Below are 66,242 nucleotides of genomic sequence, written 5' to 3' on the forward strand. Positions count from 1 at the left end.
GACAATTTGTGCTTACTAGAAGACTTGAACCAGTTCAAGAATCCTGAACCGGTTCAAGATGGGTAGTATGCCCACTCGAGAACCATTTGCAATGCTTGAACCGGTTCAATTGGGGCTGAATCGGTTCAAAATACCTAAAACCCTGAAAATGCCCCAGAAAGCTTAAAATCTTGAATTTTTACAAATTTGCACTACTTTGGTCCCTATGTAACCTTATTCAAAGCTCAAACCTACCCCAAATCTTTCATTTGACAGTATAAAAACATAATTAAACTCTCGTTCATTCACATGAATCGAATACAAGCCCAATACATCATTTAAAGACCGAATTACACAAGTATCATTTTATACAATTTTCAAAGAATTAAATACAAGAATGAGGCCTCCATGGCCAAAATCTACATAGCTTTAATATAAACAAAATGAAAGTGAATTCCTAACTACATCAATGTCTATAGATGCACATCATTTACCGGCCCGTCTCCGCATTCCTGAAAAATGTTAATAATGATAGGGTGAGCTCAACAGCTCAGTAGAGTAAGCCTAAAGTAGATTCCTAAAAATCCAGTGAGCCGCAACCAAAGGATGGGAATCAAAGAAAAAGGGTCATGAGATTAAGTCATTTCAACATTCATGAATTTCACAAATTCACAAGCCATACCATTAAATATGAAATGCAAATGTCCCCTTCTTTCTTTCCAACCCAACCTCACTAAAACCTTCCTAACCATCACCTTGGCTTACCACACAAACCACCATTTCATTTTCTAACCCTCTTTCCCACATCAACCTTCATCCTCTCAACTCACCCTCATACCAAGAATATGCATGTCATACAACCATTCATCAATATACAAGTCATGGTTTACATCATAGTTATATTAAAACATTGAAACACAAAAATTGATCACACAATTCATACTTTCACATTTCCTCATAAAAAAAAATAGCATGCTTAGCATAGATACAAAAAAACCATCATATTCTCAACTCAAATAATTAGATCAAAACTACCTCATGCTTAACATCACAACCAAAATTTCATAACTAAGCATGCTTCACAATATCAAGATATTCATGTAAGAAAATTCATAGAACTCACTAAAATCATAGGAATTTATACTTTAAACTTCCCCTACCTCAATGAAGCATGCCAAATAAGGCCTAAGGCCTCCCAAAATTCGAAATCCTTCCAAATACAAGCAAGAGTGATCTTGAATGAAAGCCTAAAAGATAATAAGCAACTTCCCTTCTTGATCTCAACTATATCTCACTCTAAACCCTAAAAAAAAATTGGGTTGAAGTATGTAATATATATATAAGCATACATAGAGATTGAGAGATTGAGAGAGAGAGACAAGTCTAGAGAGAAAAGAAGATTCTGGAAATGAGGGGGAAAGGGTGGCATGGCTTATCATCAATTTGGTTCCAAGGCCAAAAAAGGTGCCATGTGTCCAATTCTTGTGGACTTCTAAATTTGGGCAAAGTTACCTCCTTGCCCATGGTATTCTATTGTAATAACATTTCTACCCCCAAAATATCTACCTCTAATATAGATATAGATGTAAATATAAATGTGAGAAAAGTCCATTATGCCCCTTTCTTAAAATGACAAAATTGGGAGAAGTTCCTGAGTCCGGAAATCGTCTTGACCTCTAAAAATTCTAAAAATAAAACCGTTACTTCTAATTGACTTAAAATGATTAAAAATATGCTTCTAAAACCCTTGGCATGCAAAACGAGGCAAGAATTAAAATAATCCAGAAAAATCAAATAAATTCCAGAAAATAGAAAATAGAAAAAATCGGTAATATTACACATGTGGTAGCCCGAATTTTCTTTTAGGATTTTAATTTAATTTGTTTTATGATTTTTTTTAGTGATCTTATTTAAATTGGAGACTCAGTTTAGTGGAATTGGATTTGTTACATTTGTATATTATATATATATCTAATCATTGTCTGATGGTGAAGGATGGGAGCAGTAGGTCGGCAAAATGGGGGATGGAATTGAAATAGAAATGGTGATGGTATTTTCGTGGGGCCCATTAGAGGAGAAATGGGTTGATTTGTTTTTTTTTTGTTATTATATATTTATATATGTTTGATGGATGGAGATAAAAAGTAAAGATGTGGGCAGATTTCCTTGGGCTTTGGTTTTATTCACATGGGTGAATATTATTTATACATATTATATATGTATTGTGTGAGATGTCAGCCGAGATTGAAATAAAGGAAGAGTAGTGAAGTTGAAAGTGGCGGGTCCCATTTGATATTATCGGTTGATTTTAGTTTTGTATATATAATGTATATATATTGGTCTTATGAGACAAGAAACAAAGGGAGGTGCACCTGCCAGCTGAAAAAGAAGAGAAATGAGGTTTGGTGATGATGCGCGGGTCCAACTGGTGGTTTTCTTTGGCTTTGGCTTATTTGTTTTGGAGAGAGATTTGTGTGCAGAATGACAAGACAAAAAAGTGATAGGAATTGGGTACGGGGCTACCGAAAGAAGAGAGAGAACATTGTGATGATGGTAGTGTGTTCTGGCGGGAAACCTTTTTGCCAGAAGCCTTTGGGCTTCACGTGGGTTGTTTGACTTTTTGGAGAAAGAGATTGTCCTTTGGTTGATTTTGATTTTTGTTTTGATATTTTGATTGTGTGGTCTGCAAGCTGTTGTATGAAATGTGTCGGTGCATTTTTCTATATAATGGTATCTTGTCTTGTGAGTTTTGGAGGCAAATAGAAAGAAAAAATATAGAGAGTTTGAGGGCAGAGAAGAGATAAAAGTTTGAGAGAGAAAAAAAAAAAAAAAATTAGAGATGATAGAGTAAAGAAGAGTGCACACGCACAAGGCCGAGAGAGAAGGCAGAAAGAGAGTCGAGAGAGAGAGTGAGAGCTCAGAGAGAAAGCCAGAGCTTGAGGTTTGATGATCCAGTGGGAAATTAATCTTTTTCAGTGTAGGGTTCTCTATACCTTGAATGGTTTGGAGTGGTTTTGCTTCAATGGTTTTTATTAAATGTTTTAATTAAATGCATATATATTTTGTTTATATACTCACATGATTATGTATATTTTGTGAAGCTGTTTTGTTAAACCTGTATAAAATTCTTGTTATGGTTTTTCCAACTAGGACTTTTAGTCTCACCACCCTACAATTTTAAGTACCGAAGGTGAACGGGGATTGTTAGATTCGGACTTAGGCTGAAAAGTTGGCATTGCAGAATTTAATTTTTTTTATTTGGAGAATTTTTGTATATTTGAAGAAATTTGATTTTGTATAAAAGAGGGCATTTTTTTATGATTTTGGTATATTTTGATGTATTTAAAATTATATAAATTGAGGATATTTTTAAAATTTTCAAATCGTAACAACACAGCCCAATTTGCAGCCCTATCCACTAGGGTCCCACTCTCTAAAAAGACTAATATGTGACAGGGATTGAGTGGACTTTTGCGTGACAGGGATTGAGTGGACTTTTGTTCATGGCTGGGTATAAAAAATATGTTCTAAACAATTGAATCGCATCATTTTCGTATCCTAGAACAAATAAACTAGCATTTGTGGGCACGCATAGTTTGACCATGTTACTCTTTGTTTTTCATTATACTTGCATTTTTCCAAGCTTTGTCCTCGGATTCCGGCCACTTAGACTAGAATATAGATCCACCATTCGAGCATATCATTAGAAGGACTGATACCACCAGCCTCTGTAAATCTACCAAACTAACCATATTGTTGGCCATGGCTTCAACATGGACAGTGCTTGCATTGGTTGCACTAGCTGCTGCTTATATTCTGCAAGCAATAATTAGGAAGAACAAGAATGACGGGAGGAGGAGACTACCTCCAGGGCCAAGAGGCCTCCCAATCTTGGGACACCTTCATATGTTGGGGAAGTTCCCTCACCGGACTCTTCATCAGCTAGCCATAAAATACGGTCCCATCATGTACACACGCTTTGGCTTCATCCCCAACATCGTCGTCTCATCCCCACAAGCAGCCGAGCTGTTCCTCAAGACCCATGATCATGTTTTTGCTACTAGGCCTAGTATTCAGGCTGTTAAGTATGCGACTTATGACCAAAGGGACTTGATTTTTGCTGAGCACGGCCCTTATTGGCGTAGCATGCGCAAACTGTGCACCATGGAGTTGCTTAGCAGCGTCAAAATAAATTCATTCAAGTCTATGAGGAGGGAAGAGCTTGGATTTTTAGTCAAATCAATCCAACAGGCAGCTCAAGATGGTGGCTTTGTTGTTGATCTTAGCGCCAAAGTTTCATCCACGATTGCAGAAATGACTTGTCGGATGTTGTTTGGGAAGAAGTACGCGGATGAGGAGTTCGATGAGAGGGGGTTCAAAGCTATGATACAAGAGGGCATGCACTTGGCAGTCATTCCCAACATTGCAGATTACTTCCCTTATGTTGGGGCACTTGATCTTCAGGGACTGGATCGGCGCTTTAAGGCTCTTAGCAAGGTGTTTAATGAATTTTTCGAGAAGATCATCGATGAGCATACTCAATCTAGAGACCGAGGTCAAACCAAGGAGGACTTTGTTGATATCATGTTGGCCTACATGGGATCTGAAGAAGCTGATCAGTATGCTATGGACCGTTCCGGTGTCAAAGCCATTTTGTTGGTAATTATTTGATTGAACATTATTCATAATCTATCTAGCAATTCTGTCCATATGTTTTAACTAAGTATATACTTGGCGACTAAAGACGTTGTAACCTAGTAGTATCTCCTCTACCTCTCAAAGTGAGAGGTGAGGGTTCAAGTTTTCTTAGGGACAAATGGATGCGTGAGTTTATTGCCAAAAAATTACATACTTAACAAAGTTTTTGCAGGACATGCTTGTAGCCGGAATGGACTCTTCATCAACAACAATAGAGTGGGCACTCTCGGAACTCTTAAGGCATCCGCGAGTGATGAAAAAAGTCCAGAAAGAGTTGGAGGAAGTGGTGGGCATGGACAGGTTGGTGGAGGAGTCAGACCTGGAGAGTTTGGAGTACTTGGACATGGTGCTGAAGGAAGCCTTCAGGCTCCATCCAATTGCACCATTACTGATACCGCACGAATCTATGGAAGACTGCACAGTTGATGGCTTTCACATACCCAAAAAGTCTCGAATCACCATAAACGTATGGGCAATTGGGCGAGACCCAAATGCATGGACTGATCCTGAGGAGTTCTTCCCAGAGAGGTTTGGTGAAAGTAGTATAGATGTTAAGGGAAAACACTTCCAACTTCTCCCATTTGGCTCTGGTCGTAGAAGTTGCCCCGGGATGCAGTTGGGACTCACGGTGGTCCGGCTAGTGGTGGCACAATTGGTTCATTGCTTTGATTGGGAACTTCCAAATAACATGTTGCCTACTGAACTAGACATGACTGAAGTGTTTGGTCTTGTAACTGCTAGGGCCAACCATCTACTGGCTATTCCTACTTATCGCCTTCACAAATGACATAGAAGTCTGAATGTCCATCATGATGATGTCGTCATCCTTCACTCACATAAATGCAATCGGATTTATCTGGTTTTCAGACTCTGTATCATGATTCCCTAATATATTGGATTATTCACTTGTAAAGATATTGTCCAATTGCAGCTGCAAATTTATATATGACATTTATGTAGTTCAACTTTGATTATATTTACTCAAGCATTTTACTGCAAATCATCCAAATTTCAAAATTTCCCAAAAAATTTTATAGTCAAATGGAATTTGAAAATCCCGTGTTAATTTCAAGCCAAAATCCATCTCAATGAAAAGGTTATAAGTAATTTGACCCCCATTGATTTGGACATCCAAACTGAACCTATAGTAGTCCCAGTATGCACACAATGCATACTGGTCTGTGGCCAAAAGGCAGTAAATGTGCATAAAAAGCTCACTCTTTAACACTGACAGGCCAAAAAGAAGACTTGCATTATCATACATGGTAAGAAAAAAAGCCGTCAAAATTACAAATAAAGCTTGATAATGCAGGAAATCCTCTCAAAGAAGACCGGGCACATTATCCCACTGCTGAACATCAGAACCTCCCTCTCATCCCCTCGGGTGCCACTGTCTCAAATGTCCCTAAAGATACAGCAGCTCCAATTGGTTCAATCTGGTTTTCAGATACTGTATCACAACTCTTCATTCCATGGGTTTCTGCTAGTTTATAAGCAGATTTTGGAAAAGCCAACAATTCCAAACTGTAGGTTCCATAATCCATCTATTACCAAATGACTTTGTAAAAATTATTCAACCAAAATAGCAAAATCACTTAAAATTTAAAATAAATAAATAAAAGGAACATTATCCAATCTAATCCTGTAGTGACCTGGTTTATGCAGTATTTTACGAAGTAGTAGTTCTGAAACTCAAACTCACGCCAGTAGTGACACTAATACTCAAGACTGAAAGAATAACCTGCAACAAGCTCAATCCTGATACGAAAATATTTAACTGCTTCTTACACCTGCTCAAAGAAGATCAACTTGATTAAAGCATCCAAACAAAATTTGCCTTGTCAAACATTAGATTGAACAGAGCCTAATTGCTAACCCCTTCTAATATGTACAGAAAATATAATAATGGGAGAGTTTATGAGGAAGTTCAGTGTAAAAGACACTCCTACGTTTTAAGCCTCTTGTCACATTTGAAATTTAACAAAAAAAGAATTGGTTAATTAATACAGAAGTCATAAAATGATCAATAACCACTAGAATATAGATGTAATAATGATTAACAAAAAGAATGAATGTTATGCAATAACAAGGCCTAGACTCAAAACTATTAGTACCAAATCCATGTGAATTGATGAAGGTTCCAAGACCTCTGATCCAAACTGACAGAACTCGTGCCATTTTTAGAACTTTTAAGTATTTTGATTAGCATGTAAATGGGTGCACATTATGGCATTAGAGATTAGAACTTGCCATGATATCAATCAGATTCAGATAATAGCATTTCCAGCAGTCAAGTGTCAGAAAAGCCATCTCGTCATGAGAAATGGACACACCTACATATATATATAAAGCCATGTGAGAAAACTCGCACTTGAATGCTTTCAACTTCTAGTGGAGCAAAATACGTGAAATTTATATTAGGAATTTCAGAATATGGATTTCATTCAAAAAACGAAAAGATAGAATGAATAGCCGATATTTTAAATAGTTGAACATATTAATGTGCCAAAGAACTGAAAATTTGAAGACACAAAAAAAAGGTCAGTAACCAACATGTAAGAGATTGTACAGGTCATTTCAGATTTAAAAATTACCAGTCGATTGATGAAGTGCTGATATACATATTCCACCACCTAAAATCACCGCTGAGAAAATAGAACATATGACATGGTGACCAGTAGAACAAAAGTAAATTTATGTTATTGATGCATACCTGAACTGTCGATCTTTCTTCGACAGCATGCAGGCTAAATTTTTGAACTACAATAGTCAGAGTAGAAACAAGAAAACCAACAATTCCTCTTAAACATGTGGGACTATCAGAAGCACGTACCTAATGAATCTTCAAACGAGTAATGCTGGACATGGTTTGCTTGGATAAATCATTTGCAGAGCCTCCAGACATATTCAGCTGTCCATTTTCAATTTTGTCATCCTTTGCACTGCAACAAAGTCCCTCCCGTTGAAGGTTTCGAAGCCTCTCAATTTCTTCGAAAAGCTCTATACCTGCAATAAATTTGAGCCACTAAATAATAGGGGAGGAATGGATCAACTATCTAACTGGTTGCAATGTCAGCAAAATAAAGAGTTGAGAATACAGAGTAGTGCTAAGGTGTAAAGCTTACACCATATATATTATCATCATCATCATCCTTTGTCATCAAAGTCTTAATCCCATTTCAATGGGGTCGGTCACATGAATTCTCTTCTTGCATTCTTTCCTATTAGAAGCCGTCTCTTCTATAATATTTAACTTTTTAAAATCAAATTTAATAACTTTATCCCATGTTAATTTAGGTCGTCTTCTTTGTTTCTTATCCTGTGTACAATATAGTCTTTATCTTCTTATTGAGTGCATATTTATAGATATCTATGTATGCCCATACCACCTGTGTCTACTTCTCATATTTTATCACTAACAGGTGCCACTCCTAAATTCTTCCTCACACTTTTGGTGTGTAAATTTAACATCTTTGTGTCAGTTACATGAATTCATTTTAAGAATCACCGAAAATCTCCATAGCCACCCTGTCCCCCCCCATTGTGTGCAAAGCACACCAAAATTTACATGCAGCACCCAAAGCACCAGAGATTCTGTCTCCAATATTCACCAAAAGGTCAAATTTCATCAACTTATAAAAACGCAAATATATATATACACACAATCACAACACTCATAGAATCAATTTAAATCTTCATATAACCACATAAGCAAGCACCAATATTCAACAAGAATAAAATATTCTAAGGTCTGCAGTTCTCTAAACTTTCAAAAGCTTGACCTACAGAATCTCTTTTTAAACAAATTGTATCGATGACACAGCACCCAGAGATCTCTCAATGACTAGCCAATAAAATTATCCCATTTAGGTTCAAACCACCTATTCTATCTTGAATGACTCTATTTTTTGGTGTTTTCAACTTAAATTGAAAACAATTTCCAACCTGATCATGAGAGAGAGCGCCTAAAGTTAGAATGGTAAGAGATTGAAAAAGAAGAGTTATACCTTGAGACATAGACAGTAGTACTGTTGTCGTGGTCGCTGATGATTGGAACTGGAATAGTCACAGCAGCTTGAACAAGGGAGAAGAAGGTAGAGCTTTGAGTGTCTGTTGGCCAAAATGTCTGAGATATGTCAAAATGAAATATATTTTTAAATTCTGGCACATCTGTGAACTGAGACATATGTCAAAGAGTGTCAGTGAGGTGTCGGTTCCAGGCATGTGTCCAACATGGACATGACACCAACATAGAAGTGTTTGTGCTTCTTAGCATTAGGTTCCCTCCTTGTTGGACCATGATCATTGAATTTTAGTCTCCTGATTTCGAGGATGGAAGTGCCTCGAAGGGAAAGCATTCTTCCTGGTAAAGCAACATTAACACCTTCAATGATTTGTATAACAACCATAGGTGTTCATATTTAACAGGGAAAAAAAAAACATAGGAGTTCATGTAATTACATTAAAATATACAAGCAAAATCTCATCCATCTTTGATTTTTTACCTAGGAGATGTCCAATCACTAGGCAAACACCTACTCTTTCCAGAAAAAATTATGCTAGTTGATGCTCTACATAACCATGAAACAGATATTACTACTACGATCTATGATGGCCAAGCTGGCACCACAACTAAAAGCCTTTGGTACTCGGTATTATTCATGAAATGATTAATCGTCTCTTACTCTTCTGTTTCTCTTCCACTAAAAGCCCTTGGTACTCGGTAAATTGCTCATGCTTTGTAGACCTGCAACAGAAGTGATGTTTGTTTAACAATTCCAAATCTGAATCAGTTAGTTCCCTCTGCAAAATGCTTGCCTGATTGAAGCCATTTCATTTGTCAGATCATTGACTTGTGCATGTAACCTCTCATTTCTCAAGTGTTCTATTAATTCATCTCAGCTGCAACAACATATAGACAGTATAACACAATATAACATGCATTAGACTTTTTATATCTTACAACGAAAAAATGACTAAATTTCATACAAGGATTTCAAGTTACTTGCCAGGGTAATCACACCACTTCCAGTTTCCTAGAACCAATCTAGTTAAACACAAAGCTAACATTGGTAACCTTACTGGTTTCATTCGATATTTCATTTATTTTTAGCCTCAGTTTTGTCTTATGAGACCTTATTGTGGCCATTCTAATGCTTAAAAAATTATCAACAATTATATTAATAACTGGAGAATGGATGAACCACCACCATAAGCTTTAATCCACAATTTGTGGATGCAGCACAAGTTTCACATTCTAACACAGAAGCAAGGTGCCGGCATTACAACTCCTCAAAAATTTATCAATGAGAAAGAACTCTGTTTGTGTGTTAGTAATTTTACTATATTGAATATCTACAATTACTGTCAATGTTAGTTAAACATAAACCTAACATTGGTAACTGTACGGTACATGGAAGTACCATGCAGAACAGAAGATTGAATAAAAATAGTACTTGCAGGTTTCCCAACAGGAAGATATAGCTCACTTGATCTTCTGGACAGCGGAAGCAAGCAAAACTAGTTCTCTTTCAGGAAATGCCTGAACAGCAGCAGGACAAAGATGGATAGAGGTTTCACATGTCAACAAGTTTTTGACATCAAAATTTTATAGGGACATGTGTCCTATGTATCATGACCGCAGATGCATGCCTCTGAATACATGGGTTGAAGCCCTAAACTGTAAATAAATATGCCATGTTTTGAAAACATGTGTGAACTAGTAAAGAATTTCCATGAAATCTTGAAAAAGATTGATTGCTCTTATGAGGAAGCCAATGATTAAAAGAGAAAGCAAGAGAGGCAGTTTGAGATTAAAAATGGCTTTTAAAGGATTGTGATGTGAAGGCCATCAATCAGAGAGCTAAGGAAGCATTAGTTAACAATCTACTCTGTCAAACAAAACAAGAAGAGAGAGTTAGTGGACTAAAAAAGGGACCTTTAAAGGCCAAGAAATCAGAGTTATTGTTATTATTTGTTTATATTGGCAAGAAATTCACACAACCACTTTGCTCCTATAAGGACTTGAACTCTCACCTTTTACATTGTAAAATGAGAAAGTACCACTAGGCTACAACCATTGGTAAGAAAACAAACTTATATGAACTAATAATGATTCTATAGTAATCTAAAGAATAGGTGTCTGTGACTATAAACTCGCTGTTGATGCATATAAAAAATTTCACATAAACCACAATATCGACATTTTAGATATAATATATCAACCAATGTAGAGAATACTTGTCAAGCTCCTTTAAATATGACTACAATAAAAACATAAGAGTTGGCTGATCAACTTTAAGCAAGATGCCTTTTTAAGGTCAAGACAACTAAACCATGAAACAAGCTCTGAGATACCTTTTTAAAGTCAAAACACTTTAAATTGTCATCAAACAAACGGTATGAGACTGCAAAGCACAGAGTTTCTTCAAGATAACATGTCACCATGCTTTTATTGCATCAAGTGGACAAATAGAACAGCCAAGTACATGACAAAATCAAATGAGGGAAAGACTAGAGATCATTTATATAGCTTTGCATATAGGGCCTCCATCTACGTCAAAGATTAGCAAAACCCACAAATTTAGAATGGAATACATAATGTAATCATATGAATTGATACCGTAAGCCATATACATGTCTATATATGCATGGTTGTGACTTGCGACATACTGAAAGCAAATGAGTCATACAAAACCCTAATTTTTACATGCAACTGAACTGTAACAAGAAAAACACCAATCATATATAATAAAGAAAATTAAAAATAAAAATAAAACAGAGAACAAAAAGGTTAAGGAACCCTAGATATATCTGTACCTGACCTCCAAATTTACACCCCCAAAAAAAAATATTACTTATATACGAACAAGTTTGAACCTTGAAATGCTAAAATTATTATGAGAAATGTGAAGTAATAATACCTACCTGTGACTGTGAGGGCCAATAAAAGGTGGGAAATGGATTATTAAGACTAATTTCCATTCCAGCTCCAAGTGATTCGAGTTTCAAGTGTTTCCTTTTTCTTTTCGTTTTTTTTTTAGCCATTGAAATTAAATAGAATAAAATGAAAACAAGCAATAGTAGAAAATAAAAGCCTGCAATTGATACAATTAGAATCACTTTCCATATAGAAAGTCCCTGATAGTTCTATCTCCACAGGAGACACAACCAAAAATAATGGGGCACAAACAAATCTCCCTAGTCAGTCTCACAGCACAAACATATAGGGCATTGAATATTGTGGTTGCCCTCTCCATACCACAACAGTCCACACAAGTTAACTTATAATTAACAACAAACAGGGCATTGAACCAACTCATATTCTCACGGCCCTCACAAGACACACACGCACACTCGCACAGTCCACAAAAGAAGTGAACAGAGAATCAGCAACATATGGGGCATTGAATCAACCCATTCTCATTGCACTCACCACACCTCACTGTGTTCTTCCCATCCTCATCCAAAACCTTACAGCTCCCACTGCAGTCCATGCACATCACAAACCGGACACCTGCACATCCTTCGCAGCCTCTGGTGAGTGCCCTCGGAATGCCCCGGAACAGAATTCCCAATTTGCCCTCCTCCTCCAACCTCACCACTTCATCAGCTCCACCTATCAGCCTTCCCTTCACAAACACAAGGGGCACTTTCACCTCTTTTGTCCCCATTAGTCCCCTCAGTTCCTCCCTAAACCCCGAGTCCATCGACACATCCCGCTCAAACACTTGAATGTAGTGTGATCCGATGATCGATCGGGCACTGTTGCATTCCTCAAAGGTTTTCCTAATCCCCCGCAATGTGGTGGTGTAGATCACCACCGCATTTTCACCTCCAGGCGGGCATTTTTTCTCAAAAGACGAGAGCATGGACTCGGAACAATCTCGGGAAATTCTGGATTTTTGGGTCATTGGTGTGGTTGAAACCATTTTCTTGATCTGTTCCTCCCCTTCAGACATTTCTTTCTCGAGAGATGCAACAAGCTCTGGATCAAACAGGGGACCCGAAGTACTACTCCGCGGCGAATTAGTATCAATAGCAGACCCTTTCACCGATATCTTCAAGTTCAGAATCCTTTTTGGGCTGTAGTGGCCAAAGACTCGTCCCTTGTTCTCTTTCCCTCCAAATTTCTTCGTCTTCTTCCTCGGTGAACCACCCATCTGGTTCAAGAACTTTAATGGGCTTCTTCTGGTGTCAATATCTGCAAACCCATGAAGAAAAAGTCTCGATTTGGGGCTTTTCTTCACCTGAACAGGAATCGGAATCAGGTCTAGTCCCTCTTCGAGACCTTCCATGAGCTCCCAGGCATTGATGATGACCTGAGCTTCTTCCCCGCGAACGGACGACGATCTCTTCGTCTCCATCACACACTCTTTGCCGGATTGTGATTGTTCTGGTTTGTCAAGTTGGAGGACTCCATAAGTGCTTGAAGTGAGAGAAACCACATGGCTTGTAGTGTAGTCTCCATTGCCGAATCTAATCTCTTGCTTGAGATCTTTCCTGTAGTGTTTGGATGATACACAGCCCATTGAAGAGTTCCTTCTCGGCTTGTCCCTGCCGTTGTCGTTTTATTAGATTTGAAGAAAGGAAAGTGCATACCATCCAGAGTGGGGAAGGGAGTTAATCTTTTTCGAATTCATAACCGTTACAACGGTCGGAAATTTCGAATACACTTATTAGTGAAAGTAATTTTGTAAGACCCGTGTGTACCGTTATTACTTGTCCATGACCTGTGTTAGAAAGTTGAATTCATTATAGTTTTTTTTTTTTTTAAATGTATATATATACAGATATAAACTTTTTCTAAATTTAATTATTATTCATTTTTAAAGCACATCTGAGGTATATATGCAGGGACGGACTTAATTTTTTTTTTTTATAGTATTAAATTATTAACAATAGTAAATTTTCTTGTTTTAAATTACATACCCATTAAATTTTCATATTCCCCCCTTTCCCTCCCCCCAAATTAAAATAATAATAATAATAATAAATATCCTACTATTGCCCCCTCCCCCAACCCACCCGCCCAATTACTCAATTTCCTCATGATTTATGACGTAGTAGTTTAAAATTCATTTCATTGTGTGTTTCGATCACAACTTTCAAAATGAGTCGTACATGAATTTTCAGTTGGAATCAAAATTTGATAAGAATTATGATACTAAAATATGAATCTTGACTTGAATTTTACATGTACTTCTTGGAAAATAGACAAACAATTTTTTTTTATTATTATTTTTTTTTTTTTATGAGGACTTGAATCCTCACCTTCTACTTTAGGATTCAACAGTGATTAAAAAACCTTCCCTCAATAAACCACTCCTTTTCTTATTAGTTGAGAACACAAATAAAAAGTTATTAAATGGTGAAGAAATGAGAGATTCTATCATTATGTCATTAAATTATAAAAGAAGAAATTGTTGGGATGATAAAGAAAAAGTAATTAAAAAAAAAAAAAAGATGAGCCCTTTCATGTAATGTAATCCATTCAAAATTGACTCAATTTGTTTAATAAACAAGTTGAGGTCCAACAACATATTAGGCTCGGGATCAGATGATCATGAACAAGTTTGTTAAGACTCGTAACTTTTACTTGGGAAAAAAAATTAAAAAAATAGAAAAAAAAATGGTAAATTTATTCAATTCAAATTTCAGGGTTGGTATTCCATGCAACGGAACATAGCATTATTAGAATTTAAGTACATAAAACAAGTGTTTAACACTAATAATATTAGTAAAGGCATTAATTTTTCACATCATGCATCAAAATGCTGAAAGAATGCAATCAGAAAATTCTGGTTTGCGGAACTGGAGTGCAGATCTACACACAACTACAAATTTGCAGATTCAGTAGAAAACCCTCAATTGTCATTCCTATGACAGCATCAACAAGAAAAAAAAAGAAACTGAAAATTGAACTTTCACTCATAGCAAAAAGTACAGAACGTTCTTAAAGAAGAAATTTACTTTTGGACATTAAGAAAGAGAAATCAAATTTTTATTTTAATATGAGCATAGATGTGAAAATAAGTTGCAATTAAAGAAAATAGAAACCTACTTAATGTTCAAAGTAATCAATCAAAATCAGATAGGTGAAAATAAACCATAAATTCCATTCAAGATGACCAAAGTCCTCTAGTCTCTTTAAAGGATGACCCTGCTTAAGATTTTAGAACATGGTTAGATAAAATGCAGGAGTAAACTTTCCCAGATACAGTTCCAGGTTCCTGAAAATCTCAGATATCAGTCCGTGCATCAGCGAAGTTCAACAACTTAAGAATACCTAATTGGAAATAAACCATAAATTTCATTCAAGATGACCAAATTCAACAGCTAAAGAGAACCATATTCACATTCAACAATCATCTGACCAAATTCACATTCAACAATCTTCTTGCTTCAGTTGAAATTCAACCGGCTCGAACTCCCATGCAAAAGGACAGGAAGGCAGAGAGTCCCAATTTGTTGATGGGTATCTGCAGGGGCTATCAATGTCAGTCTGGACAAACAGAAACAAAGGAGAGGAAGGCGGAGAGTCCTTTGCTAGTTTAGACTCGGGAAATTCAACAGATGATCCAGAATCTGCATAGGGGAAAGTAAGCTTTAATCCCACGTCAAATCTTCAAGTATTACTACTACTTTGCAGCCAATATATGAAACTATAGCAGTACAGGTGACATCAAGATTTTAAATTTTGGAGAGCCCTTTAGTCCAGATGATATATATTGCAGTATTTCAAGGTTTAGGATGGTTGACCAATTTTGACCTTCAATGGGAACCTTTTTTTTCATTTAACTTCATATAAGCAAATTAGAAACAAGCTACCAAGATATATGTAGATTGGAGGACATTAGAATAAATGACATCAAGATTTAAAATTTTTACAACAATTTTAATTCGAGGGACTCTGTGTTTAATAATTCTGACAAATCTCTATAAAAGCAACATGCATCAGCTCATGGTCAGTTTAGGCATTTCACTTTCTCAAGATTAATGTTTATTGGATGTCATCCACTCCCTCAAATCTCAAGCCAAAAGTGTAGGTTCAAGAACGAAGGGTGCAGAATATGGTATGGACAGAACAATATGTGCTTCTATTCATATATCTTTGTAAATTGATATTTATATGTACTTTAAGTATAAAAGTTAGAATATATATATGCATTGAAGCATAAATCTAAAATCATTCTAGTTTGTTTCTAACATTTTTTTACAAAAAACTTAGGCAAACAAAAACTTTTATGAGTCTATCGAATATTGTATTTCTAGCTTATAATATTAAGAGTTGTGTTGCACAGATATAAACACGGACTTTGAAATATCTTATTAGGCAAATATATTCTTGCTATATCTCAATTCTTCTACAAATAAAGTATGATATTTGAACCCTGTTTATAGGGTTTCTTACAATTTTAATATGATGTTATACAAGATATGTTATATTTTAATATTCAAGATGTGTCAAACATGTTCAAAAAAAATTCTATTTTATGAATACTTTAGGAAATATGAGATATGTATCTGCAATATCCGAGAAGTATCAATATATAATAGAGACACGTGCATACAGCTCCCGAGTAGATATGCGCTTCCTAGCATAGAAAGTATGTATGATTGTATTCCATGTGCCAGAATAGGGAACCATGCAAAGTAAATTTCGATGCCAAGAATAACTTTGAAATTTCAATTAAAAAAGAAACTGATCTCCAACATTAAGTATAGAAGCATAAGTGCATGATAACCATGTTCTATAGAAAAGAATCGACACCATAAAGCTGAGGAGAATGAATAAGTTACCATGTCCTGGAAAAACCATGTCCAAGAAACAAGAAGGACTTATTGTTGTTAGTCGCGCCTCAATGCACTTCTTGTGATCATGCAGAAACATTTCCTCAGCAAAATCACAGGGCACATCTTTAGGTAAGTTTTTTTTCCTTGATGATGTTTCAGGATGAAGTGATGACTTGTTCGTAATGTCATTAAGAGCCTTACGATTTCCAAAGCCCGTTCCAGCTTTGTTAAGAGCCGGCTTAGAACTCTTACTTTTTCCATTAGTCACAGCCTCTACAGAACGATAAAATCAAAATATTAGGAAGATATTGAAGTCAAAATACTGGGAAAAGATTCTAAAAGCCAGGATGAAGTGATGACTTTTTCGTAATGTCATTAAGAGCCTTACGATTTCCAAAGCCCATTCCACCTTCGTTAAGAGCCGGCTTAGAAATCTTACTTTTTCCATTTGTCACAGCCTCTACAGAACGATAAAATCAAATTATTAGGAAGATATTGAAGTCAAAATACAGTTTGGGAGAAGATTCTAAAAAACAGGATGAAGTGACGACTTTTTCGTAATGTCATTAAGAGCCTTACGATTTCCAAAGCCCATTCCACCTTTGTTAAGAGCCAGCTTAGAAATCGTACTTTTTCCATTAGTCACAGCCTCTACAGAACAATAAAATCAAATTATTAGGAAGATACTGAAGTCAAAATACAATTTGGGAAAAGATTCTAAAAGCCAGTTAATAGAGCTCAAAATGAGGAGGATAAATGTGAAGAACAATTTAAATTAGTTGATTTTTCACAGATGAGCACATGGCATCCCTTGAAAGGGCTTTCAGAATCATTTTTTAGTTGTTCATTAGTTCATCACTACTCTCTGGTAAGGCTATATCTACCAATCTTGTTACCCAGTGCTAACTAATATATAATGATACAACGAAAAGATGGAATACTTTGGTGGTGGATGTCCAAGTTTTCATCCTGAATAATCAGCCGCCTTTGACTTTGAGTGAGGTGAGTTGCCATGTTTCTCTCTTGCTGATGTACAAACTCGAATACTAGGCTCTGCAGCACAATACATTTGTGAGAAAAGAAATAAAGGGTACAAGAATAAGCCTAAGGTCAAGTCTTAAATAAGATAAACTCATTGTATCTAAAACAGTGCAAAAGAAACAAAGTAGTATACAAAGTAAAAGAAACCACTTCAGAAAATAAAATATCTAAGCAAGGGATTCAAAGATTTTTGTTCTCCCAAATTAACTTCAAACATACATACCATCAGATGAGATGTTGAAACTGTTTTGTTCTTTCCAGGTTCACCAGAGAACAATTTTAATTAATTCAAGAATACTAGTACAGCAGAGCAGACTAATTTTGTTTTCTTAATTCTGATAAAAACTGACTTTCTTTCCTTGAAAAGAAAGACAATGCTGTGTTGATCCCTAGAAACAAGACTAAGCCCTAGAAACAAGTAGCTGAACCCTAAAAACAAGATTAAGCCCAAGAAACAAGTAGCTGAACCCTAAAAACAAGATTTGAATCTTCATTACAAGGTTATATCATATGGATGCAGTCCATATGTTTTTTCAAAACAAAATGTCATTTTTTTACCGCAATCTATCAACCCATCCTAAATTGCAATTGCAAAAATAAATAAATAATAAAATAAAAATAAAAATTCGGTAAGTTAAGAAAACATCAGTGAAGTCCATGCTCTGTTCAGTCAGAAATAAAGACCCAGAATCTTGCTCAGATGAGGAACGTTTTTCTCCTGAATTTTCTTTTTCTTCTTTTATTTTCTTGGTCACTTTTTCCTTAGTTTATGTCTGTAGTTTCTGTTTGTTCTGACATAAATAAAAATAAAAAATCACTGAAGTTAATTGAAGAGATATTGTAAAATTTCTCCCTAGAAATCATAGTTCATTCATGATTACATAAATTGAAGGCATGTCTGGACCAAATCCCTCTCCAAAACACAAAAAACCCTAAACCCTAATAAAGAAGAAATTCCAAAAATTAACGAAAAAGTCTGTATACCAACCTTGTAACGAAGATTCGTTTCACTCGATGGAAGTTTCTTTAACTTGAAATTGCTTCGAAGACAATCCCAAAATCACCTTTGAATTGCCCTATACGAAGGAATAACCACTGTTCAAGATCACGAAAACTGGCAAAGAGAACTTTTAGGGTTCGCTGGTGATGTTGACAAACAGAAAGGTGACTTTGGACGAACGAGAGAGAGAGAGAGAGAGATGATTTAGGTCTTTGAATCGCGTCTCTTTCAGGAAATATGAACTAGCCGTTACGCAACGGTCAATTTAAACTCGGTTTCTGAGTTGTCTAGAGTTGGGCCTGGGCTTATGTCTTTTGTTTGGGCCTGTTTATTTCCCCCCCTTTGTTGTGGCTTCGGCTTGTGACCTAGCCATTGGGCTTGAACAATTTTCACCTTATAGTATATATATGCAAATTAAATTACGAAAATTATCACCAAATCCTACTTTTTTCAAATAAGCCCTATAATATTTTCTTTAGAATCAATAAGTCTTACTTTTGATATTTTTAAAAATTTAAGCCTGAACACTAAATCTTCTATTTATATATACCTTCACTAAATTATATATATGTGATGACCTGAATTTTTCTTACGATTTTAATTTATAATTTTATTTTTAAGTTTGTCTTTGGGGAGGTGTAGGTGTTGTCATTTATATATTATATATATATTTATTTATATCATTTGATGGAATGAAAGGTGGCAGCAAGGCAAAACGTAATGAGGAAGGAAAAGGAAAGATATTTAAAGGCTTGAATTGATTTTGTTACATTATATATATATATATATATATATATATATATATTGTATTTTGTATCAGATGGTGATGGAAGCAAATGGGCTGTCAGCCGAAATGAAGGAAATAAGAAATATTAATGGTGATGGTATTTGTGGGGGCTACTAAAGGATACTGGATGGGATTTGATTTTTGCTCCAATGTTGCTTAATTCTTCTCTTTGAATGAGTTTTAGGCAAATTAGTACGTATATTGTTCATGCTATTATATAATTAATTATTAATAAATTTTTTTTTCCACCAGCAAAAAATATACTCATTGTTTTTTTGTCCACAATCGAATATTCAAACTCGAACCACTTTCCTCCTCTTTGAGGATGGAAAGGTTATACAATTGGACTAGATATCCATTATATTTGAGTCCAAGATCTTACACTCTATGCTATGCAAACAACCAGCTCTTCCAAAAAAAAATATTTTTGATCACAGAGATTTTATAATCTTGATAAGAATTTGAAATATTTCACAGAGAACTGATAGTTTGGTAATTAATTAACAACTCTTGTTATCTTTTTTCTTCAGCTATTTCTAACGTATAAAATTAGGAATTTGGACCAATATGGACCTGGTTTCGACCTGAAAATTGAATGTGTTATGGGTCAACTTTGTTAATTGTATATCTATCTTTTTGTTTTTTTTATTTTTTATTTTTTTACAAGATAAGAAGCGTTAGAAGTTAGATAGATTAATAGACGTAGAGAGTTGAAGTCTGACAGAGCAAACTAATGGATATGGAGATTCGTCGATTCGTCGATTCCAAATTGATTATAGAGCTTGGAAGGCTCCATGTAGCTGCAAATATCTCTCGAATTTCTGCAATTGTCAAAATTCCACTGTTGAACAAACTCAGTTTGTGCTTGTTTTCCGGTGAAGCTACCATTATTTCTTTCTTTCCAAAAGAAAATACACCACAGCTATTGAAACAAAGCTCGTAATTTTACAGCTGCTTTTTTGTTTGGAGAAAAGGAAAGAAAAAAATAATATATTTTTCTATTTTTTAAAATAGAAAAATAATATATTGTAATATCTCCTGTTTCTCTTTCTTCATTTATTCCTTATTAAATCTAACCTAAAATAAATAAATAAGTGACTCATGATTATGATTTTTGCAAAAAAAAAAAAAAGGAAAAATTATATTTTGGTGACCAAAAGTAAACATAATTGCTCTATAGTGACCTTAAAGTCAAGAAAAGGTAAATAGTGACCAATATTGAAACTTAATTGATATTAAGTGACCATTTAATGGTTTATTACCTAAATAACCTTCTTATAATATATTATTATGCAAGTGGACAAATTTACCCTCTACATTAACCTAAATAAACGCTTACGACTAACAAAAAGACGACAGATTATTAGGGTGAGTCTCTAAAGAGAAGACCAAGATGGGAGAGAATTGAGGACGGATGTTTTACATTATTTTCTTCAAGGTTCTAAGAGGCAGGATGAAAAAGTTGTAAATTTTCTTCTTATTCATTATTTTCAAGGTATAGTTATTATACTTTACAAGTTGATTTGTCAGTTTTTAGGAATTTTTTAATACTACTTAGTAATAGTTTAAGAAATAATGACCATTGTTGATTAATTTCATAATTTTGCCATTGTTAATGAGTGTTTCAAAAGTATGCATATTAATGATTTGCAAATATGAAGTTGTCATATGAGTTGTTATTGGGATTGCTTGGGTTTTGGTACGTTTCCTATCACGCAATTACACTTCTGTTTTTGAAAGTGAATTAAATTTCTCAAAATTAGATTACTTTGTAATGCACTCCATTTGTTTGTTAAAATGCTTGAAAAACTATTTCTTTCAAAAACTTTTTTTGTCATACATTTTTTTTTTTTGGATTGAATAGAAGTGAGAGAACATATTAAGAATTGTGTTTGGCTCTTACCCACCTAGAGAATGCGACTAAATTGTATGTGAAATATGAATACAACATTTGCTTTTCTAGGAAAATAAGCAAGATGCTAGGTAGAGGTTCAAAATCTATGGCTGGTCATGATTTCTTTCTAAATAGACAATTACATCATTGATTGGAATAATGTGCCATGTTAATTTAGTCGTTGCTAGAGAATGGGGCTGCCCAAGTGACTGGTGTAACTTTGAGTCCTACTGACAACCACAACTTGTTTAGGGGCTGCATTGTGCTCACGAGCCTTAAACTTGTTAAGCTCGACCTGGTGGATCTTCTCTTCCTTTGTGTGGCCATATCTTTCTGTACTGAGTCGTGTGCAATCATTTTTCTACCTATCAATCAGGTGTATATATACATATATATATATGGACAAATTCATGTTACACGTACATGTGCCATAAAAACTTTTAAGCCTATAAATTGGGTGTGCCGTCAGCATACATTGATTATAAATAAGTAACATTTGAATTGATCCAATACTCTGGTTATATTGCCGAAGCATACAATAAGATGCTTGAGAGAAGGCACTAAAACAAGGGCTCATGGCTCTAAACCTTTTGCGCTTTCAAATGACAAGAATGAGCAATCCACAACCCTAGTTTAACTAAATAGCCTTTCTATAGCCATAACCACATCCTGTAAGTAGGCATGACCTTAGAATCATTCTGAAAAAATGATATATTAAAAAAACAAAGTGAGAAGGGACATGCCTCTATAAATATTCTATAAAGAGCATTTGGGGATGAAATTTTTTTTCTTTTTTCTTGATTTGCAACTGTAAATGTTATGAGCATTCATGACAGAGAGCCTTGAAAAATAGATAAAGGGTGGAAAAGAGATAATGTTGATAAAGAAATCTTAATTTTTTAAATTGGTAAATTGCAAACTAAAAAGGAAAATAGAAAACGTTCGATTTGAGAGGATTAGAGAGAGAGAGAGAGAGTAAGAGGATGAATTTAATGACTTATTATTTTTGTTAATCAATTTAAGTAAGTGTTTATTTAGGTTAATATAGAGGGTAAATTTGTCCACTTGCATAATAATATATTATTAGAAGGTTATTTAGGTGATAAATCATCAAATGGTCACTTAATATCAATTAAGTTTCAACATTGATCACTATTCACCTTTTCTTAACTTTAAGATCACTATAGAGCAATTATATTTAATTTTGGTCACCAAAATATAATTTTCCCAAAAAAAAATATGAAAAGTTACTCTTTTGTGATTTGAATAGCACAAAACTTACCATAAAAGAAAAGGTATTATTGTAATTTTTCTCTAAATTTGGAAATATTCTTATTTCCTTTATTTTCCAGTAGTGTATTTCAAATAGACATTTTTTACGGTTTGTGTTTCCGTCCCATGCTATTAGATTTTCTTTAGAACTTGGAATGGTAAGTGAAGAAGCTATTCAGTTCCATTATAAATAAGCTCTTATGAGTCCTTAAATTGCACCTATTCCAATGAGAGGAGTTGGTGTGTTTCACAAATTGTTTGCATGGCTTCAAGGCTCAATTGGGAGAAAAGCGTCCAAGTGGTAATGTTTGTTAGATTTTATTATTATTATTATATATAATCTTATTGATATGCCTCCACTGAAATTTAAATCCCTGACCTCTCTTTGAGAAGTAGGGATCTGATACTGTTAGATCATTAACCTGTTAATAAAAGAAAGTTTAGAGTTAAGTTTGTTGTTATATATATTTATGTTTAATTCGTGTACCATGATGTTCCAAACAGAACCTAGAACCTAAACCAGATTTTTGTTATGCATTGAACTATCTAATATGGTTTGTAACTTAAAAAATCTGTTGTGCTTATTGTTTAGCAAACGATTGATTCGGCAAGTTCAGGATCATCTTTTGATCCAGAAGACCAAGAGACATTCCGTGATAACACATTCGCGTTCCGACATTGCTAGACTCCTCAACGATGGTATGATTGACATTGCATTGAATAGGGTAAGATCTATGAGCTACACTACACAAAATATTTTGTATATACATATTACCTGCCCATTTTTTATTTCATTATATATATATATATGAGTAATGCTAAGCATAGTGGTTTTAGTCGTCGTTTTTATTGATTGTAGATTAATGGTAGTGTCCCATGCTTTTATGAAACATTGGAAACTTAACATTTGTAGACAAAGTTACCCTTCTTATTTTGATTTTGTCTATAAACCTTGCACATATATATATATATAGTCGATGTATTTATATATATACTTCATTTTTTTTTTCATTATATATACTTCATATGAATTTACTTAAATCTTATTTATTTTTCATTATATATACTTCATATGAATTCACGTAAATTTTACTTTGGATGGATTCTTTATATATATATATATATATACACACACACACATATAGGTTTGAGCTTTCCATTGTGGTTAAAATTCAGAAACCTTATTCACCGTCCTTGTACATCTCGTAAGTTTTTTTAGCCCAATGCATGGCCTGGAGCATGTGCTCTCTGCCCGTCAACTTCCATATATATATATATATATAAGTGTGTGTGTGTGTGTGGGGGGGGGGGGGGGGGAGACAACAAAAAAAAAGATATATATATCCCTTTTTTATATATATATGATTATAGTATGCACCCCCTAAAATTTTCGATTATTAAAATTCTCTCTTACCTTTTTTTTTTTCTTATATATATATATATGGGAAGACAACAAAAAAAGGAATATATATATATATATATATCCCTTATATATATATATATATATATATATATATATATATGAAAAAAATTATAGTATCCACCCCCTAAAATTTTCAATTATTAAAATTCTCTCTTACCTTTTTTTGTCTTTTCCTCTTCAAATACTTTTAATTTTTTTTTTTAAAATTTACATTCCCTTTCTTCAATCAAATCCTTTTTTTTTTTCCTCCAAATTCTCTCATTTTTATTTTATTTGATTATTATTATTTTTTAATAAAATACACCTCGCCCCTTCGAGATAAAATCGTGACCCATTTGTCCTGGGACTCATAAGTTATAAAATTGTGTATGATACAGTTTGATGAGCCATACTCATACATTTATTTGTCATAAAATCTAGGCTGAACAACTCTACAAGGACCAATGCTTATACTCTGCATATCATCTACTCGAGCAGTCCTGTGATCGCATCAATGCCAAGATTCGCGACTTTGACAAGCTCAGGTATGTCCGTAGGTAGAATTTTATTCAATTCACGACACTTTAATGGTGTGTCCGTAGCTAAAATTTTATCCGTGTCGTCCTAAAATAATATCAAATGTTAAGTTTGTCTAGTTCGATTTTATGACTGCAGAGATATGTCAAATGATGATGTTAAAGAAGCGGTGTCAAGCTTGATATTTGCGGCCTCCAGATGTGGCGAATTACCGGAGCTAAATCGGATAAGATGTCTATTCAAACAACATCTTGGCGATGAATTTGAATTACAAGCTGGTAACTGTGTGAGTCCTCAAATTATGCGTGACCTAAGTACAAATCCAATACCTGATGATGTGAAACTCGAGTTGATAAATGAAATAGCTAAAGAGTACTCACACAACGACTTGGTGCTGCCTCGAAATGATGAACACATTCATTTCATCCCAAAATCTCCCAAAGAGGTGGGTATCATGCTTTACTTTTTCTATATATTCTCAGTGTATAATAATCAGACACCCTCACCCTCCTTTTGCTCAGATCATTATGTCGTAATAGGTCTGACTCTAATACCAAGGAATAGGTCTGACTCTGATACCAATAGTAATAGATTGGGCGTTTATCTTTTTACTCAAAATAGTTGTTGGGTAGTGCTACGTACCCGTTGATTATACCCCCAATCCGACATTCTGGGACGGATCCACATTGAAGGCATACAACTGTTATGGATATATAGAACAAATTTTTTTTTTAGTATTCTACTCTTATAATTTGTTCATTTTCAATAATATACCCATAAAATATTACATTTGCCCCCTAAAATTACTAAAAAAAATGCACTATTACCCTCCAAAATTCATTTTGGCCCCCTTACCTTACATCCTAGCTCTGTCCCTCCCAACATGCGATGGGATGAGCCCCTCAAACACTAATACACATGAACACGAACTATTGGACTTGACACGGATTTTCTTCAACTTGCAGCTTCAAGTGTGTAATCTCTATGGTAAAAGACATGAGTCCATTACTAGCAATAACAACAATGAAGTTGAAGTGAAAGCTTCAAAAATGGAGGATATGCTGAGGAGGATTAGGTCAAAGTTTTGTTTATCCCCAAAGATCATCAAGACAGTTGATTCTCAAATGAAAAATCAGGAGGAAGACGCTGCATCGAATCGGAAGATCAACAAGACAGTTGATTTTCAAATGAAAAATCAGGAGGAAGACACTGCATCGAATCGGACTTGGTGGGTCAGGAATGGTTCACCAACAGTCCAAAAGACCCCTATTGTTTGTATAGATAAAATTGAAGAAGAGCTCAGTAGCACTGACGATCTTGAGCTAAGCTTCAGGATTTATCTCAACAAGGAGAGTTTAATCAAGCCACGGCATGCATTGAAAATGTTGTTCGAAGAACGGTCTCTATTGGATCGTTAATTTTTATAAATACGTACTATAAATGTTGGGTTGTCAATTTTTATATCTTTACTTTGGAAAACATTTGATATGCTTACATATCAATGAATTTGGATTCCCTTGTCTCGTGTGCACTAAACGGTCCAATGCACAGGAAAAGGAAGCGGAATATATCCATCTTGCACCATCTCGAAGTATACAATTACATCTTCATCCCAGGTTTCTGCTCAGAATTTGGAAAACCCATCATCCAGATTTTCCAAATGACTGAAATACTCATAGCAAAAAAAAAAAAAAAAAAGAGGGGGCCATTATCCAATTTTACCTTTAATATTTCACAGAGTGACTGCTCTAAAACTCGAACTCATGGGATTTGTAAATTTCCTCTGCACTAGTTTCAACCAAAATCCATCTTATCGCAAAGTTACAAATAAATTTATCATTAATTTGGACATCCAAACTTAACCTGGAGTATAATCTCAGTATGTCACACAATGCTTTACAAGTTTAGTTACATTGCTGCTTCAATATCAAACAAAAGAAGAGTACAACTCCTGGGTCTATGGCCAAAAGACACTAAATGTGTGCATAAAAGCTCACTCTTAACATTGACAGGCCAAACAGAAGATTGCATAATCATACATGGTAAGAAAAGGCAATCAAAATTACAAGTTGGGTGGCCAAAAAGATGTCAGTGATGAAGCTTGATAATGCGGGAAATCCTCTCAAAGAAGACGGGGCACATCCCCGTGCTGAACATCAGAACTTCCCTCATCCACTCGGGTGCCACTCTCTCAAATGTCCCTAAAGACAACACACGGTACAGCAACTCTGTTTCCTCTCCGTCTGATTTATTTACCCACGTCAGACTGAAAGAATAACCTGCAACGAGAACAATTGTGATATGAATAAAATTGAACTGCTGATTAGATGGTAGCTGTGCCGCTTAATGAAGACAAAGTTGATTAAAGCAGCCGGACCAACTAAGCAAAATCTGCCTTAAAACATTAAATTGATCGCAGCCTAATGCTCACCCTTTCTAATATCTCCAGAAAATATAATAACGGGTGAGTTTATGACGAAGTTCAGTGTACAAGCCTTTACCTAGTTCTATGTCTCCTATTCCATTTGAAATTTAAGAAAAAATTGATTAACTATTACAGAAGTTATAAAAGGATCAATAACCACTAGAATTTTGAGTTGGAGATTCCAAGTCCTCAGATCGGAACTGACGGAACTCATTGCATTTTCAAAAATTTTAACTATTTTGACAAGCATGTAAATGGATGCATATTATGGCTTTAGAGATTAAAACTTCCCATGATATCATTCAGATTCAGATAATAACATTTCCAGCAGTCAAGTGTCAGAAAAGCCATCTAGTCATCTGTTGCATGTTGTAATGGAACAGGTTCAAGAAATGGACACACCTACAAGTATTGTTGGTAAGGAAATTACATATTAAAGCACCATTCAACTTTTTGTAGAACCCACCAATTCCTGTGGCGCAAAAATTCTATTCCTTGGGGTTACAAGACAAACGAGGCAATATCAAGATAAGAACCACGAACATATTAATGTGCCAAAGAACGGAAAATTAAAAAGGTTTGTAACCAACGTTTAAGAGATTGTATAAGTCATTTCAGATTTTAAAATTACCAGTCGATTGATGAAGTGCTGATATACATATTTCATCTGCTTGAATAACAGTGGATAACTTCATGCCAACTAAGCACTCAACAAGATCTTGAAACACGCAGTTGGCAGAGACAGTAACATCTGCACCGCTGCCTAAAATCACCGCCAAAATTATACTTAAAAATAAGACATGGTGCCCAGTAGAAGAGAATAAAATTTATGTTATTGATGCATACCTGAACTGTCAATCTTTCTTCGGCAGCATTCAGGCTAAATTTTTGCACTACAATAGTCAGTGTAGAAAAAAAATAACCAACAATTCCCCTTAAAACATGTATTCAGATGTACCTGATGAATGTTCAAAGGAGCACCACTGGGCATGGTTTGCTTGGATAAATCATTTGCTGATCCTATTACTAGGGCATTCTCAAGTTGATCACTGGCACTAGGACAAACAGAAACTTCTGTCTCAATCCCAGGATGCCTGCTACGTTTCCTCGTCATGCTTTTGGTTAAGCCATTGAATGCCTCCAATCCAACTTGAGAGCCGCCAGACGTATTCAGCTGTCCATTTTCAATTCTACCATCCTTTACACTGCAACAAAGTCCCTCCCGTTGAAGGTTTCGAAGCCTCTCAATTTCTTCTAAAAGCTCTTTATCTGCAATAAATTTGAACAACTAAATAATAGGGGAGGAATGAATCAACTATCTAACTGCTTGTAATGTCAGCAAAATAAAGAGATCAAGCAAGTGGCACTCATGAAAATACATAGTGCTAAGGTGAAAAGCTTGCACCACATATCATCATCATCATCATCGTTCCCTTAATCCCATATGAATGGGGTCAGCCACATTAATTCACTTTTTCTATTCTTTCTATTACAAGTCATCTCTCCTATAATATTTTGACTATTTAAATAATTTTAGTAACTTCATTCCATGTTAATTTTGGTCACCCCTCTCTGTCTCTTACCCTCCATACAAATTAGCCTTCCTCTACTCTACTGGTGCATTACAGACTTCATGTGTCTATACTCCCAAAGTCCAATTTCTCTTATTTTATCACCAATAGGTGTCACTCCTGATTTGTCCCACACTTTGATTAGTGACCCTATTTCCTCTAGTCACTCTAACCATCCATCAAAACATCCTCATTTCAGTTACATGAATTCATGAATTCGTTTTTATTATTATTATTATTATTATTACTATTTATTTTAAAGCCCAGCACACTGCATATAAAATAGTTGGTCTAATAATTGTTCTACAAAATTCCCCCTTTAACTGATATGTTATTTTTTTATTGCGAAAAATACCACTGGTCTGCCTCCATTAAACTAACTGTCCATTTTGTCCAACCTAATCCAATTCTATTAACAATATCACCATCTATCTCGTCATCCTTTTGTGTAATTGAACTTAAATACCGAAAGGGTTATCATGGATAATTCTTTGGTTTTGAAGGCATCTCTCATAAATACCTTTTCAAATTCACTATACCCACGTGTGTAGCATTTTCTCTTTCTTTCTTTTTTTCATCCATATTATGCTTTTCTAAATTTCTAGTTTTGATATGTCGGTGCAATGGTTTCCCTGCCAATTCATGGTAGGTAATGGCGTTATGTATCTTACTACGTCAGTATCCACTGTATCAATCCCACTGCTTGTGGTGTATCCATGGACCATGAATTCAGTACATGACATCACATCAACTGTCATAACTTAATGCACGGTTATAAAACAAGATTGTAGAAAATATATGGAAAAAGAAATAGGTAATCATGGTATGCTATGGTGCAAGGTTCCTACAAGTGCACTTCACTGTGAATACATGTCATTAATAGTACCAAATGAAAGGAATTCTGCCATGAGATTTCCTTGGTCAACAACTGAGTAATGGTGGATATGGAAAGAGTCCGATCTATCAAAACACCTTATAAGCATCATCAAGAATCTCCATAGCGACTGCCCTCACTCATTGTGTACAAAGCACACCAAAATTTACAAACAGCACCCAAAGCATCAGAAATTCTATCATCACCATCTCACCTATCTCCAACATTCACCAAAAGGTCAAATTTCAACTTATAAAAGCACGTACATATATAAACACAATCACAACACTCATAGAACCAGTTCAAATCTTCATATAATCACATAAGCAAGCACCACTATTCGACAAGAATAAAAAAATCATAGGTCTGCAGTTCTCTAAACTTTCAAAAACTTAACCTTCTTGATTTCCTTAAAGACAGTATTCTAGCAATGGCATAGCACCCCAGAGATATCTCCAACGACTAGTCAATAAAATTATCCCCTTTAGGTTCAAACCACCTGTTATATCTTAAATGACTCTATTTGTGGTGTTTTCAACTTAAATTGGAAACAATTTCCAACCTGAGCATGAGAGAGAGAACCTAATGTTTGAAATGTAAGAGATTGAGAAAGAGAGAGCTTGTATACCGTAGGAGATAGACAGTAGTACAGGTGTCGTCATTGCCAATGATTGAAACTGGAATTGTTACAGCAGCTCAAACAAGGGGGAAAGACAGGTGACTTTAGGGATTTTATTGAAAATTAATTTATAAAATTAGCAAAAGGTACATTTGTCAGCTTATCAAATTCTTTTTAAAATCCCTACTGTCGACCACAATCTGTGATAGGTGATAAGTAGATTCCATGTATTCAAAATTCATGTTGGCGTTAAGTAGACATCTCTTTTTAACTACATTAACTATTGGAATAAGACAAGTTCAAATTTGGTTTCCAACACTCAATCAAGTTATCAAACAGCACTGTAGTCTACTTAGCTGAAAAAAGTACTACATGAACAATCGACATTTTTAGGCTTTTGCATGAAAGGGTGAACCCCAGGTGCCATCTCTCCTATATCGCGGTTGATGGACGAAGCGCATCTCTTTGGCTTAACAACTGCCATCAAATGGGTTCTTAACAAAGGAATTGTGCGCTACAAAACTAAAAGTCTTAAAAGAAGACATTTTCCATAACCAAAGAAGTACAACACTCAATACCAAGATTTCCTAATTTCAAAACTATAAAAAGACCTTACGATACTAAATTCCAATTAATTAAGGACCTAATAACTCCAACAACCACCATACAGGGACTACTGCATCACTATCTAATGGCATTCTTAATTCTATGGACGTTGGGTTGTTCCAGTTTTATATGTTTGCCTATCTCCCGAAAAAATTATTAGGCCAAGTAGTAAAGACATGGATATGATACAACACGAATAAGCTATCAAATCCCAAAAAAGTATGACATGGACACATCTATATATAAATATAAATTAATGTTTAATTTCTATACTGAGAGTTACTTAATTTAGAAGATGAAACTTTGCAAATAAGTTAAGATTCTTGTACTACATATGCTACTACTTTTTCATTACAATTATATTTTTGTTCTAATTATACGAAAAGAGTAATGCTTGACTTGCAGTGACCATGTGTATAACATATTTTTCCTCAGAAAAGGTAGGACATTTTGAGGTAGGTTCATATTCTTTCCAAGATTTCTGATGTACATACTCGTAGATAAGTTTGTGTTGTACAAGACTTCTGTGTCTAGAATGTGTTAGACACTTGATGTATCAATTAAAATTCCAAAATGAAATTTAATTTTAAATTTATGGCACATCCATAAACTGTCAGACATATATCAAAGAGTGTCTGTGAAGTGTCAGTTTCTGATACGTATCTAACATGGACACAACACCAACTTAAAAGTGTTTATGCTTATTCGCATTGGGTTCCCTCCTTGTTGGACCATGATCATTGAATTTTAGTCTCATTGATTTTGCGGATAGAAGTGCCTCAAGGGAAAAATCTAAGATGAAATAGGTGTTTGTGTAACTACATTAAAATATCCAAGAAAAATATCATCCATCTTCAATTCTTTACCTAGGATATGCTCAATCACTAGGCAGTCTAGGCAAACACACACTTTTCAAAAGAAATTATGCTAGTTAATGTTCTACATAACCATGAAACAGATAACTACTACAATCTATAATGGCCAAGCTGGCACCACAACTAAAAAGCTTTGGTACTCAGTAATATTCATTAAATGAACAATTATCTCTTACTCTTCTGTTTCTCTTCCATTGAAAGCCTTTGATACTCAGTAAATTGTTCATGCTTTGTAGACCTGCAACAGAAGTAATGCATGTTTTACAATTCCAATTCTATATCTCTTCAAATCTGAATCAGTGCCCTATGCAAATTGCTTGCCTGATTGAAGCAACTTCATTTGTCAAATCATTGACTTGTACACGTAACCTCTCATTTTCATTTCTCAAGTGTGCTATTAATTCATCTGCAGCTGCAACAACAAATAGACAGTATAAAGCATCAAGTCAAACAGAAAAATCTTGAGCTTTAACATAGTCACGTAACACATTATAACATGCAATAGTCTTTTTAGATCTTACAATAGAAAATGACTAAGATTCATACAAGAATTTCAAGTTACTTGCCAGCAGAATCACACCACTTCCGGTTTTCCTAAAACAAATCTAATTAGACACGAACCTAACATATGGTAACCTTAATGGTTTCATCGAAAATTCAACTTATTTTTAGCCACACTTGGTCTTATGACACCTCATTGTGACCATTATAATGCTTAAATAATTATCAAACAAATATATTAATAATGGGAGAAGCAATAAACTACCACCATATGATCATAATTTGTGGATGCAGCACAAGTTTCACATTCTAAAACAGAAACCAAACCTGTATTGCAACTCCTCAAAATTTTGTCACAGAGAGAACTCTGTGCATATTTGTAATTTTACTAGATTGAATATCTAAAATTACTGTCATTTCTATTTGTGTGTATGTGGTAGTGCCATGCAAAAAGAAGAGTGAACAAATTAGTACTTATGTGACAGGTTTTGAAACAAGAAGAAATAGCTCACTTGTTTATTCTGGGCAGTGAAAGTAACCAAAACATTTTTTTTTTTTGGGCGAATGCCTGAACAACAGCAGGTCAAAGATGGAGAGAGGTTTCATGTGTCAACAAATTTTTAACACCAAACTTTATAGGGACAAGTGTCCTACGTATCATGACAGCAGATGCATGCCTCGGAATACATGGATTGAAGCCCTATAATGTAAATAAATACGCCATTGCATATACAGTGTTCGAAAAACGTGTGTACTAGCCATGAAGTCTTGAGAAGATTGATTGCCCTTACAAGGAAGCCAATCATTGATAGAGAGAGAGATGCAGAGTTTGAGCCTTTGAGGTCAAAAATGGCTTTTTGATGGCCTTGCGAAGGCCATCAATCAATGACCTAAGGAAGCATCAGTTAAGTATCTACAACGTTGCAGAAGACAAGAGTGTTAATGGAGTTAAAAGGGGACCTTTACATGCCAAGAAAACAGACTTCTTATTACTATTATTTTGTTTCTGCAATAAACTCACATACCCACTTGCCCATATGGGGACTTCAACCCTCACCTACTTTGGAAGACGAGGAAGTAAAATAGGCTACAGCCCTTGGTTACAAAGCAGACTTATTTGAACTAATAATGGGCCGATAGTAATCTAAAGAATAGATGCATGTGACAATGAACTCACTGTATGATGTATATAAAAAATTCCACATAAACCATGATTTCAACATTTTAGATATAATTTATTGACCCATATCCAGAATACTTGTCAAGCTAATATCAATATGATTACGATCAAAGCACAAGAGTTGGCTGATCAACCTTGAGTCCCCACTCAAGGACAACTGAACCATGAAACACAATCCAAGAGGCCTTTTTAAGGTATAAACACTTTAAATTGCCATCAAAAAAACGATTGACCTTCCTCAACAAGGGTAAGAGACTGCAAATCACGGAGCTTCATCAATATGAAATGTCATCGTGCATTTTTTTTTTTTTTTTTTTTTATTTTGCATCAAGTGGACAAATAGAACAGTCAAGTACATGACAAAATCAAATGAAGGAAATACTAGAGATCATTTAAACAACTAAGCTATAATTCTCTCACAATGTATACCCACTTATCCACCAAGTTCATATGACAAGGTCAAAACATAAAAACCCAGTCAACAGAAACTCTGTTACCACTCTAATTCAAGCTTCAAAATGAACTGCATTGAGTTGAACATGTTCAGTCCAAAGTAGAAACAAATTTGCAGTTTACATCCTCTTGCAGGAACCACACAATTTAAGGTCAACATAGGAAGAGGTGCAAGATCCTTTTTATAGCAATACAAAGTTTGTTAACGGAAGTACGAAATCATATGTCAGGGAAAGAAAATAAATTGCATACCAGAGACATAATTCATAAATTTAACTTCTTGTTCCCGATTAATCTCATCCACCTCCGACCATTTCTTCGTCTAAAAACAAAAAACAAAAATAAAAAATCAGATTACAAACAAAAACTAAAAAAGACTACCAAAGAATAGTAGTAAGAAAGGATCTGTTTCTTTCCATGTGATGTTTATGTCATTGTCATAACAAATAGTATTTATTGCTTGGAAATTTTTCCCAAGAAACAATTTTCACCTAACACAAAAGCAGATCATATAGTACCCAAAATTTAAAAAATAAATAAATAAACACAAGCAAAGTGAAAGAGGGAGAAGATTGAACCTTGAGTCTACTGTACTTTTCATATAGCTTTGCGTAAAGGGCCTCCATCTACGTCAGAGATTAGCAAAACCCACAAATTTAGAAAGGCAAATACAATGTAATCATATGAATTGACACTGTAAGCCGTATACATGACCATACAGAAAGCAAAGGAGTCATACAAAACCCTAATTTTGACATATAATTGGACTGTAAAAACACCAACACTGATCAATGAGTTTAAGGAACCCTAGATCTCTGTAACTGACCTCCGAATTTACACCCCAAACAGAAATAATTATACATGAAGGAGTTTGAATCTGGAAAGGCTAGAATTTTATGAGAAATGTGAAGTAATAATACCAACCTGTGACTGCGACTGTGAGGACCAAGAAAAGGCGGGAAATGGATTTTCGAAACAATTCTCTTAGAACTCCCAAGTGATTCGAGTTTTAAGCTTCAGTATATTTTGGTAGACGTCGCAACTCGCCCCAACGTTCTCTCAGGAGAACCGTTCGAACCGGATGGAACTGAATCGTACGGTCTGTTTCGGTTCGATTGTGATCTTAAAAATTTTAAAAAGAAAATGGTTCATATATAATTTGATTCCGATGAACCCCAACTGTTAGTATAATATAAATATATAGATATATATTTTATTTTTAAATTTAAGTATTCCTCACTTATATGGTAGTACATGTCTAAAAAGTGTAAATGGCTAATATTTGACTTTAATGAAAATGTACATGTTTTTTTTATGTGAACCAATAATATATATTCACCATCTCGAGAAATTATTAAATAGTTTTTAATCATTGACACATGGTGAATTAGTTATATTTAAATTCTTAGGTTGAGAAAATGATTCCACAAAAGTATATTAATAATGAAGAAATTTTAACATTAACTTTTATTGGATTAGTCCATCAAATGTCAAATGGACCAGGACCATCTCATAATTTATTCACCATTTCTAATTTAGTAAGTGAGTATGTACCCCCGACATTTTTCTCATTTGGTGATTAAAGAAAACACATCTATTTAATATTGGTCCACTTCAATAGTGTGGGCATGTACATCCTCTAATGGACAAACTTAATTGCGTCTGTTATATTAATGACGTTGTATCACCAACTGATTAGATACTGACATGTAGTAATAGACACCTAAAAAATAAAGTATTTTTATTTATAGGATATAGTACAATTAGTTGATGACACATGCAATGAAGTCTTTCTCATTGTGGTGAGGGCTTGAATATTGTTCATTTTAAAATGAGTTATATATGAATTTTTATTTGGATTCAAAATTGGATATGGATTATGATACTAAAATATGATTCTTCACCTAAATTGGAAATAATTAGGATAACAATAAGCTCAATTAATGTTTTAATAAATTATTAAAGAAAATAAAAGGAAGTAAACCATTTTTGTTTGGAAAAAGTAAAAGTGATAAAAGAAAAGAAGCTATGTTAACCAATTTATTATCTTATTGAGCTAAAAAAATAAAAATAATAATAATAATAATAATCTTACCATTTTAAATTAAATAAATAAATAAAATAGTAAATGAGTCCATGAGTCATTAAAAAATCAAGCAAGACAACCGATGAGATAAAATGTAAAAATAGTAGGTATAAATACTATAATAAATTAATAAAAATAATCACTGGGGCCAATTGCCCCCACCGAGTTATCCGTAGGTCCGTGCATTACTCTAACCAAACTTGTAGAAATCTTTGTTAGTCAACCTTAAATTAAAGTTCATGACATTTGATGGTAAGGTCAAATTTGTTTTTAAAAAACATTCTAACAGTAATATTTCAACCTTAACTAGAATTCATGACATCTGATGTTAGGGTCAAATTTGTTTTTAAAAACCATGCCAACAGTAATATTTTAACCAATTGAGAGTGAAAGGAAATAATTCTTACATCTACTACTCTAATCTATTTGTTAGGCATAATAGTTTCTATCTTTTTATTGTAGTGAATGAGACCCACATTTGAGTTTATCCACAATATCAAATTAACAAAGACTCATTCGGTTAGACAAATAAGTTAAATTAGTAAATGTAAATATCATTATTCAGAGTGAAAACATCAAGATACAAATGATTATTAGTGGTATAGAAACAAGAACTTCAGCCCTTTGCTTTTCTATAATTTTCATACTAAAAAATTCATTTATCAGGTTAGCCTTGGGGATGGTGATAAGTTGCAAACCGGAGTGCAGATCTACACACAACTATACATCTCTCATATTTGCAGATTCAGTAGAAAACCCTACAATTGTCATTTCTTTGATAGTCTCATAATTGTCCATGATACTGAATTTTTTATTTTTTTTATTTATTTATTTGGTGTAACAAGAAAATGAACTGGAAATTGAACCTGCACACCAAAAAAAAAAAAAAAAAAAAAAGAAAAAAAAAAAAAGGGAAGAAGAGGAAGAAAGAAAGAAAGATCGAAGTGTAACTTCTTAAAGAAGAAATTTACTTTTGGACATTGAGAAAGAGAAATCGGATTTTTATTCGAATATGAGCATACATGTGAATAAGTCGAAAATAAATCTCCCATACAATGAGCAAGCCGCTTGATTCTCTCAGATCTCAATACTACCACAAAACATTTCATCCTAACTTGGTTGATAAAATAGAACTAAAATCAAGAGTTCTTCAATACTGATAGAGCATCCTTTGTTGCAGCAGAGATAACAGCATCAGAAGCATTTGGCAAGTAGTAATATTTTCCTGGCAAACAAAATTTTTCGAAGAAAATTTGTCAGAAGACAGCAACCCTGATGATTGAATACGAAAATTTCTTCATGTAAACAAACCTTGAGCAACTCTTGCAATCTCTTTGGCGAAACCAGTTGAAATGAACTTATTTTCGGTGTCAATGACAAGGAGAGACATCCCTGCTTTGTATATTTTACCAGCCACTTCAAGAATTTCATCCTTAAAGACAACACAATCAAAATATGTAAAGAATCATTGTAAAGTCGATCCGTATATTGAGAAATCTTGAATCCAATAGCAGAGACTTGTATAAGCACCTATTCTTTGTGCACATGGCTTGCAAGTAAACATTACGACAAAAACTTCATTAGAGAGACCATCAGGTAAATTACCAGGGTGATTAAATTTTTAGGACCATTTAACTTACCCATTTCTTTTTATGGTTAATTTTTTTAAAAGGTAAGGTAAAGTCTCATCTGATCGCGATGATTCTTGGACATAGCATTTAAAGGCAGGCACATATATTATTAGGTACTGCACTAATGTCACTATACTGTGTTCTATTTGGTGCAAAAATTTACCTTCAACTCTTGAGCAGAAGGTCTAGGTGCATCAGAAGTAGCAGCTTCAGGATCAGTGGATCTTTTCAGTGATATATTGGCTCTACCATCAGTTATTGCAACGATCATTATACGTCCAACATCCCCACTCTTTTCTGCATTTAGCCCCACCCTGACAGCCTAAAATGGAACAGTTATAAAATAGAGATCGTACCCGTAATAATATTATAAACATTTAAATGTGGGGTTTATTGAGATATAAAATCCGAAGTGCTGAAGGCAGTGGTTCAGACAATAAATGCCAGAAACTAGGAATACCGAGAATCGTTCTGAATAATTATGAAGAACTTATTTCAGTACCATCAAACAATTTGGGAATCATTGGCAAAAATGTCCATAACGTTCAAGAAATATATGGAACACAATATTAATACACTAATATTTATGAATGCATCACTAGAACATCTTGTTTAACTCAAGGTAATTTCAAAGGTTTTGACATTTTTGCCAATATGACAGCAATTATGGGATTCAGTTGGACTCGCATACCGTTGTAAGACCATGAGCTAGGGGAGAACCTCCACCACATGGAAGTCTCTCAAGGCGTTTTCTTGCCATCGCAATTGACCTGGAAGGAGGCAAGAGAACTTCTGCAGAGTCCCCGCGGAAAGGTATGATAGACACCTATTTAATGTTAAAAGTAATCAAAATCAGATAGGTGAGCATTTACAACTTTTTTCAGGCATACTAATCGAACTAGTAAACATACTGAAATTTAATCCTCAAGAAATGAAATCTGGATTGAATCACATGATTGGAGTAATAAATACTTATTTCTTCTATGCTGTAATCACTAATATGTATTTATAGCGCTGTAGATTTTTTAGCTCATACACATGTTTGTCATTTTCTTTACATGGTAGTAGCAAAATCTAATATTGTTTACCAACTTCTCAAATTTAAAGAAAGTACTTAAGAATATCTTTAACTTCCTAGATGAAGACCCTGTGGCGTTGTATTGAGCCGCTGTTTTCTAGTTATTTTTTCCCTTATTTATTTATATATTTTGGACAATAATAATCATTGACTCGTATGAAACAGACTTGTACTACTGAAATTATATTAACAGAATTGAAAACAAATGGCAGGCTCACCGAAAAAGCAATTTGTAAATCTTGGGGGATCAAATGTTCCATTACTTACACTATTACTTCCATATGGTATTGTTCAATAGCAACAGGAATGATAAATAAGCATTCGATCAGAAAATGAATTTTTCATTACTACTAACCACCTGTATAGATGTGATATTCGGCAAGCCTACCGTGAATTAACAGGCATGGCAACTACAGCTTTAAACAGATTTTAGGTTATGGCTTGCCATTCAAGGAAGATTGTCTACTCAACAGATTCTGATTCAGAGGGGTGTCATTGGGTCTGATATGTGCATTTTCTGTAGGAGCAGAATTGAAGACATTGATCATTTGTTATTTGACTGACGTTTTACTAGAAGAGTCTGGAAAGCTGTTTCTGCTAAGGGAGCTTGAACTCGGCCTACTTATGACTGGTATGGATCAGTGCAGTGGGCATCTCTTACTCTGAAAGGTAATTCCCAGGTTTCCATTGTTAATAAGTTGGCACTGTTTGCTGCTGTGTATGAAATTTGGAGTGAAAGGGACCTCTGGCTTTTCTCTCGAGTGTTTAGAACTTGTGAGAGTATTATTCAAGCTATTATTCAGTCCATTAGATGGAGGGTGCTCTCAGTTAAGAATTTGCAGAGGAATTATGGCGATGATTGGCAATGCAAGAATGGTCTTGGCTTGATTCTATTATTTTCAGGCCTGCCTGGGCCTTTTTTTTTTTGTGCTGTCTCTTTGATGTTCACCGATCATCGTAATATTACTCAGTATAGCTGTGGCTTCTGGTGTAGTGTTCTTTGACTGAATTGCCTTTGTTTTTTGCTCTGTTGGTGGATTGATTTGATGGGGTTGATTGGCTATTCTGTGAGCTTCTGGTTTGATCGGGATATTCAGCTGGGGAAGGCAGGTTTGGGTGCTGCTTAGAGGATTGTTATGGTCATGTCTCAGTACATATCAGGTGCTTTTACTGTTTCCCAGTTTTTGTACCTTTGGCATGAAATCAGGTCTTCTGGGCTTTTAGCTAAGCTCTGTCTTTACTTTGAGCTCTTTTTTGTTGTGTATATGGGGGGTATTGGGATTTGCAGTGTTTTGTTTTGTGTGATCACGATGACCCTTTTCTTCTGGGAAAGCATGCTTGGTGCTCTGTTTAGTTTCTTTTTGTTTGGTGGGTTTAGGGTTTCCATGAGACCCCTCCCTACTGTTCTATTGTAATTTGGCTTTTGCCATTTTGATATCAATAAAATAAATTCTGGTTGCTTCTCAAAAAAAAAATTAAAAAATTAAAAAAAAAAATAAAAACAACTTTAAACAAAACGTTTTTCTATCAAGACTACAATAATGAGTTCTTACGCAAGAAAATCTCACAGCATTTATATGATCCTATGAACTGTTTATCTACCTTAAATGCTCCAGGAGATTGTCATTGGATCTAAAATAAATAAATAAAGAAGAAGAAAGAATTAAAATAGAATGTTTTTGAAGAACAGAATCGTTACATGAAATTTTAGTCTAATTTTTAATAAACAGAAATGTCAAAATTCAGAATACATATATTTTTATATGCACCTGATCTCTGCTTGTATAACTTTCAGCCAGTAATTTAAGTGCAGCTCCTTTTGCATTCTGCATTCGGTTCAATGCCATGCTCCCACTAGCGTCAACCACAAATATAACCTGCCAAGTACGAAATTCCCAGAAAAACCAAATTATAGAGTTTACGAGTTATTTACTTGACAGAAAGTCATACACCATTTTTTGTTAAATCTTCTCCCTGAAATTGACCATTATCCAGTGCAGGTCCTAGCGTCCTACTTACGCAGGGTTGTTGGGCTGGGGAAATTAGACAGAGACCTAAGTTATAACATTATTTTGCACAATTGACAACTCTCAGATTTAACCCAGCATTCTCACATCAGGCAACCCAAGGTTTTACCATTGCACCAACCATCTTCTTTCACCAGTTTAAAGAAAAAATCTTTTTAAGTGAACTCAACCATAAATAATGCAGTTTCGAAGAAACAAGACTAGGACATTTCAATTTTAGGCTGTGTCAATAAATTTAGCTGGCTTTGATTACATTTTTGCAGAATTCTCAGTATTCAACATGTTCATGAACTACAAAATTTAAAATCTTTATGATGGTTTCTTTAGTATGCTAATTAGTAACAGAAGGCAGAGCTCTGATACAGAAAGTTTTGGTGTCAAAACTTATATAATGTGATGTACTGAAAAAATTAGAACTAAGAACGAGGTTTTGCACCAGAGTGGAAAAGAAAAAAAGATAAAAGATGGATGTTAGGTATAAATTAATTTGATATGAGTTCAAACACTACCAGTGCTCCAGCTTTTCGCGCCATCCTTTTAGATCTCATATCAGTTTTCTCAACATAAACTTTCCTACTCTTCAGAGTATCCTTCTCCCTTCGCAACTTTTGATATGGTGCAGCTGCTCTAAGAGTTGCATCAACAGCTAGTCTCTTTACAGGACCCTGCTTAAGATTTTGGAACATGGTCAAAGCAGATAAAATGCAGGAGTAAACTTTCCCAAACACAGTTCCAAATTCCTGAAAATCTTAGATATCTGCGCATCAGCTAATTTCAACAATTTAAGAATGCCAATAAACCATTCAAGATGACCAAATTAAACTGCTAATCTTTGGCATTTTGAATTCAGCTAGACACAAGTTCAAAGTGCAGAAATGCATGCAGTAGCCATTTTTTCTTTTTTTCTTTTTTTTTGGTTTCCAATGGTGAGAGAAGATACCTATCAAAAGTTTTAAGAAAAAAAGAAAAGAAAGTTAGATAAGAGAGGCAGAACTGACTTTGGGAAGCATTGGCTTAATGTATCGGCCTCTATCCTCTGAAAATATAACATTCTTAGCCCTCCCAGCTTTTCCACGGCGTCTCTGTGCTTGTTGTGCAAAGAAAAGAAGTTTCTCATCCACCAAACCCCCTTCTGCATCAAAGATAAACTCTTCAGGTATTTGTTCCTGTTCTTGCTCATTCTCTTCATCATTTTCATCCTGGTTAGAAAGTGAACCTTCCCGTCATAAGCAAATACACACTTCACTACATTAATTTCTTCTATAGTTCAAGATGAAAGCTAATAAATCAATCAAGAAGCAAGACAAAAGGAAGTTGATTTCTAGCAATGACCAATCAAGTGAAGAGGAGATAAAAATTACACAGTATTGTACATCAATATGAAGTTTTCAGAAATATTAATTAACCTCTTGATCTTCCTCCTCATTTTCCTCCTCAGCAGAATCTTCATTTTGTGGTGGGGGTGGTGGAGGTGGGGGTTGCTGGTTTTGCTGTTCAGGTGGATTCTCATTGAAGATTGAGCGAGGAAGAATTACCAGTTCTACCTGTATCAGATAATATATCAAAATGGGTAGATATTGTATATGTATTCACAAAAGAAGTCATTTATGACAATGACACCCAATAAGATAGTACATGTCTATCTTTGATTCAATGCAAATATTTGATAATGCAATAAAGTGCTGTAGACTTTCACTGGTATTGACAAGATCTGCTTTTTATCTTATTATGATTGCATAGCTAATGGTTCATGGAGCTGATTTGATTTAGAAACTTGTGCACCACACTTTTAAAATGGTTTTAGATGAGACTCCGGTTTTAAACATGCACTGACCTCCACAAACAACCACAGTTTGAACCTAAAGTTGAAGTTTCAAACTGGTTCATACCCAATGCATGTATGGACTATGGAAATTCCAGTCCTAATGAGCAACCACATCTACTTGAACTTTTGAATGGCACTATAAATTTCACTGTATGGTTATAAGATTCAGCTCTGGTTAATGGGATGAGATGAAAGAAACACTTCCCAAAGCAAGTGTTTAAATCGATTTACTCTTTGAAAAACAGGATGCTTTTTTGACAGTCAGGAAGCAGAATTCATTTATTAATTATGATATTAAGTGGATAAGACCATATTAGTACTACATGACCATTTAAGGCTATACAAGGCAGAAGATTTTGTGAGACATGGTACTGCTAATATCCCAATTTTCAATTGTATGATCTTTTACATTAAAAAGAATATGGAATTTCATTGCTCCTTTGTTATTCAAGATTGTCCTTGAGCTAAATTTTCGGTAAGAAGTATTTACCAGCACTGACTTAGAGGTTTCAAATGATATAATTATATGTCACACATTGTTTTCTACAGCTCATAGTGAACAAGTCCTACTGATGGCACACGCAGAAGCCACAAATGCAGAATAAAAAACATTGTCAGAACATCACCTCAACACTATGAAATATAGTAAAGATTCAACAGTCCACCAACAAGAAGATACCCTGAAGACATTTTTCAATTAAATTCAACAGGTGTACAAAGATTATCAAGCTCTCCAAGATAAAACGGGGGAGAAACCAAAGGGTCAAGGATCATCAAATTCATGCAAAAGACAGTTGACTTAAGATTAACAAACTGAGTGCAAAAACATTGCAAATGTTTTATGTATTTACTTCATTATCTTTCAAGGTGAACAAAGAAAACTCACTCTCCATGATTTTGGCAGACAAAGGAAAAACATAATATCATAACAGGATATGCAATATAGACGGTGTAAACTTTGTGTTCTAGATATATCGTAAATAAACAAATCTACCATTGCTCTGTTCGAACAACAATTGTCCAAAAGCTTAAGCAGTTAAGTAATGGGCCAAACAATGTATATCAACAATCACACCCTCCCTCACATGAGTAACCATCTTGCACGTCGAGATGTAAACAAATGCAGATGTAAAATGGTAAAACAGATGCAGATATAGAGACTTAAATCCAAGATGGCTTTGATACCATATCAATGGCCAACTTTCTAAAAGTTTATACTATTAGAGAGGTTGTAACAGTAATAACTTGTATCCTCTAAAATGCTTACTGTTGGGATAATATCATAGCACGTAGGTGGGATCCAACAATGAGTTTTCAACAAACAAAATCATTATGAAATTACCTAACCAAAATAAACAAAAAACAAAAATACTTAACAGCTTTCTTCAGGTCATCCACACCAACTTTTTCACGTCCTTCTAAAGCAGCTAAGCATTTGGCAACACGGGCAGCATATAGCTCAGCTCTGTGTCCCTGTAAGTGATAACAGATGTTTATTATTGCAATCCAGATGCAAAACCTAATGCTATAAGAATCTGTTCAGATGTCATATCCTGTCTGCCATAGTATTATCACATATCAATCAAGTGGTATAAGGTAAGCCATATTGGCCAAATTTAAAGTGAAGCTGCAGTAGGCAAATTAAAATATCTTCTTATGGCTTCAAACTGTAAATCATCATCTATCTAATCTTTTACCTTTGATTATAACATATATCTATCATATATTTTGTCTTTTCTTTGGTGCAGAAATGGCATCTGAGTTAAGTCTAGTTCTCCCTACTCCTTGAATATCAATGAAAAGAAGGGAAGTGCACGTATACAATTGTTTGCCTATATATAATGATTGTAGGACAGGAAGTACAATAGATTGCATGCTCTGAAACCTGATATCCAAAACCACTCGTCGAATTGTTTATTTATTTTTTTATAAGTAAGATTTCATTAAAAAAACACTCAAGATGGGAGCACTACCAAAGGAATACACAAGATGTTTGTGAGACATTAATAACAGATGCCTTCATTCTGATTCTGAGACATTGATTAAAGATGTTTGTGATTTACAATGAATAGATGAAACAAAATAAATTTTAACAGAAAAAAGTTCTGTAAGGAACCTGGCAACCACCACGAAGGGATTCCATAACCAGGTACTTTATTTGCTCGCTGCTGATAGTGACATCCTTCAAATACTCCCTTGCCAAAATAATCTGCAATTAGCTATTCTCAGATAAACCCCAGAACCAAACTCATCTTATACCAACATAAACCACCATAGAGAAAAAACTAATTAAAAATAATATAGAGAACTGCAAAAAATTAGCAATTTAGCCAATGAAAATTAACTAAAGGAAACAGTCAAATGAAAACTATTGCAGTAAATATTAAAGTAGACGCAAATAAATTATTTGTCCATAGCTCCAGCTGTCAGGTTGTAAAAGTTAAAATTGATATTACAGACACCTGAAATTCTAATTATAACTCATGTTGAAAGTTGTATGATGAGATTTCGACTCCTTTTGAAGTTGCATATTGGAGAAGATTTGAATTGTAAAGCTTTTTATTTGAGCAGTGTTAATTTACATAGTATAATTATTTAAGACTATGAAGAGTTGATGCTCCAAGGAAAGCCATGAAAAAATTCATCAGAGAGACAATGAAACTATTTCTTTACTTTGTTGTCCATAAATACCACTAGTAACATGTATCCTTTGTTATTATATGAGTAGTGACTTTAAATATTGGGTGAATTTTGCATGGTGGATACAAGTCTGTGATTTGATACCATTGCATGCCCGCACTCAGTGGAGAACTTAACAGCACAAAAAATGAGATCAAGAACCTAGTTACAAATATAATTGGTTATGGCTCAAAACTCCATAATGTAAGTTATCAACTGAACTACACAAGAGAATGCAAACGCCTGCAGCACACATGCTAGTAAAGAGAAGAGATTGCACAACATGCCGATCTAGTCGTGCAAGTGTCTTTTTCTTCTTCTTCTTCTTCTCATTCTTTTCTTTTTCCTTAATTTATAAACTTATGTAAACCACGGATAAAGCAAATGAGTTCCGGATTTCAATCAGGATACATTTTAGTTTGATTCTTAGAAATTTTACCTGAAATTGTCAAGTGAGTTGCCTCCAATGGAGAAGTACAAAAATTTGACAAAGGATTGAGTAAGACTCTGTTTGGTTTATGGATTTAGTGAGTGAAAGAAAAAAAGAAAGAAAATGTACCAAATATTATTTATATTACTTACACACAGGTTTAAATTTCTCAAAAAGCGATTGGAATTCAGAAAGGGAAGAGAATATGCCAAATTAAAATGTACCACTTTTCCCCCTATTTCCTTTTTAGTCTATTTCTAGTGGTAACCAAATAAGGAAAAATGATTTCTTTTGCGTTGCCTTTTCCTTTTTCTTACTAAATCCACAAACCAAACAGAACCTAACACAAAATATTCAAGAGACCCAACAAAACACTAAAACTTCCAACAAGCTTATCTTCTCATGGCTAAGAAGAATTATGCTTTTATTAGCATTCTTCTCTAATGTAACACCATCAATAGAAAAGTGTAAAAAATCTTGATGATGTTTGATTCAGAGAAACTTTCAAGGAACCCAGGAAAGGGAAACATTTTTCAACAAGATTGAATTCCGCCCATCTTGAAAAATTGTACATGAATTAACCTTTCATCAGCCCAATACTCCTCAAGAGTTTGAGAAAGAATTTGCCTAATAATGAAGAAATAATGTTGATGGACTTTACCAAAATTCACAACATACAGGAGTCAGACACTAGCCCACCCATGGACAATCCAATCTATCTTCTCAGTAGCTATTAGTTCCAATTATTTGATGTTTTTGGTTGAATATTAGAAATTAAGAACTCCAGAATTTTTGAACTGAAAGCTGTTTTATTGAAGTTAAAGCTAAAGTTGGGAGATAAGTGTTAGTAGAAGTATCTGTTTTTCTTCGAATAGAAAATAACTAAGCCTATTTAGACTCAAATTTTACATGTTCTTGATTTCAGCATTCTCATATTTGATTTAAACATAATTTTGAGTTTGTTTCTAAGGGATCAAGTTACTTCTAAATTTGAGTTGCCCAAAGAAAAAAAGGCCGAAGCCTGTGTAACAGAACAAAAAAATTATAAAACACAACTTACTTCGAAAGCTCATACTTCTGTCTTAGGTGGCATGGTTTAATTTTTTCAATGTTAAAACTAAATTATACTTTGTTCCAAAAGTAAGGTGAAAATCCTCTAATTATATATCCTTTTTATCTACCTCTGTGGTTTTGTTTATATCTTCTACCTCAAAAAAAATACATTGCGGCTAAAAATTCCAGTAGCAAGTCCTCTTAAGCTTCAGTTGTTTTATTTTATCTTATTTTTTCCCTGTTCAACCCAAACCTATACTAGCCCTTTTTTCTGCCAACCGAAGACCTTGTTCCAGCTGACAATAACTTATTTTTCTGCCAACCAAAAACCTTGTCCCTGTTCAAGTTACTTATTTTTTTTCCTATAAGAAACAAAACTTTATATTTAGCCAAATAAGAGAATACAACAAAAATGTTGAGGAATCCTTCAAAAAAAATACAGAAGGAAGAATACAAACAAAGGAATAATCACACCCCGATAACCTCACTAGCCCTCAAGGGGAAAGAATGAGCCATCATAGGGAACAGAAAATCCTAGCTTGGCCAATCCATCTACATTGCCATTGGGTGATTTAAGAATCCAACAGATCTGCGCCTCCAGATGTAGCTCAGGGTACTTATAGAAAACTTTTTGTAGCAAGTTGATTGCTTGATGGTATATCTTATCATTATGGAACTTTTTCAGCACCCTAAATATAACTCCTAAATAAGTCAACTCAATTTATTACAGTTACCTGAGTCTTTGCATTGTCTGTTTCTTCCTCAACCATTTTAAAAACTTCGTTACTATGTTCCTGAAACTGTGTTGCAATTCCAACAGCTGCAACACGTTCGTCAAAACTCATTGGAAGATCTGCACTGCAGAGAATGGTGTCATAGTGGGAAAGAGTAAGAAAAGTGAAAATACCACTAATAGTTGTAATTGCATTGTGGAAAGGTATGGATATCACAAGATAAATAACTTATTTATTTCTTGAAACTACATAAGTGAAATTCTGACCGGAGATTAAAAATTTCAGAATTCAACAAGATCCCATCTTCACTTGCATCTCATGGCAAAGTCAACTAAAAAAATAATGTGGAAGAACAAACTTTTGCATGAAATTTCTATAAACTGATCACAACTTTTTACCTCAAATTTATTGCAATACGATCTAGTAAATGTTCACGTACAGCACCCTCTTCTGGGTTATAGGTTGCAATTAAAAGTGGCTTGCATGGGTGCTTAAAGCTGATTCCCTCTCTTTCCACTATATTAACTCCCTCAGTCAACACATTAAGAAGCAAATTACTGATGCCCTCATCTAAAAGATTAATTTCATCAACATATAGAACTCCTCTATGAGCTTCGGCAAGAAGGCCAGGCTGGAAAACAGTGGTTCCAGATTTCACAGACTCTTCAACATCAACAGACCCAATTAGTCTATCTTCAGTGACACCTAGTGGAATCTGCAGCACATACACAACTAAGATCATATAATAAAAAGAAGACGCTGACATTGAAGGCTTCTTTCATGAAAGCTACCTGTACAAAAGGAGATCTGATAACTTGAGTCTTAATATTACCGGCAGAGTCATATTCCACTCGATCAGCTAAACCATCTTCCCACCTTCAAAGATTATAATAAACCATTTACTATTTTGAAAGAACTTATTGCCCACCACATTTTAAAGCATGAAAATCGTCATAATGAAAACAACAATCTAAGTCAAAATCTTGCCATACATGAAAGGAACAAATACACATGATCATTTGCTGCATAAATATTTTAGAATGAATGTAATACTTTTATCAAAACTTTAATTCAAAACCTTGACACAAATTATTAAAACTCTTTTGTCCTTCAAGTGACAATATCGTATCATTGATCTATATATTAATACAACTGGACAATTTTCTTTGTTTATGAATAAATACCCAGAACAGGCAGACAAACAAAAACACAAGCCTGTATTGGTTCTTGGAGATCAAAAGTGTTCCTGCGTTAGGTCAATAGGACTAAGTTGGCTAATTTCGTGGATCAAAACTTATTCATTTTTTTTTTTCTTTTCAATTTCTAATTAGTTAGGAAGCTGTTAAAAGTGAGTTAAGTAGATTACCTCCAAGTTGAAGACTGAGCTACTACAAAGGTCAAATTGGTAATCTTATACAACAAAGGTATAAAGGTAAAATCACACTGTGATACACACCAAAATAGTTATATATATTGCATACACATGGCATCTTAATTTGAAAGTGTTTTAAATACGAAAATGCATGCGTATGCATGTGTTTTTATATGACAAATGAACATGTGAATTTTTCTTTAGTATCAAAACTACAGGATCAAGCCTTTGATCCAGACTTACTGGAGTTGACCGATGGACGCATCCCTCGATCGATCAACACATCCCTCGATCGATCGACCGGAAAAGATTGCTGAGTTATAAAAGAATTTAAACTCCTTTTAAGACCTGATCGAAATACAACTCCTTAAAGCCTATAATACACATCTGGTGTATATGACCAAGGTATGAATTGAGATCCATTTGAGACTCCATATTAATTTATTTAAGTTTTTATAACCAAAATTAAGATCTCATGTACATCATACATTCAGATTTTGTATGAATCACTTGTGAGTTCATAAGTGCATCTTTGTTTTCAATATTCATCATATGCATTAGTATAGTGAGCTGTTGTTATATGTATTCACACATCCGCTGCCACACTGATCAAGCTTATTCAACACATTCAAGCAATCCACACCAAGTTCTCTACTGGACGAATAGGCTGAGACTGATCACTAGAGAAGCAGATCCGTGGTTGTGAATGTTGTAGATGAGTGGAAGGATGACCTGGAGATCTTCAGAGGACGGGGTTCGAGGGTACTAAACTGTAACCTAGGGTGTATATTTTTCTTGATAGCGGATTAGTTTTTTGGACTAGGTCCTGTGGTTTTTTGACTCTCGGTTGAGGATTTTTTCAAGGAAAAATATGGTTTCTATCTATTTCTCTTTACTGCTTTACATTTTTAAGTTTGCATGCATTGCTAATCTTCCATGACAATTTAAATTTCAGTTTATTCAATTATTATCCGAGATAAAACCAGATTAAAGTAAGAGAAATTAAATTTGTTCTACAAGACTTATTCATCCTCCCTCTAGGTCTAAATCAGACGACCTTGTGTGGCTCTTTATTAGAGTCTCAGGTTCCAGTTCTAACGTTTGCTCACGTTGTTATGATTCAATAATTCCTTATTTTCAAAATAAATTTTCAATGTCATGAGCCAACAAGATTCATGTTTATTGAAGCACCAAGACAAAGTCTGGTTTTTGAAATCTTTGTTGTTTTACTTACAGATGCAGGAAATAGAAAAAGAGAAAGTAGAGCCATTGGTGTTAGCATTGTTTAATGACGTGGGGAACTATTATCATGTGTTCTCCTTAATAAAGCATACAGCATAAATCAAGCTCACTACTTGTTTAATTTAGGACAACCTAGAGTATTTGTATTTCAGGGATGAAAAACGATGGAAAATGGTATTGTAACGGATCAAAATAAGTATAGTGCTAACTAGTAAGATTCTAGTATTCTAAGCCTTAGGTTCAGAATTTGGTAACTAAAAGGAGCAAAAAGATTCAGGGAAAGAAAATTTCAGGAAAAAAAATAAAAGAAGTGAATTGCCTTTAGCAGAAAAATGCTCAGCACACAAAAACTAAAAAAGGTGAAAAAAATAAAAAAAAAAAAAGGGGAGAGGAAATAACCAGCTCCCCAAGGGCTTGACTGAAAACCACATTCAAATCATTAGAAGAGTTCCACATTCACTCCACACCCAAGAAAAAAGCAACTCTAATACCATTTTACGAAAACGGCCATTTTTGTAGATGCTAAAAAATCCTAAAGACAAAAATAGGCCCTCTCAGAGTTTGGCCCACTCAGTACTGGAACCAAGAAGGACCCAAGTTATATATAATAATAATAATTTTTTTCCTAAGTTACTAAAGGGCTGAATTGCATACCAAGGGAAACTTCTAACCCAACCCAAAGTAGGATTTCTTTAATTTCTGTTAGAATGTTATATATATATATATATATATATATAAGTGTTGGGCCATTATGTAATTACAGAATGTTGATAGGGGCCCTTGTGTAGTTAAGTAAGACTTGTACTCTTTATATAAGCCTTGTACACTTTATTAGGTTTTTCAAGTATATGAATATAGACAAGTCTGAAACTTCTCTCTCCCTCTCATATATATAACTGTGAACATGGTATCAGAGCGTACGATCATGGGTGTGAAAATCTGTAATTGGGTTCTTCTTGTCTAAGATTCAAATTGCAGTTGTGGTGTTGGTGATCTCTACCATCGGTTCCTTGTTTGTCGTCATCAGCAGCGGCTTGTTCATCGTCGTCAGATCTGCGGCGTCGTCAGATCTGGGAGTTGCTCGTCGTCGTCTCTGCCGTGTTCGTCGTCACCGGCCGCTTCTCTTTGGTTGCCAGCGAGCTCATCGACCTCTGCAATCTTGATTCGCAGAGGTGAGGTTCATCTCTGTTGGCCGGAATTTGCAGCGATCGCTGCTTATTGGTTCGGCCGTTCCTTGTGATTGGGTCGCCGTCGTTGCCGCCGCATTATTCCCCGGCGTCCGTGAAGGTGTAAAGAAGAAGACCTCTGTTTGGCTACATGGTTATGGCTACTTCAACCTTGGTTTGCTAAACCTGGATAGTCCAATTCAGTCCAACCCGTTTGACCAGGTCCGTTGACCAGATCCGACCCGGTTTCCCAGGTTCAGCCAGAATACAGAATCTGTTTTTTTTCTCTCCCGCGTTTTTTTTTCTTCTCTGTTTTTTGCTGGATTCAACATGGCATCTAGTTCAGATTTACTGTCACCCACGAACAGTCTTCATTCTCCCATGACTTCAGTTAAACTGAATGGGAAGAATTACATATTGTGGGCTAAATCTGTTGCCATTTTCCTCAAAGGCAGAGGTCTTGGTTCACATTTGACTAAAGAGAAACCCAAGGCAGCTGATGCCTCCTTTGATGCATGGGAAAAGGAAGATGCTCAGATCATCTCTATGATGATAAACAGTATTGAACCCCAAATTAGTTCAACTCTACTTTATTTGGATACTGTCAAGGAGATATAGGACAGATTGCAGCAATTGTATTCTAGGACAGGTAATATCACTCGTGTTTATAAGCTCTGTAAGCAGTACTTCAATCTTGAACAAGGTACTCAAAGTATAGAAGAGTATTATTCTAAAGTTATGGGAGTCTGTGAAGAGCTGAATATGTATCAGCCCATTACAGGTGATGTTCGCAGTATGCAACAACAGCGTGCAGACTTTAATGTTGTCCGTTTTCTTACTGGTTTATCATCAGAATATGAGCCTTTTCATGCACAGATTATGAGCAGTCCAACACTTCCATCTCTTGCTGAGGTGTTTTCTAGACTTCAGCGTGCTACACTTGCAAGTGATACCTCAAATTTGACTACTGGACAGAGTGGTGAGCGTTCAGCATTAGTGGTCTCAAAGGGTGAACATAATACTTACCGTGGAAGTCGTGGGGGACGCTCCACCCGTGGTGGTCGTGATCCACGTGGAGGACGTGGCCGTGGCAGGGAATTCAAAAAGTGTACCCATTGTGGTCTTTCTAATCATACTGTGAACTTTTGTTGGGATCTTCATGGGAAACCATCTAATTATGCCAATCAAGTTTCCTCTTCTCCGAATGATGTTGCTTCTGGATCACATAACGTAGTTGAATCAGATACAGTTCCTGTTCCACGGGATGAGTATACCCAGTTTTTGTCTTATAAGCAAGCATCTAATTCGTCTTCCATGGCTACTTTTGCCCAGTCAGGTACTGCACACACATGTCTATTGTCTTCCACTCGCAGTCCTTGGATCATAGACACTGGAGCATCTAATCATATGACCGGATGTTCTTCTCTTCTATCTGATTTTCATTCTGTACATCCTTCTCAAAGTGTTACTCTTGCTAATGGTTCATCCACTCAGGTTTCAGGTTTGGGGACAACTACACTTAGTGATTCATTGTCTCTCTCGTCTGTTTTACATGTTCCGCAGTTTCCCTTTAATTTAATGTCTATCAGTAAGCTTACTAAATCTCTCCAGTGCTCTGTTACATTTGATCTTACTTCTTGTGTGTTTCAGGATCTCAAGACGAAGAAGACGATTGGTACGGGTCATGAAGCTGGTGGCTTATATTATTTTGATTTCGAATCTTCTCCTGTGGCTCTTCAGTCTTCTCTGTCTCCATTCCAGTGGCACTGTCGCCTTGGTCACCCGTCACTTCAAGTTTTGAAACGTCAAGTTCCTAGTCTTAGTCATTTGAAATTCTTGTCATGTGAAGTTTGTCAACTTAGTAAGCACCATCGTGTGTCTTTCAAGTCTAGGGTTAATAATCGTGTCTCTAGTTCTTTTCATTTGGTTCATTCAGATGTATGGGGTCCAATAAAACATTCTTCAATCAATCAATTTCATTATTTTGTGACATTTGTGGATGATTATTCTCGCCTGACTTGGTTGTTTTTAATGAAAGATCGTTCTGAGTTATTTTTAATTTTTCAAAAATTTCGCAAAGAAATCAAAACTCAGTTTGGATGTCCAATTCGTATTCTACGTTCTGATAATGCTAAGGAATATTCTTCAACTCCATTTGATACATATCTTAGTGATAAAGGAATTATTCATCAAAATTCATGTGTTTATACTCCACAACAAAATGGTGTTGCAGAACGTAAGAATCGACATCTTTTAGAAGTAACTCGTGCTCTTTTGTTTCATACGCGTATGCCTAAATGGTTTTGGGGTGATGCTGTTCTTACTGCCTGTCATCTTATTAACCGTATGCCATCATCTGTCTTAGATGGCAAATCTCCACATTCTATTTTATTTCCTGATTCTCCCTTGTTTTCTCTTCCTCCTAGGGTTTTTGGATATGTATGTTATGTCCACAATCTTGGTCCTGGTTTTGATAAATTAGACCCACGTGCCACCAAGTGTGTATTTCTTGGCTACTCTCGCTCTCATAAAGGTTATCGCTGCTATAGTCCTGTTTCTCAACGGTACTTTATTAGCGCAGATGTAACGTTTTCTGAGTCCATCCCATATTTTTCAGATACTGATTCACTTCTTGATATCACTCTTGAATCGCCTCCTTCTGCCGTTCCTCTTCCATCACTCTCTCTTCAACCTCGATCTCTTGTTCCTTCATCTGCCCCGTTACAGGTGTACACTCAAAGACCAAAGCCATCGGTTGTCGTGCCTCCTCCATCCTCTTCAGAGTCCTTGGATCCGGCGCCTTCCACTGTGGCTGATTCCTTGCCTATTGCACTTCGTAAAGCTCCTCGCTCATGTGTTACTAACCATCCCATTGCTCATTATGTCTCTTATAATTCCTTATCGCCATCATTCTCATGTTTTTCCTCTCAGTTGTACTACATTCGTTCCTAAGACTGTGCAGGATGCGTTATCTGATTTGGGCTGGAGGAAAGCAATGCAAGATGAAATGGATGCTTTGCATAAGAATGGCACGTGGGATCTTGTTCCATTACCACCGGATGTCAAACCTGTTGGTTATCGCTGGGTATTTACTGTGAAGTATCTTCCAGATGGGTCTGTTGAGTGTTTAAAAGGCCGTCTTGTTGCCAAAGGTTATACCCAAACTTATGGTATTGACTATGACGAGACATTTTCTCCCGTTGCTAAGATTTCTTCTATTCGTGTTTTGATTTCTCTTGCTGCTAATAGACATTGGCCTCTGTTTCAGTTAAACGTTAAAAATGCCTTTTTGCATGGTGACTTAGCAGAAGAGGTTTATATGGAGCAACCACCTGGGTTTGTTGCTCAGGGGGAGTATCTTCACACTGTTTGTCGCCTTCAAAAGGCTCTGTATGGATTGAAACAATCTCCACGGGCTTGGTTTGGAAAATTCTCTGAGGTGGCGTTAAAATTTGGTCTTAAGAGATGTCAGACCGACCATTCGGTGTTTCACCAGCGCACTAAAGCTGGCTTCATATTTCTTGTGCTGTATGTAGATGATATTGTGATCACAGGTGATGATTCTGAAGGCATTGCTAAGTTGAAGTTGTTTCTGCAATATCAATTCCACATTAAAGACTTGGGTAAACTTAGGTATTTCTTGTGCATTGAAGTTGCTAGATCCAAGAAGGGGATAAGTTTATCCCAACGCAAATATGTGTTGGATTTATTAGAAGAAACAGGTATGTTGGGTGGTCGTCCGGTTGATACTCCTATGGATTCAAATACAAAACTTGTATCTGATGAGGGTGATCTATTTAATGACCCGGGCAGGTTTCGTCGCCTTGTTGGGAAATTAATTTATCTCACTATCACTCGACCTGATATTTCATATGCAGTCATTGTTGTAAGTCAGTTCATGGGAGTTCCTAGAATGCCACATTGGATTGCTGTTCTTCGGATTATACGATATCTCAAGAAAGCTCCAGGTTTAGGGTTACTATATAAATCAAATGGTCATCTCAGGGTGGAAGGTATTACAGATGCTGACTGGGTTGGTTCTCCTTCAGATAGGAGATCTACTACAGGATACTGCACATTTGTAGGAGGAAATCTTGTTACATGGCGAAGTAAAAAGCAGACGGTGGTAGCTCGATCTAGTGCTGAAGCTGAATATAGGACAATGGCCCATACCACTAGTGAGTTGACATGGATACAACATTTTCTAAAAGAACTTGGGTTGATAGTTGAGTATCCTACTCCATTGTTCTATGATAATCAAGCAGCAGTTCACATTGCATCAAATCCTGTGTTTCATGAGAGGACCAAACATATTGAAGTTGATTGTCACTTTATTCGAGAAAAAATATTAAGTGGGAGCATCTCTATTCCATTTGTGAAGTTTGAAGATCAATTAGCTGATATTTTACCAAAGCATTGGGTCATAACCGGTTAAGAACTATTTGTTCCAAGCTGGGATTATTTGATATATATTCTCCAGCTTGAGGGGGAGTGTTAGAATGTTATATATATATATATATATATATATATATATATATATATATATATAAGTGTTGGGCCATTATGTAATTACAAAATGTTGATAGGGGCCCTTGTATAGTTAAGTAAGACTTGTACTCTTTATATAAGCCTTGTACACTTTATTAGGTTTTTCAAGTATATGAATATAGACAAGTCTGAAACTTCTCTCTCCCTCTCATATATATAACTGTGAACAAACGCTCTAACTGAAACTAGGGACTTTAGAATATTGTGACTTCTGAAAATAAAAACTTCAACAAACTTATAAAACTTTCTGCATTCCTAGAATGATTTACTAATCCTAGGCAGGAATACAAAATAATAAGGGACATAATCAAACAAACAACCCTGATATTAAAATTTCTCACATTCCCTGCACTAAAACTATGTTGTAGATAATTACTAGACACTTGTTTTGTTGCTCCAGCATCATCCCTCTAAATCTTCTTTTTCATTTTTGTCCTCTTTTTTTTTTTGCCCATTATTTCTCATGCCAGCATAAGTAATTCTGGTCAATTTTTTCATTGGAGAAGCAAGGACAACATGAATTTATGTCTCATCAATCAGTGATCACCTTGGATTCAGGGGCATATTCCAATCTGTGATTGTTCCCAATTGAATGAATATTGAAGACCTCAAAGAGGCTTTCCACATGTTCCCTTTTAATGATTTCACACAAAAGGCATAAACTTCTCAGAATTATATTCCTTTAGTTAATTTCATTGAATTGTGTCTCTGTCATTTTATATTCCTAGTTCCTCCCTTTCATGCAAATTTGTTCTCTTCTCAAGAAAATGGGAGCTAATATACTGGAGCTACGAAATTCTAAGTGCTCAAGCTGCAAAAAATGGACTGACTATTAAATCTGCATGTTTGCTCTGGGGCACAATTCCACTGCAGTGAGTAATGCACCCAGAATGCTATATTTAGTAGTTTTTAGCCCACTTTCTACTTTGGTCTGTTAGTATATTTGGGATTTTATTAATCACCAGAGAATATATTTATATATATTGAACATGTATTCAATAGTTATCAAATACTCCGACCACGTATCCAATACCTCAAGGACATATGCCTAACAACAACAACAAGCAACTGAGCACGCAAGCCTTTTTCCCAACTATTTGGGTCGGCTACATGAATCCTATGTTTCCATTCCGCTCTATTTAAGGCCATAACCTGGGTCAATCCATATGATATTATATCCTTCCTTACTAACTCTACCCAAATTAACTTTGGTCTTTCTCTTCCCCTAGTATTACCCCCAATGTAGACTATGTCACTTTTCCTAACTGGTGCACTTAAAGGCCTTCCTTGCACATGTCCAAATCATCTTAACCGATTTTCTCTCATTTTATCTCCAAATGCTACTCCAACCATATCCCGTATGTGATCATTTCTAAGTCTATCCTCTCTAGTAACCGCACATCAATCTTAACATTTGAATTTCTGCCACACTCCCCTTGTGCACATGTTGTTTCCTAACTGCCCAACATTCTGTGCCATTAAGTATGGCTGGTCTAGTAGGAACCAGCCATACTTTATGGCACAGAATGTTGGGCAAATCTACAATGTATATACATGTGCATTGCCATGTCCTTAATGTGTCCATATCCTACTTTTTAAAATTGTCGTATCCTTGTGTCTGTATTGTGTCATTCCCCGTATTTGAGTCCATGCTTCATAAGACTTTGTGTAAATCCTCTCTTCACAGGCATGTTCATGCATGAACTAGAGATTCCCTTAATATATGCACACATAATTTCATGGAAATTTCATATCATTTTTTCAAACTTCCAAAATATAGGATTTTCTTTTAGCACCAGATTGGCATATTTCATAAATCTCAGCATCTGTTATTCCTAGAAGAGAGACACAGTAAAAAATTCTGAGAAGTAGGAATTTAGAACTTATGCTAAGAAAAATTCTACAAGCAATAAAAAATACGGACCAAGTCAAGCAATTCAATGGTTTTGTTCATGCAGGGCACCAGTTTCAGTGATATCTTGGAGTTGAGCATTGGAACAAAATGCATGGTTGAAGCCATTTATAAACATAAATATTAAATTTTTGTTTCAGATAGAGGATTACAAAATATTCTATGGCATCACATCAGTATCAACTACAACAAAAATGAGTAATAAAATTGCTCTACATTTCAAAGCACAAAACAAGAATTCACGACAGAGTAACTTAGTAGTGTCTTGGATCTATGGCAAAATCAGAATTCAAGTTTACTATAGAACTAGTAACCCAAGTTATATTCATATGTCACTGTAAACACAAATATTGATCCAGAATTTACATAGAAGATGTAAAAATTCAGTAACCTTACTCTTCGGAGCATGATGGATCAGCATTAGATATTGAACCAACAACTACATCAATAGGTGGCAGAATTGCATGTAACCCACGTGCCATCACTGTTTTAGCTGTTCCACGCTTCCCACAGATTGCAATCCCTCCTATCTCACGGTCAATAGCCCCAAGTAAAAGAGCAGTCTTGATAGCATCCTGCAGAAAGAGTTTATTTAAAAAATATGTATTGATGGAAAGTTTTTATTAACAAGCAGTATCCTTTATCTCTTAAAATAACTTTAAGATGAAACTTCTAAAAACATCAAATAATTGTGTACAGAAAATTTATAACGAAATAACCTGTATGTAGAAAAGGTTATGTATAAGGCCAACTTTGGCCAGGATATATAATGACATCGATGCTAATGATACATCTAAGTTACGTGAAATCTGGATCTAATGAGACCTTCCACAGGAAAAAGCTAACAAAGTAACAAAAATTGTGCTATCAGATTTCTGATGTTTTCTTTGTTTTGGCTGTTTTGAGTGATTCTCGCTTGGCACTGGCTTCTTTAGCTTTATTGAGGCCAAGAAGCTTACTTGATACCTCATCTACCCTGCTATAAATTTTCACATTAAAACGAAAAAGATAAAGACATTGTTAAGATTTTCTTCTTTAAAATAAACTTTGAGTGAAATGTCCCAAATAGAAAACAACTTCAGTTTGAGATCCCATGAGCAAATCCAAAGCTAACCATTTACAAATCAAAATATCATAATATTTATTTGTATCTTCTCAGATTGTTATTATATGTGTAAAATGCAATTCCTCATAAACAAATCAAAAGCTAGATTTGATATACAAGAAGAGGATATATGCATTACTCCTCGTGAATGATTACCAATTTGTGTGTTTGAAGTATTGAGAACAATATCCTGATATTTAATTAATTCATTTATTTTGGCAGTTCTGAATTCCATTACACAAAGCGATTGACTCAAGCTCAGTTTCTTTCACATCAATAAGTATTTATCTGATCCTATCATCCTAGTTTCTCATGCCATTTTCATAACATGTGAATGTATTGGGTCTGCAAAATTGTATGTAATAGCCTTAACCTTGTAGATGGACACTGTAAGTTAGACACAGATAAATCATTACAACAGTTTCATTTGGATCACATGATGGGAACATGAAAAGTTAGTTCCTATGTGAGAGGGGTTCCCCTTTCTAACCAAAAATAAGGGCATTACCCAATTTTGCTCATGCCATGGCAGAGTCCTAGAAAAGGCAAGACTCAAGATAGTCCTAACATTTGGTATTTAACAAAGTGGCTGCTTTAAGGCTCAAACTTGTGCCAATGGCACAAATGCTCAATTGTTTACACACTGAACCAAGCAATGACCCTCTTTCTAACCAAAAAATAAGAGTTTATAAATGACGATCTTTAAGGTGAACAAGTTCCAAGTTTGTACTTAAGAGAGGCTAAAAATGCTTTGGGATTGTCCAATCTAGACCACGGATTGCTAGAGTACTGACCTTTATGGCAAACCTAGATTAGGTTGGGAAGGATCAGATGGCTTGAATGCATGCTATGACCACGGTGTCTTTTATAAACAAAACAATTTTCCAATGCAATGTGAACATTTTTACACTCTATAAATTCTTACTTTCTTTTTCTAAAGAAATCTTATTATTGTAGAATTGGTATACTAATATAATTCAATACCAACTCTAAGTCTGATGATCTATTTGATTCCTAAGGTATTTTTTTCCCGGTGTTCTTAAGAATGTTTAGGAAAGAGAAGTACACCATAAAGTCTTCAACAACCACTGAAATGCAGATTATTGATTTGGATTGATAAAATTTAATGTTTACAACTTCAATATCTTCTCCTTATACAGTCCCATTTTTACAAAATCATCATCCCAATTCAACATTAGATAGACTTAATTCTTCTTGGTTATGGCCCACAATCACAAAATTTATCTGCTGTTCCTTCTTCTTCTTCTTTTTTATATATATTTAATAAGTAAAAATAAATACAATTTTTATGAGGTGAAACATGCAGATTTACCAGGTTTCAATCACTCTCAGCTACCCTATCATGATTAAAAGTAACTTTAGTCATCTAATAAACAAGGAAGTGATATATATAATAGCTTGTTTCTATTCATCTCTCAACCAGATATCCAAAAGCAATCCCATTTCTCAAATAGTGAACTTTGCCACTATCGACTTTTTTAATTCATATTCTTCAAATTACTTATCTTCACAAATTCCCATTTTGAATTATAACAGGAAACATCAAAACGCACAAAATTCAGCTCCAAATTGTTCTCTAACACACACCCAAAAGAGCGTCAGTCTTTAAACAACTCATCCAATACAACCCACCTCAGCAAAAGAATACATTGACAAATGCAAAATTAACCCAACAAACCACAACATTTATGGATAAATTAAAACTAGAGAGAGAAAGAGAGAGACAGGGACCTGTCCAACGACAGCGGCTAACGGGAAGTACTGTCTTCCATAGGAGGTGGCGTCCGGCTTATCGGCGACGGCGACTGCCCCATTACTGGAATCAAGAGTGGCAGTGGCGAGAATACGAAGGCGATTGTGGAGGCGTTTTGGCTTCAAAGAGGAGGAGTGAGAAGGGTATAGTTTGAAGGAGGGAACTATGGAGGACTTAAGATTGGAGAGAGAATAACAAGTTGGAACTGTTGGCGAAATCGCCATAGTGGAAGTCCACAGAGTGAAAGAGAGTATATCTCTTCTTATCTGTTTTCTGTTGTCCAATTTGTATCCCCTCTCTCTGTGTATATATATTTATATTTATATTTATATTTGTTATGTTTATGCAAAGACACTCCACTCCATCGAGTTAATATAATGTTTGACAGTTTTAAGTAATGAGATTTTTTTTTTTTTTTTAATAGAAAATTTCAATTTGCCATTTTGAATTAATTGTATAAAACTCCATAAACCAAAAAAAATCAACGACTATTTGAGAGTGTAACATACAAATTTCTTATAATCCAAAGAGTTTGTGCAATAGACCAAGCAAATGTTTCCAATTTCTAAAAGTAAAAAATCTCATTTTCCTTTCTCCATGGGACAACCCCTTCCTCCCTTACGTCTCCCTGCTTCCTTTCATGGGAGTGGGAAGGTGTCATTTTTGCCTCCAACAGTTTCAATAAACTCGGCGTGTGTCAATAAGTTCGCTCTGTGGGTATTTTTCACGTCGTTTTTACTTTTGTTCGGCTAGATCTGTTCATGTTTGGCTTATTTTCGACTAGTATGGGTGGATCTGCTGTTTTCTCTCCGGCTAGATCTCTGATATATGTTGGTTTTGGTTATCCTCAACTTGATCTGATTGTTTCCACTTTATTTGATCTTGTGCGGGTTTTGATGGCTTTCCCTTCGTCAGAAGCGCCTTATGAATGTAACTTTGTGTTGGAATTGCTCTGCACAATCAACCGAATTTGATACCAGTTGTTCTGGCAGAAACGCAAATAACAACGCTTTTCGAGGAATAATCACAAGTAATCACAAAGAAAAATTACACACAAGAACACAAGATATACATGGTTTACCCAAATCTTAGGGCTACATCTATGGAGCACACCGAACAAATTCACTAGAAAAAGATGAAGAATTACAATGGAGACGCTCTTTCTTGTGTTGGCACAAATTAATTATACAACATGTGATACCCCCTGATTACGGAACACAGATTGATCAAGTCCGCGCACAAAATCAGGGAAATATCAAAACAATTAAAGTATTTAACAAACACAGAATACAAAGATGAATAATAAAGAATAAATAAACCGCTGAAAAAAACTAATAAATAAATATTACTTAATGATTCTCCAACAATTACAACTTGGGAATCCCATAACTCAAGGACCCTTTAAAATATTATCCAATAATCCAATACTACTTAAAAGTACACAAGATGAATAAATGAATGACAATCTCCCAGCTGCGGATCCTCAACCTCGAGACTGGAACCTCTAATAACCTGAAAAATAAATCATGGGTTAAACCCTACGAGCAAGCTCTCTCTACCAGACCTCAGAAAACCAATAAGCAGATCATCTCTGATCAAAACCAAACCTAATGAAGTTTTTTTTAACTTTAATCTAGCATGATAAATATATATATAAACAACTATATATACTACACTAATCACATCCATTAATAGATTTATTAAATTTCCAAAACTATTAAACAATGATTAAAATAATAATCACACCTATACCAATTCACCATTTCTTTTAAAAAGAAATTCCTTTAACTTTAATCCCATCCTAGTGAGTTGTTAATCATTTAAACAAATAAATTATAATAAAAGGAATATTATATTTAATCCTAAAACCCCATAATGATTTTAATTATTTAAATCACATATATCAAAATCTAAGGTTTGACAAATCATCTATGTCTCCACCAATATTATTTTATTAATATAAAATAATACACTAACCTTTAAGTACTAGCTTATTCTAATTTAAGAATATCTAGTCCTAATCCAATCTATACATACAATAGCCATTGATGATATTTTAATCATCTAACATGTAGTAATTTAATTACGCTTTGGCAAATCAACCATGCCATTGTAAATATTTTCATTTATAAATTGGCAACTCAACTATGCCTCCTTGAATATATTTATTTATACCTTGGCAAATCAACCATGCCCCCTTAAGTATATATTTATTTATACTTTTAGTTAGCAACTCACCCATACTTCCCACGTATGTATTTTATTCATACAAGTAAGGTAATATATTTAAGTCCTTAGCAACTCATCTATGCCTCTAATTCAACCATGTATCAAACCTTAAAAGTTAATTTATCAACTAAACAATTCCTACATAGAAAATTAACTTACAAACAAAACAACTTATACCTAGGCATTCCATACATACCTTATGCATATACTTAATTTAATAACCAGCCTATCCATATATATCCAGTAAGAATAATAATTTAACTATCTTACATGATATATACATATACCAATATATTATACAATATATATATATATGTATAATACATTCCATATAATATATATATATATATATGCTTCATTTCACACTAATCATAAGTTAAATAAACCACACATATACATATATAATTAAGTATATAAATATATACACTTCATTCCGTAATAAATCATTAATTTATTATATTTACGCAGATTAACGGCTACTAAAATATCTTAGTAATACTCTATGGCTCTTAGAACACCTCCTCCAAAGGTTGATTTCAACCCTAACACGTTTGACATAAATTCTGGAACGTCACCGGATCCCACGGAAACTTTCCGGGACCTCAAACACCTATGCACGCGCCTCTATAGCCTTTTCCAGGGTCGCACGGGCTCCCACGCGCCCCTACACGCCTGGGAGTTGGCACACGTACACACGCGCTGGGACGCGCTTCCACGTGCACGTACACGCTGCCACGCGCACTGGCTGGTCCTCTTGGTGACGCGGCGTGCTCCCATTGGTCGGTTGCATTGTGTTCGTATAGGTACGTTGTATTGAATCCATCCAACTATGATCAGACCCCATCCATTATTCTGATTCCCATGCGCACCATAACTTCATACGCCGCGAAGCACCAGATCATTTTACTAAACTTATACTAATCTAATGGTCCTGATTGCGTGTGTACCATCCTCATATGCATAAGCCCACACCGAAGTAATTCACCATTGAGGCACCCAATTACTGAAGTCTTATGTACACAGTATATATAATATATTATATTTATACACATAAATAATTGTATATATATAATTCTAAAAATACCAGAAAAATATAAAACAAATCCAGAAAAAATACAGAAAAATTTCCAAAAATGCTAGAAAAATTCCAGAAACCTTATTCAACCTATTGGGTCACAGATCAACCTATAACTTAATTTTAAAAATATATAACACCTATATGCACGATTAAAATCTGATAAATCCACAAATCAAATATAATAATTTATGTATTTAATTATTCCGATTTAACCATGATTTGATTAATAAATTTAGTCTAAAATTCTGATACTCAAGGTGATAAACTTATGGGTTCTAAGAGGAAAGTTAGAAAAGAACTTGCCTGAAGGTTTCGAAACGAAACCGACGCTTTAATCTTTAATTGTCTTTTCAAATTCCGGCATCCTCTTTCTCAGATCCAGCCTACTCCTTGTTAGCTTTCCCTTCTTCTTCTCCTCTCTCTATCTATCGTATTTTTCTAACGTACCAACTTTTTAACCCCAAACCTTATGTGTATATTTATACACATTAAAACCTAAATCCTATTCCAACTAGGACTACCTAATAAGATAATAACCTTTAAATAATATAATATATATAAACATATATTATATTACACACATATATATATTTATCTTCCATAATTAACCATTAGTTAATTAAATCATATAAACCTATATATATCCGTAAATATATATATCTATATATATCTTTCCCTAACAATTATTAATTAATTATATTTATATATAATTTTATATATTTATAATTAATCCCAAAAATGATTATTTAAATAATTAAATAACCATGGGCCTTTATTAATTAACCCAATAAGGCCTCCTTCAAGCCTAAGACCATATCCTTTGGTCCAACTTCCCTTAAGCCCAATCCAGATAATTTAAATAAATTAAATAATTAAATAAACACTTAAATTAAAATAACTAATTATATAAAGAACATAAACAACCAAGAATTTACAATTAAGTCATACCATACCAATAAAAATTAACACGCCAACAATTCAGTCAATAATTAAACTCACACCACAATCATCATATCAATAATTCACGAAATATAAATAAATAAAACAATTAATCTAAGCACTCAATAAAACAAATAAAATAAAATAAAAATAAAATAGACACAATTAATTCAAATTAAATCAAATAAATCATTTAAAATAAAATAAAAATAATTAATTTCAATTATTAATTCCTTTTAAATATCGGGGTATTACACAACTCGTATGATTTCTCTCTAATTCTCACACTTTTCTTCACACCCTAAAAAACTAATTAGGGTTGATATTTATAGCCCCATACAATGGAAACCAACTTGTCAATACAAGAATTGTCTTTTGTAGAGTTCAATTCCAACAAAGAAAGTAAATCACGAAGCTTCCCAGAAGTGTTGAACCGGTTCAGCCTTTCTGGAACCGGTTCAACTTGTTACCCAAAAGCTTCTGCAACATTCTGCCACTTTTGAACCGGTACCAAGAATTAGCTACCGGTTCCCACTAGACAGTGGCTGATCTCAACGTTTCCTTGATTTGGCGTTCAAACATTCCAGTAACCAAAATATTAAAATCATTAGTTTCCCAAAAAACTTCACGTTATCAACACGTGATCAGACTCCACAAAAAAAAAATACAACAATCTCCCACTTAGAGGCTGGAGCACTTGTAAACCCATTTCATCTTCTTCTCATGCATGTCCTATGCATATGGGTGCGCTTCTCTCTGTCTTCAAACTAGAAAACCAACTGAAGTTGCGCACAACTTCAGTTTCTCCATGGTCACTATCTTGGTTAACATATCAGTCCGATGGTGCCAAGTGTTTTCTCAAGTGTCAACACCCCATCTGCTAATAAAGATCTGAAGAAGTGATACCGAAGTCTTATATGCTTAGTCCTTGAATGAAATGCCGAATTCTTTGCCAGATGTATTGCACTCTGACTATCACTGTGCAAAACATTCTTCACCTGTTTGAATCCCAACTCTATCAACAAACCTTGTAACCAAATTATCTCCTTACTGGCCTCTGTCATCACCACATACTTTGCTTCTATAGTAGATAACGCTACAATCCTCTGTATTTGCGAAACCCAATTAACTGCAATTGTACCCACCATGAACACATACCCAGTAGTACTTCTTCTGTTGTCCACCTCACCAGCAAAGTCTGAATCTATATAACTATGTAGCTTCATTTCGCCCCTTCTAAAACATAGGCATCTGTCTATGATACCCCGTAGATATCTCAATATCCACTTCACTGCTTCCCAGTGTAGCTTGCCTGGATCCTTCATGAACCTGCTTACTGCTCCTATTGCATATATAATGTTTGGTCTTGTGTACACCATGGCATACATCAAACTTCTAATGACTGAGGTATATGGAATTTTAGTCATGAAGTTTTTCTTATCTTCTGTCTTCGGACACTAATCTTAAGATAATCGGAAGTGATTAGCTAAGGGAGTACTCACCGCCTTAGCATTATTCATGTTGAACCTCTTCAGCTGTTTAACGTACTCAGCCTGAGACAACTGCAAAGTACCTTTCTACTTGTCTCTGCTAATCCTTATCCCAAGAATTGGCTTCGCTGCACCAAGATCCTTCATCTCGAATTCACTACAAAATTACTTCTTCAATTTGCTGATTTATTCAAAATCAGAACCTGCCACTAACATGTAGTAGCAATGGTTAGCGTTGCACTTGTTGCAATGGTTAGAAGGATAATGAAACTTGACTTGAACCTCTTGAAGTAGTAGCAATGGTTAGCGTTGCACTTGTTGTAGCCATGTCGCT

At 34.9% G+C, this 66,242-nt stretch overlaps 5 protein-coding genes across 6 annotated transcripts; 1 reads left to right on the plus strand and 4 right to left on the minus strand.

Annotated features, from left to right (window-relative positions):
- Window positions 1-2,473: 2,473 nt before the first annotated feature.
- LOC132311462 (cytochrome P450 71AU50-like) lies at window positions 2,474-5,637 on the plus strand. Its single transcript, XM_059809366.1, has 2 exons — window positions 2,474-4,638; window positions 4,850-5,637. The coding sequence occupies exons 1-2, from the start codon at window positions 3,742-3,744 to the stop codon at window positions 5,462-5,464; spliced, it is 1,512 nt and encodes a 503-aa protein (XP_059665349.1). The 5' UTR covers window positions 2,474-3,741; the 3' UTR covers window positions 5,465-5,637.
- Window positions 5,638-11,310: 5,673 nt separating this feature from the next.
- Window positions 11,311-13,600, minus strand: LOC132311463 (uncharacterized protein At3g28850). The gene has a single exon (XM_059809367.1). It carries the CDS (start codon window positions 13,206-13,208, stop codon window positions 12,066-12,068), a length of 1,143 nt encoding a protein of 380 aa, XP_059665350.1. The 5' UTR covers window positions 13,209-13,600; the 3' UTR covers window positions 11,311-12,065.
- A 1,171-nt stretch (window positions 13,601-14,771) lies between these two features.
- LOC132311464 (protein PATRONUS 2) lies at window positions 14,772-18,724 on the minus strand. The gene is made up of 6 exons (XM_059809368.1): window positions 18,503-18,724; window positions 17,415-17,526; window positions 17,053-17,124; window positions 16,862-16,933; window positions 16,480-16,746; window positions 14,772-15,264 (listed from the first exon to the last, which is right to left on the minus strand). The coding sequence occupies exons 2-6, from the start codon at window positions 17,485-17,487 to the stop codon at window positions 15,065-15,067; spliced, it is 684 nt and encodes a 227-aa protein (XP_059665351.1). The 5' UTR covers window positions 17,488-17,526; window positions 18,503-18,724; the 3' UTR covers window positions 14,772-15,064.
- A 7,518-nt stretch (window positions 18,725-26,242) lies between these two features.
- Window positions 26,243-34,650, minus strand: LOC132311465 (uncharacterized). Of its 2 annotated transcripts, none has more exons than XM_059809370.1 (9): window positions 34,337-34,389; window positions 34,089-34,136; window positions 33,763-33,832; window positions 31,698-31,788; window positions 31,553-31,614; window positions 27,790-28,100; window positions 27,678-27,711; window positions 27,463-27,594; window positions 26,243-26,685 (listed from the first exon to the last, which is right to left on the minus strand). In XM_059809370.1, the coding sequence occupies exons 2-9, from the start codon at window positions 34,134-34,136 to the stop codon at window positions 26,495-26,497; spliced, it is 939 nt and encodes a 312-aa protein (XP_059665353.1). In that variant the 5' UTR covers window positions 34,337-34,389; the 3' UTR covers window positions 26,243-26,494. The 2 variants fall into 2 exon arrangements, with proteins under 2 accessions (XP_059665353.1, XP_059665352.1); XM_059809369.1 differs by lacking the exon at window positions 34,337-34,389 and adding an exon at window positions 34,435-34,650 and having other exon boundaries at window positions 26,244-26,685.
- A 1,887-nt stretch (window positions 34,651-36,537) lies between these two features.
- LOC132311466 (magnesium-chelatase subunit ChlD, chloroplastic) lies at window positions 36,538-60,475 on the minus strand. Its single transcript, XM_059809371.1, has 15 exons — window positions 60,151-60,475; window positions 57,690-57,868; window positions 47,845-47,929; window positions 47,452-47,768; window positions 47,054-47,177; window positions 44,274-44,366; window positions 43,535-43,630; window positions 41,739-41,876; window positions 41,331-41,531; window positions 40,842-40,997; window positions 40,075-40,182; window positions 37,919-38,053; window positions 37,391-37,549; window positions 36,908-37,028; window positions 36,538-36,821 (listed from the first exon to the last, which is right to left on the minus strand). The coding sequence occupies exons 1-15, from the start codon at window positions 60,394-60,396 to the stop codon at window positions 36,736-36,738; spliced, it is 2,244 nt and encodes a 747-aa protein (XP_059665354.1). The 5' UTR covers window positions 60,397-60,475; the 3' UTR covers window positions 36,538-36,735.
- Window positions 60,476-66,242: the final 5,767 nt, after the last annotated feature.

This window comes from Cornus florida, unplaced genomic scaffold (genome assembly GCF_030987335.1).
Source record: "Cornus florida cultivar Cherokee Brave unplaced genomic scaffold, ASM3098733v1 CherokeeBrave_3.0.0_Hap2_Chr06, whole genome shotgun sequence".
NCBI lineage: Eukaryota > Viridiplantae > Streptophyta > Magnoliopsida > Cornales > Cornaceae > Cornus > Cornus florida.

Excerpts from the sequence above, each read along its gene's own strand:
- LOC132311462 (XM_059809366.1), top strand. The coding sequence starts at position 3,742 with ATGGCTTCAACATGGACAGTGCTTGCATTGGTTGCACTAGCTGCTGCT. Across the intron at positions 4,639-4,849 it reads GTGTCAAAGCCATTTTGTTG|GACATGCTTGTAGCCGGAAT; the intron begins GTAATTATTTGA and ends AAGTTTTTGCAG.
- LOC132311463 (XM_059809367.1), bottom strand. The coding sequence starts at position 13,208 with ATGGGCTGTGTATCATCCAAACACTACAGGAAAGATCTCAAGCAAGAG.
- LOC132311464 (XM_059809368.1), bottom strand. The coding sequence starts at position 17,487 with ATGGCAACTCACCTCACTCAAAGTCAAAGGCGGCTGATTATTCAGGAT. Across the intron at positions 16,934-17,052 it reads TGGAATGGGCTTTGGAAATC|AGGCTGTGACAAATGGAAAA; the intron begins GTAAGGCTCTTA and ends ATCGTTCTGTAG. Across the intron at positions 16,747-16,861 it reads TGGAATGGGCTTTGGAAATC|AGGCTGTGACTAATGGAAAA; the intron begins GTAAGGCTCTTA and ends ATCGTTCTGTAG.
- LOC132311465 (XM_059809370.1), bottom strand. The coding sequence starts at position 34,136 with ATGGAGGCCCTTTACGCAAAGCTATATGAAAAGTACAGTAGACTCAAG. Across the intron at positions 33,833-34,088 it reads AAAAGTACAGTAGACTCAAG|ACGAAGAAATGGTCGGAGGT; the intron begins GTTCAATCTTCT and ends TTTTGTTTTTAG. Across the intron at positions 31,615-31,697 it reads AATGAAGTTGCTTCAATCAG|GTCTACAAAGCATGAACAAT; the intron begins GCAAGCAATTTG and ends CTTCTGTTGCAG.
- LOC132311466 (XM_059809371.1), bottom strand. The coding sequence starts at position 60,396 with ATGGCGATTTCGCCAACAGTTCCAACTTGTTATTCTCTCTCCAATCTT. Across the intron at positions 38,054-40,074 it reads GTTATACAAGCAGAGATCAG|GTGTCTATCATACCTTTCCG; the intron begins GTGCATATAAAA and ends AACATTAAATAG. Across the intron at positions 36,822-36,907 it reads GATTGCAAGAGTTGCTCAAG|GAAAATATTACTACTTGCCA; the intron begins GTTTGTTTACAT and ends TTTGTTTGCCAG.